The 72089-nt window shown below is 44.9% G+C and overlaps 1 protein-coding gene across 1 annotated transcript; it reads right to left on the minus strand.

The window, feature by feature from the left end:
• Positions 1-11567: 11567 nt before the first annotated feature.
• On the minus strand, positions 11568-55078 carry LOC144694128 (NACHT, LRR and PYD domains-containing protein 12-like). Its single transcript, XM_078564484.1, has 10 exons — positions 54989-55078; positions 51033-51199; positions 46886-47057; positions 46715-46780; positions 39910-41647; positions 34273-34359; positions 22734-22904; positions 20530-20700; positions 12502-12669; positions 11568-11661 (listed from the first exon to the last, which is right to left on the minus strand). The coding sequence occupies exons 1-10, from the start codon at positions 55014-55016 to the stop codon at positions 11568-11570; spliced, it is 2862 nt and encodes a 953-aa protein (XP_078420610.1). The 5' UTR covers positions 55017-55078.
• Positions 55079-72089: the final 17011 nt, after the last annotated feature.

The following is a 72089-nucleotide window of genomic DNA, read 5'->3' on the forward strand; positions in this document are numbered from 1 at the left end:
AGCGCTCCCCAAGAGGCGCAGAAATTCAGCTCCTTGCTTCTCACTGTCTAGGCAGAGAAGATACACTACAGTACCTTGTGAGCGCCTATGTACTTTCAAACTCTGTGTCCATGTACTCATGTACTCAATGTGTTTTGGTGTCTGTGCATCTCTGCCCAAATAACGAAGGGCGCTCTGACTGTCTCTATCTCTAAAGTATCTCAAGCTCCAGTAGACGAATCTGTTTAATTAATGGTTTTGTAAAATGCCGAACATGAGGATTATTTCATTTGATTCCAAGTATTACATTGGGGAAAGCATAAAGATCGAGTTAAATGAACATACACTTGTGATTTCGGCATGTCTGATATCGTTTGGAATCTGAACAGTTAATTGGTTCCAACTGTTAAACTCACAGCTGAGAAATCGATAGTGATTCGGAGAGCTGAAAGGATTACTAGGAAACAATCTAACATTTAAAAACAAATACAGCTCCACTTTACATTGCCGCTGTCAGAACGAACCACCCGTATCATCTCTTATTCCCAACAGCTATTAAAATGATCATATGCTCTCGTTTGTGGAAGTTTACTTCACATCTGTCCAATGCCTGTCCAATGATTTAGGTTGTAAAATATTTGTGCTGCTGTTCAGTATCTGGTATTATTATGTCTAGGACGGCACCCGCGCATGCCTGCTTTTTGTCAGCTACATTAATTTGATTAGGATAGACACACACAGTTGTACCATTAATGTTCCTTAGGACACACAATATATTTTCATTTTCCCTCAAGTTATCGCTACGTTCAGTTGAACACTTCAATCCGATTAGCTCAATTACCCTACTCCCACTCTTTTTTTGAAGTACGAGATCCATCCACAACCAGAAATGAAACTTGCCTTGTTTAAAGTTTGGATTTAGGTTCACTGAATCTCTGGGAAATTTCGGCCCGAGCTTGTGATGGGCAATATGAATGCAAATTTGAACCAAATTCTCAGAAGTGTGGAGAAAACTTTCAGAGAGATATCCGCCCGCCCTTCCAGTGTTTGCTGCTGCTTATATGGAGATATCCATGACCTCACTTGTGCTGTAACTTATGAAACAGATATAACACTGACACATCTTGTACTGTAACAACTCATCATGGGAACTCAATAAGCTCCTCCCCAAAGCATTACATAGGATATACAGCGCAGACGCAGACCATTCAATTATGCTGTTCTGACAACTACTTACACACACCACCAGCAGCACAACACAAGTCCACCACCCCCGCCCCCTCCCAAAATTCCGCGGCACTGAGCCAGAAAACTGTTTATTTCTTCACACACTGACCTCACTTATACTGCCATCAATTATTCAGATAAATCGCCAAACGAACTTGCGTTGTGACAACCCATGCAGCTAAAATATTAATTTTCCTTGTACTGCAAGTGACATAGAGATTGTTCAACAACCTGACTTCTACCGGTAACATCCAGCCAGTCATGTCGCTTCCATCCGTTGAACTTTAATTATCCTCGAAGGCAAAGCACAGGCGCTCCTTATTACATAATGATCCATCCAGATATACAATCACAGGCCTTATCTGCTCTGAAAACGTACTTCCAGATATATCAATGGCCTCACTTGCACACTGACAACTTTTGAGATACATTGATAAACTCACTTGCACTGTAACTACACATTTCTATATGGCATTGTGCTCAAAAATACATTAACTCTTCAGATATACCAATGACCTCGGTTGTTCTTCTGTCCTCAGCATAATATGATTTTGATGTTCCTTTCATTTGAAAACCATCCAGATGTATGACTCATGTCACTGAAGATGAATATTCATTCCGATATGTTGCTGACAATACGCGTTCCCATGGAACGGGGGCGGGGCCCGGGTGATGATGGGGGCGGGGTCTGGGCCCCGGGCCCTGGACTGGCGCCGTGAGGGCGGCCCCGAGTGGCAGCTTCTTCCGGCTCCAGGTCGGGTGGTGAGTGAGGGAAGTGAAGAATCCCGGACACCAGAGCCCCAAAAATAAGTAACCAAACCAGTTCCCAGGCTTTTAAATTCTGAGCCGCTCGGCTTTTCCCCGATGAGAAACAGCGGCTTGGAAACGGGGCCGCTCATGTGACCCACACAAACCCGGGGAAATGTCAATGTTTTTAAACATCGATCCAAACACCGACTGATCATCAATAAATCAATGTCTCATTTTGCAGTTTGTGAAGGTTACAGTGTTGGGGGGAGATATCAGTCAGGCAGGGGGCGGGGAGGGGGAGGGGTGGGCGGAGGAGGGGGGGGCGGATTTTCTAGCTTTGGGGTTTATAAATGTCCCCATTCCAGTTTGTGAAGGTTACAGGGTTACAGTGTTGGGGGGAGACATCAGTCAGGCCGGGGGGCGGATTTTCTAGCTTTGGGGTTTTTTGGGAGGGTCTCGAGGTCACTGGACACCCCCATGGAGACTACGCCCGGTCACAAAGTTCACTTTATCCCGGTTGATTTCTGTGTGGGAGGGAGAGGGTTTGAAACCAGCCGCTGTCCCGGGTTAAATTCCCTCTGGTGAATGACCGCCGGCCCCCTTCAGCCCAAATCAGTTTGTCCCGGGGTTACCCTGCCCTGCTGACCGCCCTTGCTGGTCTGAGTTGCCACCTTGTTTCCCAGTTGTCGGGGGAGTCCCGCAGCCCGTCACCAGGGAGAGTGTCCGCTCCCCGGGGCCGCGGTTACCCTGCAAGTCGGACCCGGGGCTGTGACCGGGACGGCAACTGTTGAGACAATCCCCCAAACCATCAACATGAATGAGCCAGCGAGGCGGCCCGGGCCCGAGTCCTTGTCAATCTGGACTTTATCAGTGACCCCAAAATAAACATACTGGACACAGCGGAATCTGGTATCGGATAAGGGCCGGAGCATCTGGAAACCCACTGACCCATATAAAACCAGGTGAATGACCATCTCAGCCCAGCACTTCCCATTTGTGTCTGTGAGCTGATGGGTGCAGGCTGGAAATTCAACTGCTTCTGTGACCCTGTCTGCTCCTCCACGCACATCAATGTCTTCTCTTCATGTTCTTCACGTTAGTGTTTGACTGCATTGGCTCCATGTACGGCTACGATTTTACCATAAGATCATAAGGCACTATCTTTCATCAATCGGATCCTGGGTGATCTGTACCACAACTTCAAATTCCTTATTCTCAGTACCCAACAAAAAGCTATTTAAAAAAAAAATATTGCTTAGTGTAATAAGATTTTGATTATATTTCGTCCTTAGGAATTGCGAACATGGACTAAGTGAGGGGGTAAAATAATGGCAAATGGAGTTTAATGTGAGCAAATGTGTGGCCGTCCAATTTGCGTCTGAGAAAGATTGGTCAGATTATTTTCTCAGTGGGAAGTTTCTAGGAGCTGTGGATGAGCAGAGTGATTTGGGTTTCCTTGTGAAAGAGGAGATTGAGATAGTATGATTAAGGGATGGACCTGCAGAGCTGAGGGTCTTGCCGGCTGAAGGCACATCCTTTATTGTTGAGGCCAGATAGAGTGGAGGATACCCAGGCCAGATTTGGAGGAACATCGAGATCTCAGAGGGTTGTCAGTTTGCGGAAGGTTCCAGGGATAAGGAGGGGAGAGATCGTTGAGGGAAGTGAACCACAGAATGAAGCTTGTGGGACTCAGGAAGTTAGAGATGGGGAAGGGTTAGACCATGGAGGGATGTGAACAGAATAAAATTTGGACAAGCGGAGTGAGAGGGCAAATGCATGGCAGATGCAGTATAATGTGAATAAATGTGAGGTTACCCACTTTGGTAGCAAATATAGGAAGGCAGATTATTATCTGCTGTCAGTGGAAAGGGTGAACTTCTCTGCTTCTTTTCAAAAGGGTGGAGCAAACATTCTCAAATGTGCACAACTGTGCCAACTTTTTGTAATCAGGTAAAAGACAAACCAAAAACTATTTTAATCTTTGTGTTTTTCTCAGCTTTGCCCAAACGTTTTTTTTTTGCTCTTTCATCAGACACCTTTCCAAATGCCCGTAATATTACCGAAAATAAACCTAAAACAGTTAGTTTTCACTGGTAGAGAAAACCTTCATGGTTGTTAGACCAATAAAAGCGGGTGGAGTTTACCAGAGCTTGTGAGCTGCAAAAAAAGAGGCCTGCATTTCATTCTCTGTGCCTGCCTGGTTTGTAGGCGGTTTGTCGGGCAGGGGAAGGGGGGCGAAGGGGGCGGCTGGTTGAGCGGGGAGTATCACAGATAGGCTTCCCACTGCATTCACGCCTGCCCGATCTCTCAGCAATTTAATGCTGGGATGTACGAGGTCTCAGATGGGCTGCCCACTCCTGCCCCAATTGAGAAACATAGGAAATAGGAGCAGGACACAGTCATTCGGCCCTTCGAGCCTGCTCCGCCATTCAGTATGATCATGGCTGATCCTCTATTTCAACGAAATCCACCCGTTCTCTCCCCATAACACTTGACACCTTTAGAGTCCAGAAATCTACCAATTTCCTTCTTAAATATATTCCCGTAACGGCCCTTTCCTGCCCAGCCTCAATTTTTAATCTGGCGGGAGGACTTCCCGAGTCTGGAGGAAGCCCAACAATGATCCAGTTCAGGCCTTGGGCGTGGGATGGGGGCGGAGTGAAGGTACCTCCATCATGGTGCTGTAGTGGTATTGTCGCTGGACTAGTAATCCCTATTCCTAGGCTACTGCTACGGGTTCAAATCCACTACAGCTGCTGATGGAGTTTGAATTTACTTACACAAATTCTGGAATAGAAACTAGGCTCAGTAATGGTGACTATGAAACCATTGTCAATTGTTGTAAAGACCCATCTGGTGCACAAATGTCCTTTAGGGAAGGAAATCTCACCTGCCGTCCTCACCTGGTCTGGCCTACATGTGGATCCAAACTCCTACATTACTCCAGAGTAATGTGGTTGACTCTTAAATGCCCTCGGAAGTGGCCTAGTCAGCTACTCTGTTCAGGGGCATTTACAGATGGGCAATAAATTCTTTCTTTCCTGGGACACCCACACCCCATGAACGAATAAAGAAAAAAATTGTCCCCACCCCATAAGTCCGGTAGCTGAAAGGCCACCCTCCACCCTGCCTGAGGCTCCCAAAACTTATCTGTTACTGGAATTTTGGGATTAAGGCTCTGGGAGCTGCCTCCAGTCCCGGTCCTTTCCACTCCTGGAGCCTCAGGGACCAGAGACCTCTCGGCCAATCAGAATAGCCAACAGCTCTCTGAGGCGGGACTTCCTCCCAGTGAGAGGCGGAAGTTCCACCTGCAGCAAATTGACGCTTATCCCAGAGTGAAATGTCTGCGGGACAGTGGGAGTTGGCGGGGATGTGTTCACCACCAACTCTTCGTATGGCGGGAAGGGAATCCTGGCCCTGATCATATGAAATAGCGGAGCGGGCTGGACGGGCTGTGTGGTTTACTCCTGCTCCTATTTACTCTGTTCTTGTGTCAAATTTGTCTGTTGCCCTCCTGCAACTTGTGACATTTTACTTTGTTAAAGGCGCCCTATAAATGGAAGTTATTGTTGTTGCTGTCGTTATGTATCTTTTATGTTTTAATTATGGTCATTAATGATGAAGTGACGAGAGTGAACCGCCCTTGTGGATAACCATTAGGAAACGGCTGTTACTCGTCAGGGTCACTGATTCCTTCCTAACCTGGTTAATAATCTTAGAGACCATGGGAAAGAGAGCAACAGTTCAGACCTTGTGAGTGTGACAATAAAACAGGATTAACAGGAAAAGTCCCAATCAGACAGCTCACAGGCAAGAAAGAAGCAGAGAGTTCCTATTTACTGCCTAGAGTCATCCCCAAGACACCGGGGAAGAACAACCCAGGAGGTGGAAACAGGAAAAGCCTGTCCAGCTCCCTTGACCCATTTATTAAGGAAAATCCCCGAGTCAGGACTTCCGCAGGATCCTAAGACATCTCCTCACAAACATCCTATTTCTGACCATCCGGAGACAGGAAGATTTGGGCCCATGGAATTTACAAAATAATATTTCAATCCAAAATAAGCAACTCTGAAATCGAAATGAAAAAAATATTAAACTAAAGGAGGGCAAAGTTCAAATCTCTGTGTGGAGAAGCTGGATTATCTTTTCAGGTCTAGAGAAAGTTCAGGACCACGAAGTGTTAACCCGAACTTCTCCACAGTTGTTTCAGGATCAGCCTGTCCAGCAATTTCAGATTTATTTCATTTTATTCTATTTGTATTTCAGCCCCATCTCTTTTGCTTTTATTTCCTGTGATGCTATCATCTTAGTTTTTATTCTATTTGTATTCGTTTTTTTCAGTCATGCAAACGTGAGAAATCAGACAGAAATGGTGCTTAATGTCGAGTAAAGGATAACATGGTTAATTTACAATAATCCAATGAGTGAAGCAATATCGTTATTATTTCTCGATTCTACTCATTTCTCACTATAAAATGTGGGACTAGACAACATAATTAACAGGCAGAAACTATTTGCTTACATTGCACAGTGTGGCTGTTTTTGTAACACTGACAGTAAATGTGAATCTGAGCCGCTCTGTTACAGTTCTCAGTTCCGGCCAGTAGATGTTCCCACACTCCGGAACAATGAATTTTACAGATTAGAGAAGAACACAACACAATAATTGTTCACATTGTATTGGACAGGGGAAATTTGGGAATAATAGGGAAGAAGACTCGCTTTAGGTCCATTAAACAGGAGACACAACACACAATAATTGGTCAGATCTGACATAGATATAGCGCGGGTGTAGCACATGTTTCTTAGTGATCACTAATGAGAAGGAGCTGGGCCGCAGTGCGGTCTTAGCTCTTTAAAGAGAGATGTGGTGATGCTGAGAAGAGCCTCCAAGCTCTGAATTTAATAAGTTACATATTTTTATTTGCATCATTATGAGCATTGCTTTCTTTGACTTTGCCGATTTCGGCATGGTCTTGACCCGCCATGGGGGTTGGGGGGAGGTGGTTGGTCTGGTAACAACTCATCCAAGACTCATGTCTGCAGCCTCAGAAAGGCCGGCGGTCTCCCTGAACTACAGAAACCCCAATGATTGCACCTCCTCACCCCCGGACAGCTGAACAATCCGTGGCAGCATGGGTTTGGCTCTGGCTGCAATCCCGTCATTCTCACCAGTATTCAGGGTTGAAAAAAGGTTGAAAAGCGAGATGCACTGAGGGGATTAGTGCATTATTGACCTTGTCCTCCTTGACAGCCTGGCACTCACCCATTTCCTATGAGGAAAGACTGGATAGGCTGGGGTTGTTTTCTTTGGAACAGAGGAGACTAAGGGACCATTTATTTGAGGTGTTGACAGTTATGAGGGTATAGCTGGAGTGGATCGGGAGGAACTATTCTGTATAGTTGCAGACAGGGTCACACAGGAACATTAATTACACAATTAATAGGCTGGAAAGTAGCACAATGAATGAGAGGCTGCTAACTCAGTTTATCACCATCAAAAAATATTAACTAGATCACTGATTCTAAAATTATAATTTAGATCAGTGTCTGAGATTACTGCAGATTGGGGAGATTCATTTATTATGAACCAGTCAGGAATCTAATTCATCCATTCCATAGTCTGTCTCTGTAATACTGTTGATTGGAGAAGAGGTTTGTCTTGGGATTTTGCCCATAACGGGGGATGGTAAACCGGCCGGGCTTTTTGGACTCGGCCCGATTCTCTTTTCCATTGTTTGTTGCTTTCCCCGATGAGGTGTTAATCCCTGGCGCTCTCTGTCTGTTCCAGTGGATACAACACACCCCAGCCGCTCTAACACAATAAGATATGGGGAGTTCCCCGGTTCCCTGCATGAACATATATCCCCCAGCTTTCTCCTCTGGTGAGAAACTGTCATTAGAAATCAGCGGCCTCACAGAAAACTTTCAGTCTCCATTTCAAGGAGCTGAAACACCAGTTTTACAGCCGAGTGACAAGTTCCACCCGCTTCCCAGCTGTGGCTGTCGCTGGTGAAGTTACTATATTTGGCGACTCAAATTACACTGAGGTGTCGCTGTTGGGGCATCTCCTTGAATGATGGATGGGACTGTTTTATACAACAAAGCGAAATACTCGGGCACGTCAGAGGCCGCGAACATGACAATCAATCGCATTGGAGATAAAAACAAAAAAAGATGGAAATCCAAAACAAAAACGGAATTACCTGGAAAAACTCAGCAGGTCTGGGAACATCGGCGGAGAAGAAAAAAGTTGACGTTTCCAGCCTTCATGATCCTTCAACAGAACTGAGTAATATTAGGAGAGGGGTGAAATATAAGCTGGTTTAAGGTGGGGGGGAGTGGGGGGACAGAATTGGTGGGATGGGGTGGGTGTGGTTGTAGGGACAAGCAAGCAGTGATAGGAGCAGATAATCAAAAGATGTCACAGACAAAAGAACAAAGACGTGTTGAAGGTGGTGATGTTATTTAAACGGATGTGCTAAATAAGAATGGATGGGAGGACACTCAAGGTACAGCTCTAGTGGGGGTGGGGTGGAAAGACTAACAGGGCATAAAAGGTATAGTTTTAAAAATCATGGAAATAGGTGGGAAAATAAAAATCTATATAAAATATTGGAAAAAACAAAAGGAAGGGGGCAGAAACGGGAAGGGGGTGGGGATGGAGCAGGGATTTCATCATCTAAAGTTGTTGAATTCAATATTCAGTCCGGAAGTCTGTAAAGTGCCTAGTCGGAAGATGAGGTGCTGTTCCTCCAGTTTGCGTTGGGCTTCACTGGAACAATGCAGCAAGCCAAGGACAGACATGTGGGTAAGAGAGAAAGGTGGAGTGTTAAAATGGCAAGCGGCAGGGAGGTTTGGGCCTTTCTTGTGGACAGACCGCAGGTGTTCTACAAAGCGGTCGCCCAGTTTGCGTATGGTCTCTCCAATGTAGAGGAGACCGCATTGGGAGCAACGAATGCAGTAGACTAAGTTAGGGGAAATGCAAGTGAAATGCTGCTTCACTTGTTTGGGCCCTTGGACGGTGAGGAGAGAGGAAGTGAAGGAGCAGGTGTTGCATCTTTTGTGTTTGCATGGGGAGGTGCCGTAGGTGGGGGTTGAGGAGTAAGGGGTGATGGAGGAGTGGGCCAGGGTGTCCCGGAGGGATCGCTCTCTACGGAATCCCGCCGGGGGGGATAAAGGAAGATGTGTTTAGTGGTGGCATCATGCTGGAGTTGGCGGAAATGGCGGAGGATGATCCTTTGAATGCGGAGGCTGGTGGGGTGATAAGTGAGGACAAGGGGGACCCTATCATGTTTCTGGGAGGGAGGAGAAGGCGTCAGGGCGGATGCGCTGGAGATGGGCCGGACACGGTTGAGGGCCCTGTCAACGACCGTTGTTGGAAAACCTCGGTTAAGGAAGAAGGAGGACATGTCAGAGGAACTGTTTTTGAAGGTAACATCATTAGAACAGATGCGACGTTGGCAAAGCAACTGAGAGAATGGGATGGAGTCCTTACAGGAGGCGGGTGTGAGGAGCTGTAGTCGAGATAGCTGTGGGAGTCGGTACGCTTGTAATGGATATTGGTGGACAGTCTATCACCAGAAATTGAGACAGAATGGTCAAGGAAGGGAAGGGAAGTGTCAGAGATGGACCAAGTGAAAATGATGAAGGGGTGGAGATTGGAAGCAAAATTAACATTTTTTTCCAGGTCCCGACGAGAGCATGAAGCAGCACCGAAGTAATCATCGATGTACCGGAGAAAGAGTTGTGGGAGGGGGCCGGAGCAGGAATCACATTGTAGAGTCTGGAGTCAGAGACAGAACAGGCCAGATAAGGACGGCACGTTTCCTTTACAAACACTCGGGCAGATTAATGATCAATGACAACGGTTTCTATTTAAAATCGAGCTTCTGTTAAACTGAATTAAAATTCTCAAACTGTCACCTGAAATCATGTTCTTTGGGCTACCAGCATATCGCCTGGATTGTTCGTCCAGCAACATAACCCAATACACAATCCTCCCCTGATAGTTGAAATCGATTCCATTAAATGGGCCACTTATCTCATTGCAATTTGTGGGCTATGAGCGTTAATTGCGTGTCAGTGACAACATCATAAAACCATTTAAAAACCTTTACAAAGTGTGTTTTTTTGTTACTGTTACCTGTTCTTTCCACTATATCAGTATTAATCTCTCATTACTGTATGGTGATTATGTTGATATTTCTGAGCTGATTCCTACATTAAACCATAGAGTCTTATCTCTCTGTCCCTGGATCTGTCAGACTGTGGCCTCTGGAGATATCTAATACCAGATCATCTTTCTGTGTGAGCCTGTCGTTCGAATCTGGCCATTACTGATTTCAAATTATTGGTTCCCATTCCTTGATTTTTTGAAGTCTGATGAACGCAGTGATACTTCACCATTTATTGCACCAGAGTGAGGGGAGAATAAACAAACTGTATATTATGGGGAAGGTAAAATAAAGCAGGAAATAATGTAATGTACAACAGGTCCATCAGTATCTGGAAAATAATATCAATATAACAAAGTTACATCTTAAGGAAAATGACCCAGAACATCAAACTATCTTCTCTCTGTTTAAATGCAGGCGATCCTGCTCTGTGTTTAGATCACAGTCCATGCATTCGGCCCGCAGAGGTTCAGGCTGTGGGTCCCCACATGGATCCTGTCCATTTACTGCAGTAGTTTCCACTGGGTCACTTAACTTCCACAACTTGTTACTCGTTGAGCGGGCGGGTGAATTTACCAGGTCAACTTCTTTATTTGACACACTCTAGTCCTCTTTGTCATTCCAGCTGTTTAGAAACTCACCCTTCAGTGTGAAAATTACAGCAATATCAATAGGGCAGAGTCTAACTTCAACACATTGTTTCAACAACTGATGATTTCTTTCTTCGGGACGATAGAAAAGCATTGATACTTTCAGTCCAATTCCTCGGTTACAGAATCCGCTGGAACCTCCCCAATAGGATACTCTCTCTGGGACACCCCTCGCAGTGGGTGTTTGTCTCTAATGGACAGTGGGATCTATCCCAGCTGAACAGACCCTGTACCGACCCTGAACCCACGCAGGTTCACTTCCCAGCAGGGTCAATGGGCAGTGATACTGAGCGGGAGCCCTAGGGGCTTAACCCCCAACCCCAGGAATACTGAGTGTAATTGTCAATGTCCCACTGCAGCCGAGACTGATCCCCACCCTGGGCTCTCCCTGTCTGTACATTTCCCCAGTGCCCCATTGGGGAACATTCAGCCCCGGATATCCTGCAGAAGCAGCGCCTGTGGGGCAGCGCGGCTGAGATTCCTGACCCTGTTGATGGGCCTCTGACGTCACCATGGGAGATGACGCTCACTCAGCTCGAGCTGGTAATGGGAAATGGCCACTAGGATTTAAATCTGGAGCGCGGCCGGTTAAAGGGGAGGGACAGAAACTCGGTTAAAAATGTTGCTTTAAAAAATTCTTTCGAGTTATCAACAATCACAGATTGCAACTCTTTTGAGTACAATCACAGCTCTTGGTTTCCGGGAGTGGGACATGAACCCACAACCTTCTGATTCAAAGGCGAGGGTGCTATGGACTGAGCCACAGCAGGAACGTTTATCAATCCTAAGGTTCGCATCTCACTCTCAGTCCAGATCTGGTTCCCTGCAGCGGCTTCAGCTGATTTTCTCCATTTTGATTGAACTGATTGTCCCTCAGCCTGAAACAGATTAAAGATTAAACAGGAATAAACAGATTGAACAACAGTGTAAATAATAGGGAGACTGGAGTTAATGGGACAAATCTCCTGCTAAATGGGTCATCAGAGACCAGACATATGGCGGAATATGGGCAGCGGGTCCCTGTGAAGTTCTGACTCGCGGGCCTACGTGGGAATTGCCCCAGATGTTTAAATTTCCACTGGGCAATACCCCTGCTTCCCGGGACCCTGTGTGAATGTCTCTCACTCTGGGTTAGAATCGGAGACTTGGGACAAATCCACAGGATTTACCTGGGTAGTTACCCAGGAAATGTTAGACTGTAAAATATGGTCTAATACCTGGGTAACTCCACAACCGAGTCCCCCAATCACCCACTCCCCAACCCCCACTGACCATCAAACTACACCCACACTACCCGATTAACCCCTCCAACCACGCCCACCAACCCGACTACCTCCTGACCCTCCCAACTCTGTCCTTGTCCAAATCTGACTAAACACCCGGCTTTCCAGCCCGACCCAACAACGCCGCTGACCCAGCCCCATTAGCCATCAACCTGACAGCATTAACCCCCCGACCCCGCCGACCCCACCACGCTCCCCTGACCCGACTAGACTCTGCTCGGATGGAGCTCCCCGGGGAGGAGTGGGGGGTGGGGGGCGGGGGGGGGTGGTCACTGCTGAAAGTCCTGGGAGGAAAATGAAGCAGTTTCAGTTTGGGAGAATCTTGTCGAACAGCGGCAATCCGCTTTTCATTGTTGCTGTTTGATAGATTCAGGCCAAGTCATATTTTAAAATCTCATTTATATTTTAATTATTACACTAAAAATTAACACTCACTCGATCAGATTCAGAGTCCTGCAGGTCAGGATGAAGCGGCGGAGAGCGGGGACAGATTGGTCTGTGAAGCGGTTTAATCCCAGATTTAGATCCGTCAGTGACCGGTTTGTACTGAGAGCGGAGGCGAGATCCTCGGCACAAGAATCAGTGAGACTGTTACCACGTAGAATAAGGATCAGGGGGAGAAAAATAACAGGAATCAGAGTAAATCCACAGTGTTTTAACGAATACTATTAATAATAATATACAGTAAGAGGCATTACAAAAGCACAACAGCCATTTATAAAGGAAAAATAAAACACTGTTAATGCTGCTAATTAAACATAAATATTATATAATGGAAATACTGAGCAGATCAGGCAAGTATTTGCAAAGAGAGAAACAGAGTTAAGCATAGAAACATGGGAAATAGGAGCAGGAGTAGGCCATTCGGCCTTTCGAACGTGCTCCGCCCATCATTATGATCATGGCTGATCATCCAACTCCATAGTCTGCTCCCGCTGTCTCCGCACATCTTTTGATCCCTTTCGACCCAAGAGCTATATCTAACTCCTTCTTCACCACATGCAATGCTTTGGCCTCTACCACTTTTTGTGTTCGTGAATTCCACTGGCTCACCACTCTCTGGGTGAAGAAATTTCTCATCTCAGTCCTAAATAGTCTATCCCATATCCTCAGAGTGTGACACCTGTTCTGGACTCCACCACCATCGGGAACATCCTTCCTGCACCTACCCTGTCTAGTCTTGTTACAATTTTATAGCTTTCTATGTGATCCCCCCTCATTCTTCTGGACTTCAGCGAATATAATCCTAACCGACTCAATCTATCCTAATATGGCGGACCCTCCAACCCAGGAATCAGGCTGGTAAACTTTCATTGCACTCCCTCTACAGCAAGAGGCCTGAAGGCAGGGCGGATGGTTGGTGGAGCTGAGAGATCGAGTGGCCTAATGAACGGCCACAGGGGAGCCTCTTGCATCCACAAAACATAATGCTTCTCTATCCATCACTGGTCACAGACTGTAGTCTGAAGAACGTGTTGGAATACGAACAGAATAACTAGGAGCAGGAGTAGGACCTTCAGCCCAGAAGCATTCTCTATCATTTGATAAGATGATTGCTGATCTGATTCTGGCTGATCTGATTCTGGTTGATCTGATTCTGGCTGATCTGATTCTGGCCTGAACTCCGCTTTCCTGTCGGTCTGCCATAACCCTCGATTCTCTTCTCAATCAAAAATCTACCATAACTCAGCCTTGAATATATTCAATGGCCTAGTCTCCCCTAGCCTCTTATGAAGAGAATTCCACAGACTAACTCAATTTTTTCTCTTCTCAGGCTTAAATGGGGACCCCTATTTTTTAAAACAGTGTCCCTCAGTTCTACTCCCACGAGAGGGAAAACCCTCACAGCATACACCCTGTCAAGTCCCCTCAGGATCTTATGTGTTCAATAAGATCAACAAAACTCAGCCTCCTGAACACCAATGGGTATAGGCCCAATCTGCTTAACTTTTCATCATAAAATAAACGGCTTCATCCCAGCAATCAGTCGAGTGAACCTTCTGTGAACTGGTTTTAATGCAATCACACCCTTTCTTAAGTAAATAGACCAAAACTGTATAGTTTACTCCAGATGCTGTCTGACTAAGGTCCTGTATAGCTGCAGCATAACTCTCCTACTGTTACAATGCATTCCCCTTGCAATAAAAACATATGAAATAGGAGCAGGAGCCCGCCATTCTGCCCTTCGAGCCCACTCCACCATTCACTGAGATCATGTTTAGTCTTCCACTTCAACAATATTTCCTTCTATTAACCCCGTGATCCATGATGCTTTCAATGTCTAGAAATTTATAAATCTTAGTCTTAAACATACTAAATGACTGACCCTCCTCTGGGACAGTCAATTCCAAAGATTCACCACCCTCTGAATGAAGAAATTCCTCCACATCTCAGTCCTAAATGGCCTGCCCCTTATTCTGAGACTGTGTCCCCTAGTTCTAGACACCCCCAGCCTGGGGCAACGTCCTACCTGCATCTACACTGTCAATCCTTGTAAGAATTATGTATGCCTGAATGAGATCACCTCTCATTCTTCTAAACTCAAGAGAATAAAGGCCCAGTCTATTTCACTTTTCCTCAGCACGCATTGCTCCAGGAATTGTTTTAGTGGAACCTTCATTGCACTCAGTCTAAGACAAGTATATCTTTCGTTAGGTAAGAAGACAAAAACTGCATAGAATGCTCCTGTTGCCGTCTCACCAAGGCAGTGAGACATCTTTACTCCGACACTCAAATCCACTTGTAATAACAGCCAACATACCATTTACCTTTTTAACTGTTTGCTGTACCTGCTAGTTAGCTTTAAGTGAGTCATGAACAAAGACATTGAAATACCTTTGAAGGTCAACGCTTCCCATCCTCTCAGCATTTAACAAATGGTCTGTATTTTTAATTTCCTGACAATGTGGATAACCTCACATTTCTCCATGTTGCATTCCATTTGCCAAATTTTGGCCACTCAATTATCCTTTCCATATCCTCTTGAAGCATCTTTGCATCCTCCTCACAACTCACACTTCCACCTAATTTCCTGTCACCTACAAACTTCTAAATATTACATTTAATCCCCACATCCAAATCATTGATATTGATTGTGGAGAGCTACGGCTGTGATCCTTACGCTACCTCATTGTACGACATCGACGGGTCTCCCCTTATCTATTCTGCTGAATACATCGTCAAAAAACCCCAACAGGTATGTTAAACGTGATTTCCCTTACATAAATCCATGTTGAATCTGCCCAATGCTACCATTATTTTCTAAATGTTCTATTATCACATTATTGCAGAATCTAACATTTTGCCTAATACTTATGTCAGGCTAACAGATCTCTAGTGCCCAGTTTACTCTCTCCCTCCTTTCTTAAACAACGGGGTTATATTTTCCACCTTCCAATCTGCAGGAATCATTCCAGAGGCTACAGAATTGTGAAATATGATCACCAACACATCTATTATCTCTGCAGCCACTTCCTTCAACACTCTGGGAGTTAGATCATCAGGTTCAGGGAATTTATAATACATGAATAGGATGGGAATAGAGGGATACGGACCCCGGAAGTGCAAAATGTTTTAGTTGACGGGCACTATGATGGGCAGAGGCTTGGAGGGCCGAAGTGTCTATTCCTGTGCTGTACTTTTCTTTGATCTTTTCTTTCTTTGTTCTTAGCTACTTTATGTCCCAGTAATTTCTCCAATACTTTCTTAAACAAATATTAATATCTTTCAGTTCCTCGTCTACATTAGTCCCTTGATTCCCATTTATTTCTGAGCAATTTTTACTATTTCTCTCTGTGAAGACAGACACAAAGTATTTGTTATTTTTTTCTGCCAATTCCTTATTCCGCATTGTAAATTTTCCCGAACTTGCTTGAAATGGAACCACATTTATTTTTACTAATATTTCCCTTTTTACATACCTACAGAAGCATTTACAATCAGTCTTTGTGTTTCTTGCTAGTTTACTCTCATATTCTATCTGTTCATTATGCATCCATTTCCATGTCCTTCTCTGCAGATTTCTAAAATGCTCCCAATTCGCAGGCTTTCCTTTTTCTGGAAACTTAATACATCTCTTCATTTCATCTAATACAATTCTTGATTTCTTTCGTTGGGGCATTTTTGGTTGCTGGGTTTTTGTGTATCAAAGGAATGTATTTTTGTTGTAAACACGTCACATTTCAAAGCCTTGAATGGAAATGGGGTAAAGACACCACTGAGATTCACACTCAATATCTTCTGTTTACTAGACAGTCGTTGGAACTGCTTTATCCACAGCACCCAGATAAACGCCAGCATACCAATTGTCTTCTTAATCACTTGCTCCACTGCATGCCTAGTGATTCATGGACAGGGGCTCCCAGATCCCCCAGTACCGTACAGTCTGCAGTCTTTCTCCATTCAGGTAAGATACTGCTTTTATCTTATTACAGCCAAAGAGAACATATTCACATTGTCTCACATTAAACTCCATCTGCCAATTTTTTGCCCATTCACTTCACCTATCGAAATCCCTTAATAGACTCTTTATGTCCACTTGACAAGTTACTTTCCTACCTTTGCGCCATCGGCAAATTTAGCTACCATGCATTCAGTTCCTTCACCCAAGTAATTTACACAGTTATTTGAGGCCCCAGCACTGACCTTTGTGTCACTCCACTAGTAGCAGTTTGCCAAACCGAAAATGGCCCTTTACCCCAACTCTCTGTTAGCTGTTAGCTAATCAATCGTCTATAGATACTAATATGCTACCACCTGCATAACAAATTCTTATCTTCTTATCTTTTTTATCTTTAATGTCACACCTTATCAAATTCCTTTTGGAAATCCAAGAGCACCAAATCTACAGATTCTCCTTTATCAATTTTCATGTTACTTCCTCAAAGAAATATAATCCATTCGCCCCATGTGATTTGCAATCCGCTGGGCCTTCCATCAATCCAGGGAATTTTGGAAGATCACAACCAAAGCATCTACTATGTCGCAGCCACTTCCTTTAAGACCCAATGATGAAAGCCATCAAGTCAAGGGACTTCTCAACCTTTGGATCTAATAGGTTCCCTAATACCTTTTCCCTCAGAACTCTGATTGTTTTAAATTCCTCCTTTCTTTTTACCCCTTGATTTTCAAGTATTCTGGGATGTTTCTTGAATCTTCTACAATGAATAGAGACACAAACTGCCTGTTCAACGCTTCTGCCATTTCCTCATTTCCCATTGTTAGTTTCCTGGCCTCATTTTCTAAGGGACCTATGCGCACTTTAGTATTCATTTCCTTTATAAATAATTGGAGAACCTCTATCAGCTTTTATCTTCTAACTGTCTTTCTCTAATATTCTGCAGATAAAATGCACCTTTACTATGATGTCATTAATTAATCCAGTCTCTTTGAACATTCCCAGGTCTAAAATAGCCATTCTGTGGTTGTCACTGGAACATACGGACTAAGAAATTGTCTTGAATACACTCTAGGGACTCATCTTCCAGGCAACCTTTGCCATTCTGCTTCATCCGATAGGTATGATGATTAAAATAAGACGCCATATTGCAGCACCTTTCTTACAGGCACACGTTATTTTTTTCCTGTATATTCTGTCCGAAAGTGTGAAGGTATTAGGGGCCTATAAGCTACTCCCACATGGACTGCAGCGGTTCAAGAAGGCAGCTCAGCACAACTTTCCCAAGGACAATTAGGGATGGGCAATTAATGTTGGCCTAGCCAGTGATGCCTGAATCCCAATATTGAATAGAAAAGTGACTTGTTACCTTTGCTAATTCATATTTCTACTCAAAATAATTCTACATCTTGATCTTCTGAACTAACGTCATCTCTGACTACTGTACTCATGTCATCAGTTATTAACAGAGCGACCCCGCCACATTTTTCTAGCTTTTGACATCTAATCACTTTTCTCTTTTTCCAAAAGCAATGGCCACAGTGACCGGGGACAAACACCCAACTCTGAGGAGGAGGAGGGGAGACTTCACATTATTCCCCAACACCCGAGAGACAAAGATGTTTGGGACTGGAATCCCATAGCCTAGAGTTCAGAGAGAGAGAGAAATAACATGAATCAAACTAAATGTTTCTTTTTATTCATAGCTAACACTAACAGTAATGGACAGTGTTTTTAATACTAGGAACAGTGCTCAAATATATTGTTAAATATTCAGTTTTTCAAAACACAATCTCACACTGTCTGGTACTTACTCCAGTTTCTGTATTTTACAGTCCGTTCTCCTCAGAGCTACAGACAGTCGTTTCACTCGTGAATCTCGCAGTTTGTTATCAGCCAGGTTCAGATCTGTCAGTGAGCGATTAAAAACAGAGGCAAGATCCTCAGCACAAGAATCTGTCAGATCGGTGTCCCCTAGACTGGGGGGTGGGGGGAGGGTTCGAGAGAGAAAAAATAACAGGAATCAGAATAAATTTCCAGTTTTTTTTTAAAGAATATAACTAATTAAAATAATAATATACAGTGTGAAACATTCAAGAAACACAACTTGAAACCATGAAAGCAATGTATAATTGATGCTGTCGATGTGAAATATAAAGGAATATTCAGTAAATAGTCAGCCTGGGAGACAGTATCTGTGAAGGGAGAAACAGAGCCCAGAGTCCCGCAGGCGGGCGCGTGCCTGACCCAAGCAGGCGGGGAATCGAGCGAGATGATGTCGGACGAGCGTCCTGACGTCATCGCGCACTCGTGCGATATTTGGCTTGGCGGGCACGCGCAAACGTTGAAGAGTTCCCGCGGACAATGAGGCGGGAAATTAAACCCATTAACGTCCCAATTGTCAGCGGGTTTTCGTGGCCCCTCCAACCTGAGGTTGGCGGACCAGCCAATCGACCAGGCGACCTTTACATTCTTGATGAAACCTCATCCAAGGGAGGGATGAAATCTCCGTTAGGATTTAAAATAAAAATAAATCTCCGTGGACTGTTTTTTTTGTGAGGTCTGCTTTCAGGTGCTTGATTTTGCTGCAGGGACAGTTTTGCAGCACGTTTGTGCTTTATATTATTATTTGGAGGTCTGCAGCTCTCTGAGGCATCTGTCTGCCTTCAGGGAGCTCACTGGAAGCGCTCACCAGCACTTACAGTGAGGTCGGTGCCGCCCTCTTCCCTCCCCCAGCGGCAGTGCTGAGCCTTTCCCCGGCTACGCTTCACACTGGCTGCCTCTCAATTGGCCAAGCAGCGTAAGATCATGGTCGCGGGGCTATTCGGGCAGAAGCGCATTTCACATCCGCTCCCAGGCTCCCCGATCGTGCACCCGACAAGGAAAAAATTCAGGCCATAGTTAATGTTTCAGTTTGATGAGCTTACAATAGAACTGGGAAAAGCAATGTCTTGACTGGTTTTAAGTGACAGTAAATTGGGGGGAGGAGGATTGCAAAATGGAAGTGCACCGATGATTAACGTGACAAAACTGGCGAGGGAACAAAATAAATCACTAAACTCCACACCTGAAACCCGTCTGACTCGTGTGTGGACATGGAGGGAGGATGGTAAAGGAATGGAGTTTGTGGTGGGGAGAAAGATAATGGCTGTGAGGTCAGTACACAGTGTTAGCCTTACAGCCTTATATGTGACTAAGGATAAAAGTGAACTTGGTCAAAAGGTCTTGCCCACCCAGCCACTGGCAATGCCCAGGCAGCAGCATTGGCTGTCAGAAGCCTGTCAGCCTCTCTGTGGAGAGCCCCGGTCAGTCAGAGTTGACTCCTGTGCTGCCGTGACTCAGTGGGTGCAAGCAGGAAGCATCCCTGTGTCTCCATGATGGGCAGTCAGGCTGTCACCAGCATAGACTCGTGTATGTCTTTGATGGGTGAGTAACAATGGACAGTTACGTGCTTGGAGAAGAGAGCAGACAATGTTGGGGAAAGATCCTAGATGGGTAGCTACATTCAGATCTTGTCATCCTTAAACCAATGGAAGATGAAATGCTGGAGCTGGGAAATTGGAAGCAGGGTGGACAATCACTGACGGTGAGATGGTTGTGGAGCTGAGAGAGTGAATGGCCTTATGGATGGACACAGGAGAGCCTATGGAGACCACAAAACAGAGTGAACATGTATCTGTCCCTAGTCAAATGGAGTAGTTTGAATGAAATGTTAGAATGTGCATTGCCCTATAATCACACTTCTCCTACTCACAAATCAAGGGCTGTGATTGGGGGCCAGCCATCCGCCTCTGAGGAGGAGGAGAGGACCTCTGGGTGCACCGTCACATTATTCCCCAACACCCTTAGGACAAAAATCTGCTGGACTGACATCCCTTAGACAGGGGGGTTAGAGAGAGAGAAATAACAGGAGGAAGAGGAAATGCAGTTTCATTTTCATTAATAACATTATCACTGACATTAATAATAATGGACACTGTTTATTTATTTTTCTCATAGCACTTCTGAAAATGTACTGTTAGACATTCAGTTATTATCAACATAATCTCACACAATTTGGTACTTACCTCAGTCTCTGTAATTTGCAGGCCAAGTTCTGCAAAGCCACAGACAGTACTTTCGCTCCTGAGTCTCCCAGTCGATTAAAATCCAGGTCCAGAACTGTCAGTGACAGGTTTGTACCGAGAGCAGAGGCAAGATCCTTGGCACAAGAATCTGTGAGATTGTTCTTCTGCAGACTGGAGATAAGGGACAGAAAACCAACAGGAATCAGCAAAAATCTCCGGTGTCCAAGGGAACAGCATTAATGACAATAGTAATGTATAGTGTGAGACACTCCATGATACAGATGGAAAATACTATTGATGATGAAAATCTGAAATGCAAATAGAAAATAATGGAAATGCTCAGCAAGTCAGACACTATATGTGAAGAAAGAATTAGCGATAACAGTTTGAATATTAAGCTCACCCGCCAGGGTGTTTTTAGGCAATGGGTGAGAGTAAAGTTTTTGGGCTGGGTTTCCCACCAGCCGAGACCTCTCAGCGATTGACGCTGGGGTGGGCGGGGCCTCAGACGGGCCACCCGCGCTCGCCCCAGTTGAGGCCCTTAACTGGCCAATTATTGATCACCTGAGGGCCCTCTCCCACCCAGCCTCAATTTTTAGGTTGGCGGGAAGAGTTCCTGGGTCTGGTGGAAGCCCAAAAATAACCGGATTCAGGCCTTTGGTGGAAGGGGCCGGGGGCGGGGAGGTGTCTCCATCAGAAGCCCCCCTTTTAACGTCGGGCATCCCCCATCCCCCTCACCCCCAGCTGACCCACACAAGTCCAGTGACTGCAGGACCTCCCTCCAACCCTCAATCTCTGACACCCCAATTGACTACAGTCCAGCGCCATTCCTCTCCTAACTTCCCCTTCCAGAGATCCCCAAAACTTACCTTTTCCTGGACTCCCAGGAGTAAGACTCTGGGGAGTGCATGCAGTCTCATTCCTGTCCACAGCAGCTTCTGGCACTGCATGAACTAGAGAACTGCCGGCCAATCTGATAGTCTGACAGGTCTCAGAGGCAGGACCTCCTCCCAAGTGAGGAGTGGAAGTCCTGCCTGCAGCCAATTAACACTCATTGGAGCGTGAAATCTCCGTGGGACAGACAGTGTTGGCGGAGATGTGTTCCCCACCGAATCTTCGGATGGCGGGATGGGAAACACCACCATCCTAAAAAAGTTTACTGTAAATGGAAGTAAAGTGGGAACAGTTCAGAACAGATTGAGAGTTGATTCTGAATCACACATTTGTGTTGTTCTATTGCGCGTTGAACCACGTCATTCTCGCTGTAATTCTAGGGTCACGACCTCAAAGGGATAATTTCCCTGCTTGCAAGACACAACCACCGCATCCCGAAGTCCTTGCCCAGGGTTGCAAGAGGACATGGAACATCAGTGATCAGGGGACGGAGTTTGTGGTGGGGACGAGGATAATGGCCGTGAATGCAGCACACAAGGTGAAGCTTACAGCTTCACTTATGACTTATGATGAAAGTGAAATTGGTTGATAGGTCATCCCCACCCAGCCACTGGCCATGGCCAGGCAGCAGCATTGGCTGTTAGAGACATGTCAGCCTCTCTGGAGGGCCCAGTCACAGTTGATTTGTGACGACCAAATGGCTCCATGCAGGAAACATCCCTGTGGTGTCATGAAGGACAGTCAGGCTACACCAGTTTAGGCTCATTCCAGACTTTGATGGAAGGTGAAGCGCTGGAGCTGCGAAGCCTAGAGGCTGGGCGGCAATCACAGATGGCGAGATGGGTTGTGGAGTTGAGAGAGGGAGAGTGGTCTAAAGAATGGATACAGGAGAGCCTCTGTTGGCCACAAAGCATCGTGTTCATGTGTGCGTCACTGTTCACACACAATAATCTGAAGGGTGTGTTGTAATGTGCATTGCCCTCGAGTCACTCTTCTCGCTCTCACAAATCAAGGACTCCTGTGACCGGGGGACAGCCCACCTCTGAGGAGGAGGAGGGGTCCTCAGAGGGTGCACCATCACTTTATTCCCCTGCACCCTGAGCACAAACATCTGTGGGACTGACATCACATAGATGGGATTAGAGACAGGAATTACATGAATCAGAGTAAATGGGGATTTTTAAAATTAATAACTTTATCACTGGCACTAGTAAAATTGGACAGCGTTCATTTATTATACCAGTAACAGGGCTGACATTGTTTTGTTATATATCCTATTATAAACACAGTCTCACACAATCTGTACTTACCACAGTTTCTGTATTTTACAGTCCCGTTCCCTCAGAGCCTCAGACAATAGTTTCACCCCTGAATCTCCCAGATTATTATGATCAAGGTCCAGATCCGTCAGTGACCGGTTTGTCCTGAGAGGAGAGGCGAGATCCTCGGCAGCAGAAGCTGTGAGATCATTACCATACAGGCTGAAGATCAGAGGGAGAAAGATAACAGGGATCAGAGTAAAGTCAGTGTTTTAAAGACCATTAATGACAATAATAATATATAGTGTGGGAAATTCAAGAAACAACTTCCATTTATCTAGTAGGTCAAACACTATCGTTTGTGTAAATCTGAAATCTAAATAGGATATGCTGGAAATACTCAGCAGGTCAGGCAATATCTGTTCAGAGGGAAAAAGAGTGAAATGTTTCTGTCAATGCGCTATCATTAGAATTGGAAAAAAAATCAGTGAATCAGCAGGATTTAAGCAACAGGGAAATGGGGATGGGAGGGCGGCAAGGAAAGGACAATATGAAAAAGGATGATGATACAAAACAAAAGCACAGGATTCCCACGTCCTTATCCGGGTTGATAGGGAGGGGCTTGGGATGGTCAATGGCTCGGGAATGGAGTTTGTGATGGGACTGAAGATAATGACTGGAATTTTACCGGAGGCGGTGAAGGCCTGATCAGATTGTAAGTGGGTGTTTGGACGTAGGGTCAGGGTAGTCAGAGTTACGAAGGCGATATTATCAGAGCTGACAGGTGGGACGAACCGTCCACTTCGGTGGTGCAGACAGGGGACGTCCCAGTTCAGACAATGCTGGCGCCATCTGTAAAGGCAGGCAGCAGTAATTTCAAACACAGCAGCCCTGGAGGGACTAGTGGTTACTGAATGAAGAGCTGAAATGGCAGAAGACAGATCAACGTTGCACGCTGATGAGTGCTGCATGCAGGAGACATGCATGTGGTGCCATGTGGGACAGTCAGGCTGCCACCAGTATAGGCTAGTGTGTCTCTTCGATGGGTGAGTTACATGAAGATTTCTATGCTTGCAGATGAAAACAGCTGACGAGATGGCCTGAGCTAAGATGGGTCACTGTACCCCAGTGCTCCTGATCCTTACACCCATGGAACATCAGACACATGAACTGGGAGATCTGGAGGCAGGGCGGGCAATCACTGCTGTTGGGCTGGGTTGTGGAGCTGAGAGAATGAGTATCCTAATGGATGGACATAGGAGGCCCTCTGGTAAGCACAAAACAAACATTTCCCTAGAAACACTATTTTTTCTTTCACAGATCGAGGGCTGTGACTGAGTGACAGCCATCCACCTCTGAGGGAGAGAAGGGGAACTCAGAGGGTGCACCGTCACATTATTCCCCTCGCACCCTCCACAGGTGCAGGTACTATCACGACGGGAGATAGTCACATTCCATTAATAAAGGAGTCACAATCTGGTGAACAGCACAGACACGCCCGAGCAGCTGATGGAGACAGTAATAGCCAAGGTCACTCACACTCGGAGGGCTTTGGGAGCGAAAGGCAATGTCAAGCTTCAGGCTGATGACATGTAACCAGCTTCTTCAACAAGGCAGCAGATGTTGGAACTGCACCATGAGGTATGTCAACATGAAGAAGCTGTGTGTAACCAGACACAAAGGATGCGGGAGTTAATCCAAGCTATAAGTATTGCTGTGTCCCGGGCATGAGTGCCCAAGGCATCCTCTACTGAGAGATTGGTGACCTTGATGGACAGTAAATCCAGCTGACCAACGATTGGAGATACATACTGACCTGCATGTCATCACAACCTCCTTGAGCAATGGCTGGGTGAGAGGGGGTGAGGTGACTGGAGTCACCACCAAGTCCTCGGACTTCTCAGGTGAGCAGGGAGGGTCCAGTGTGCCCTGAAAGTGTATAGGAGTGACTGCCTGCAGCATCTGGGGGCTCCTCTCAGGGAGCTCCTGGATTTGGCAGCGTGTCCTCCACTGCTCTGACTGTAACACCAGCACCTCACAAACCCACGATAACAGGGCCTATTCCAGTATCTGTGCAGGAGGCCCTCAGTATGCTGGGGCCCTCCAGACCTCAGGGAACCAGAGGACAACCGCCATCGTCATTGAAATCCTCGGAGGAGAAAGGTAAGCACCCTGCCTCCACCTCAGCTGACAGCGCAGGGGGTGCACAACGTAGGAGCCCCCATCATCACTTTCAAAGGTTCATCTTATTGCACTTGGGTTTCACAGGGTTATGTTGTGTTGTGACATATCACATTCCTGTGTATGTGTCTTCAATGAATTTTAAGAAGGTGCATCACAAAATTAATCTTTCACCAGTATTTTAAAGAACATTACTGGGCCTTTAACAGTTCACTGGCTCCTGCAAAGGGTGACAATGGAAGGACAACACAGAATGAGTTCAATTCATTTCCAACATTTTTGCCTCATGTGCTAACGGTTCCAGGGAAATGTTAAGGACATTCAAAGAAACAGCAACAGAGCTGCACAAGGTGGAAGATAATTATATTAAATGGGTGTCTAAGTAAAGACTCGTATGGAACACGTCTGTAGGTGGAATCTCAAGCTTCACTTGCACATTTAGACCAGGTGACAGTGCAGGGACGGTGATATAGTTCCAAGTCACATTCCTGACTTGTGGCCTTCTGGATAGTGAAGAGATTTTCGGGTGTCAGGAGGTGAGTTATTCACTTCAGAATTCCCAGCATCTATGGGGCGGGAGGTGGGTGGAGGTGGTGGTGAGGTTATATTCTCTCTTGCTGGAGACGGTAATTGCCTGGCTCTTGTGTGGTGCATTTGTTACTTGCCACTTATCAGGCCAAGCCTACAAATTGTCCAGGTCTTGCTGCACAAGAACAAAGAAATAGGAGCCGGAGTAGACTGCTCAGACAATATGATCATGGATGACCTAGGGCTTCAACTCCACTTTCCCACCCACTCCCCATGTTGCTCAATCCCATGAGGGACCAAAAACCTGTCTATCTCAGCCTTAGAATTATTTATTCAACGATGGGGATCCACAACCCTCTGGGATAGAGAATTCCAAAAATCCATAACCCCTCAAGTGAAGCATCCGTCCTTAAAGTTCAGTAGCCTATACTGAGACTGTTTCCCTGCAGACAGAAGTTAGGAATCTAGGTAAGAAGTTAGCAAGCGCGGCCTGAAAAGCAGTAATCTCTGGATAACTCCTTGTATCCTGCACAAGTGAACACCGAAATAGGAGGGTAAGCAGATTAATTAGTGGCTGGAAAGATGGTGCAGGGGAAAGGGATTTCGAATTGCTGGGACTTTGTAACCAGCACTGAGGGTGCTGGGACCTCTACAGGCCAGATGGATTGCACTCAAGCAGAGCTGGAACTGATTTCCTGGTGATTTGCTACTTATATTGAGGAGGGTTTAAGCTAACTTGTCAGGTCTGTGGGAAGCAGGAGGTAATATCAGAGAGGAATACGAAGGAAGGCTCGTAGAAATATATAGGACTAGAGTAGTAAATAGTAAGTTATTAAGTCCGTACAGAGTAAGGGAGAGAACAATAAAGTCTAAATCAATGTTACAGAGCATGTTTGTGAATGCATGGAGTGTGGTAAATAAGATTGGTGAGTTCCAGGTGCACGTGCCATGTGGAAATATGGTGCTGTGGCAGTAACAGAGGCCTCGCTCAGCCAATGGCAGGGCTGTGTATTAACTAATCCTGAATATAGGGTTTTCAGGAAAGATAGGAAAGGCAGAAAATAGAATGGGGTGATTGGAATGATTAAGCAGAATATTTCAGTGCTGGAGAAAGGGGATGATCCAAAGAGGTCAAGGGCAGAATTTACGTGGTTAGATCTAAGGAACAGAAAAGGTGCAATTACATTGCTAGTCTATAGGCTACCAACCAAGGGAAAGATTTAGAAGAACAAATTTGCAGGGAAATTCCAGGGAGGTGCAAGAATTAAGGAGTAGTTATAATGGAGAGCTTTAATTATCCAAATATAGAATGGGATAATTTTAATGTGACATACAGAGAGGGGCAAGAATTCCTAGAATGACCAGGAAATTATTCTACAACAGCGCGATTCCAGTGTGAGGAAGGATGCACAGCTTGACATGATTCTTTGGAATGAGATATGCCAAGTGGATCAAGTATAAAGGAGTGATCACTGTATCGTAAGCTTTAGGCTGACTATGGGATAAAACAAAGAACAGTCCAGAGTAAAAATAATTAATATGGGGAAAGCCAACTTTAATTGTCTAAGAATGAGCCTGACCCAGTTAAAATTGACTGTTTGAGCCAATAATCGTCAAACGTGTCTGGCCTCCCCCATTGAGGATGGGAATATTGGTGGAGCCTTTTCCTGCAGTGAGCTGTTTAATCGCCCGTCACCATTCACAACTGGATGTGACAGGTGTACAAAACTTTGATCTTATCGGTTGGTTTTGGGATCACGTGCATATCCCATTAGTTGGCATGCAAGTTGTCCTGGGTTGTAGCCTCACCAGTTTGGCACCTCATTTTTCGGTGCACCCAAGTCTAAGTCATCAACACATATCAAGAAATGTGATACTGCTCGTCCTGAAGCAACCGGTGGAGAGCTCCACTGACTGCTTCCTCGAACTGAAAAACAACATCAACAACGATATTCTGTTTCCTGTCATTCAGGCAACTTTATATCCATGCTGTCACAGTCCCTTTTATTACTTGGGCTTTAACTTCGCTGCCAAGCTAATTATGTGCCTATTAATAAGTTTTATTTCAAATAACACTATTCCTTTTACTAATTATAACAACTTGTTTATGATTCAGATTATTAAATATGGAAATTATCGTCATTGGCAGCTTCGCCTTGAGTACTTGCTGCCCAAGTCTGTTCGATAACACTCCTGTGAAGTGTCTTGGGACAATTAACTATATTAAAGCTGCTATATGAATGAAAGTTTATGTTGTTGTTGATGACACCATGACTGATACTAATGATACCGTACAGTGTTCGACATCCCGTTATCAGAAACAACATCTCACACAGTTTCTGAATTTTACTGTTGGGTTATTGGGAGCTACAGACTGTGATAGCTTAATCATTTTGATAGTTTATTAACTGCATTACCAATATATTTATGGAAGTTTTACACTTTTATTACAATAAATGGGGGCTGTATAATAGGATGGGCCGCTCACAATCCATTGACTTCGGCGGGGTCTGGAAAATTCCGCTCGCGAGAGGGACCATAAAGTTCCACCATGGGAATTGTAGAAGCAATAATTGTTTTGTCCATTTTTAAATTTTGATTCATGTCTTTGAGAATGACTTTAAAATTTTTTTAAAGGTATTATTCCTGAATTTTGCAGTTTTTTGCAACTCAGGTCCAGACTCATCAGTGCCCAATTTGTGCTGAGAGGGGAGCTATGAATATGTGAGGCTGTTACTATCGGGCTGGAGATCAGAGAGAGAAACATTTCATGAATCAGAGTAAATCTATGGTGTTTATTAATAACACCAATACTTGTAGTAATGATAACGTGCAGTGTTTATTAGTGACACAGTTACTGATACTCGTAATAATTTACAGCATCAGACATACAGTTATTTTAAAGAAAATCTCACAGTCTGGTGATTTGCTGGGAGTCAGAGCGGAGCTGCGGGAGACAGTTAGAATCTGAGGAGCGCCTGTAAATAAAGACCAGGGATTGCAGAGTGGCCGACTTTAATGGCAGTCATAGCAGAGCTTCAGGATGTAGTCAGGAGCTGAGGAGTGCCGACAAAAAAAGACCAGGGATTGTAGAGCGGCCGACCTTGCTGGGAGTGGGCAGGGAGCTGCAGGAGGCAGTCGGGAGATGGGGAATGCCTAAAAATAAAGACCAGGCGTTGCAGAGCGGCCGACCTTGCTGGGAGTGGGAGCGGAGCTGCGGGAGGCTGTCGGGAGCTGAGGAATGCAGCGTTTCAGCTGCTGTCAGGAAGCAGTGGCGGGGGGGGGGGGGGGGGGGGGGAATTGTGACGTCACAGGAAGCCAGTACGTTGATAGGCCGGTAATTGCCCAGTGGGAGGGACAGTGTGAGCGCTTTGACTGGTGTTGGACTTAAGGTAGATCTATAAATAAAAATAACTAAGACTTTGAAATTATATAACCCGAAAGTTTAAAACCTTAAAATTAAAATTTAAACATGCATTAAAAAATGATTAAAACAAACACCTGAAACACATTCCTGTGTATTCAAGAAGCGTATAACTTTTAGTTGTCAGTGGTACTCACATTCAATAAGCACAGTAAATTGTAGCACACATAGGAATTATGTCATTCAGTTAAGTGAACTAAATAACATAGGTTAGAATGGCAGGACAGGTGTTACGTTGCAGCTGTGGGATGTGAAAACGCTTGGGTGCCAAGGCGATCCATGACAAACATGTCTGCAGAAACTGTAAGTAGCTAGAGGAATTCCAGACCAGGCTTATTGACCTGGGAGCCGAACTGCAGGCTCTGCTCAACACAAGGGAGGGGGAGAAATGACTGGGCACTTCGTTCCAAAAGATGGTTACACATCTTAGAATAGGGTCACCTGTTTCTGTCAACAGTGCGGAAGAGGATGACGTGGCTGTGGGCAAAACAGGTTACGGGACCAAGCATACAGCAGTGGAGGAGCCTCAGACTTTGCAATTATAAAACAGGTTTGAGGTGCTCACAACCTGTGTGGATAAAGGCGAGGCCTGCAAGGTGGATGAGCAGGCTTGCCATGGTATATTGTTACAGGAAGCCGTTCATGTGTGGGTGAACAAATAGGAATGTACTTATGATAGTGCATAGTATAGTGAGGGGAATTGACACTCTTCTCTGTAGCAAGGAGTGAGGATCCAGAGAGCTGTGCTCCCTGCCCAGTGCCAGGGGTCAGGACATCTGTTCAGAGCTGGGGAGGAACTTGGTGGGAGGGGGAGGATGCAATTGTCATAGACCATGTAAGTACATAGGCAGGAAAAGGAAAGAGGTTCTGCAAAGTCAGTGTGAAGGTCTAGCTACCGGATTAAGAAGCAGAGCCTCAAAGGTACTACTTTCTGCGTTATTACCTGAGCCACGTGCAAACTGGCAGAGGGCAAATTAAATTAGAGAGACAAATGCGTGGCTCAAAGACTGGTGTGGGGAGGAATGGGTTCCGGTTTGTGGGGCACCAGCAGCAGTACTGAGGAAAGTGGGGGCTGTACCATGGAACGGCCCACACCTGAACCATGCTGGGATGAGTGTTCTTGTGAATTGCGTAAGTAGGGAAGTAGAGAGGGCTTTGAACCAAGCAGGGTGCGCGGGGAAGGGAGGGGGTGGGGGTGGGGGCGGTGAGTGAGCGATCAAACTTGGCTAGATGTGGAAAATCAAGGGGTAGAGTCAAGACAGGCAAACAAAATAGCCATATGAGGAATGAGGGACAGAGAATGGCAGGAAAGGCCAAAGGGGAAGGACAGAGAATACACCCACAGTCAAGACTAGATTTTACAAAGGTCACAAAGGCAAAACTATTGGCTTTGTATCTGAATGCAAGAAGCATTCATAACAAAGTAAATGAATTCATAGAGCACACTGAAGTAAATAAATATGACCTGATGGCCATTATGGAGACGTGGCTGCAGAAAGACAAGGATTCAGTCCTGAATACTGAGGGGTGCATGACATTGAAGAAGAATAGGAAACTCGGTAAAGGTGGAGGGGTAGCACTGGTAATCAAAGATGGCATTGGTGCAACAGTTAGAGATAACCTTGCTTCAGGAGATCAGCATATATAATCGGAATCAATGGGGATGAGAAATAATAGGGGAAAAAGTCACTAGTGGGAATGGTCTACAGGACCCCTAACAGTAACCACAATGGAGGACAAGAAGAAATATTGGGTGGCTGTGATAAAGGGGCTGCAATAATCATGGGTGATTTTAATCTAATTATAACCTGGAAAAATCAGATTGGCAGTTTAGCCTGGATCAGGATTCCTTACAATGCGTTCGAGATAGTTTCTTAGTGCAGCATATTCTGGAACCAACCAGGGAGCAGGTTATATTAGACTTGGTATTGTGTAACGTGACAAAATTAATTAGTAACCTGAAAGTGAAGGCACAACTAAGTAGCAGCGACCACAATATGATGTATTTTACATCCAGTTTGAAAGGGAGGAGAATGGGTCTGAGACTAGTACCTTAAAATAAAATAAGTGCAACTATGTGGGCATGAAAGCTGAGCAAGCAGAAGTGAACTGGGATACTTAGCTTTAGGATATGTCAATAGAGAAACATTTGAGGGATAGTTCAGAATGTTCAGAATAAGTATATTCCTACGATAAAGAAAACATCCTGAACTTATTTAGATAACCATCCGTGGTTAACTAAAGAAGTTCAGGTCAGCATCAAACTTAAGGAAAATGCATATAACAGTGCAAAGATGAGTGGCAGGACAGATGATTTGTCAGAATGTAAAGAATGGCAAAGCATGACTAACAGGTTAATCAGGAGAAATAAATTAGCGCATGAGAGGAAGCTAGCTAGAAATGTAAAAATGGACAAGAGTTTCTACAGGTACTTAAAAAGGACAATACTAAGAAAAGTGAGTGATGGTGCTCGAGAGAGTGACAGTGGGGAGTTATTAGTAGATAATAAGGAAATGGCGAATGAAATGAACAAATATTTTATTTCTGTGTTCACTATAGAGGATACAAAAAACATTCCAGTAATAGCTGCAAATCAGAAGGTGAAAGGGAGAGAGGAACTTCGTGAAAATTCAATCACTGGGGAAGTGGTCCTGAGCAAACTGATGGAGCTGTGGGCTGACAAATCTCCTCCCCCTGATGGACGACACCCTCGCGTCATTAAAGAGGTGGCTAATGAGGAAGATGGTGTGTTGGTGCCAATTTTCCAAAATTCACTGGATTCTGGAAATGTTCCATCTGATTGGAAAGTTGTAAATATAACCTGTCTATTCAAGAAGGGAGCGAGGCAGAAAACAGGAAATTATAGGTATTTGTTGTGGGGAAGTTGTTAAAATTGATCACTAAGTCTGTGATAGCTTAACACTGAGTTAAACTCGGGTAATCTCGTAGAGTCAGCGTGGTTTTGCGAAAGCAAAATCATGGGCAGAAAGGGAGGGGGTTTGGGTGGGGTCGGGCGCAATCCCGATGGGCGCCCCAGATCGACGCCGCGCCGCCATTGTGCGTGGGCGGGACACTTAAAGGCCGCCCAGCGTGACGCACGCCCTGAAGCGCTGAACGCTCCCTGTGGGGGCAGCGGGAGTGGGGAGGGGGGATTCCCCGAGCCGGGGCCTGCGCTCTTTCACACATGCGCGGGTGAAAGAGGCAGAAATCTCCCTGAGGCACGGAGCGGCCTCGCGGAGATTAATTGTGGAATTAAAGGTTTTATTAAAGAAACAAAAAATTATTGAGACATGTCACCTCATGAGACAGCGTTTATCAAATGTTTAAAAAGTTTTCATTTAATTAATAAACCCTTCATGAAACCTCATCCCACCCATGGATGAGGTTTCATGAAAAATGTGAAGTCCACCTGGACTCTTTGCCTGCCCCCCAACCTTAAGGTTGAACAGGCAGCATTCTGAACTACTTTAATTACTTTCCTAATGGCCTCAATAGGCCTTTGACAGTTTGGCTGCGCACCCGCCAAAGTGAAAATCTAAATAGCGCGCGGTGACCCCGAGACTCCCGTCCGATGTCACCGTGCGTCATTTTATGTGTCGCCGAGCAGGCCCCACCCACGTTCGCTAACCCGAAAATTCTGCCAATATTTAACCAGTTTATTAGGAATTATTTCAAGGAGTAATATGAGCTGTGGATAAAGGGAGCATGCAGACATACTGTACTTAAATTTCCAGAAGGCATTTGATAATGTGCCATGCCAAAGGTTACTGTGGACAATAAATGCTCGTGGTGTAGGGGGTAACATATTAGCATGGATAGGAGATTGGTTGGCGGGCAGAAAGCAGAGTATGTATAAATGGGTCTTTTTTTCCAAAAAGCAGTGTGTGTCGAGTGGAGTCCAGCAGGAATCTGTGCTGGGGGTCTCAGCCTTTTACAATTTACATCAATGATTTACATGAAGGAAGCGATGGCACGGTAGGTAGATTTTCAGATGAAACAAAGAATAGTCTGGAAAGTATGTTGTAAAGAGGATAGAAGTAGGTTGCAGATGGATATAGATAAACTAAGTGAGTGAGTAATAATCTGGCAATCAGATTATAAATTAGGAAACTGTGAAGTTGTTCACATTGGCAGAAATAATAAAAAGTAAAGTATTATTTAAACAGGGAACGACTGCAAAATTCCGAGGTGCAGATGGATCTAGGTGTTCCAGTACATGAGTCATAAAAAGCTAGTTTGCAGGTATAGCAAGTAATTCAGAAGGCTAATGGAATGGGCTCCTTTTTAAAGGGGAATTGAACAGAGAAGTAAGCATGTCATGCTTCAGTTACACGGGGCATTGGTATGACCGTATCTTGAACAATGTGTAGTTTTGGTCTCCTTATTTAAGGAATGGTGGAAAACAGGTATGGAGGCAGTTCATAGGAGGTTTCCCAGATTGATACCTGAAATGAATCGGTTGTCTTATGAGGAAAGGTTGGACAAACCGTGCTTGTTTCCACTGGAGTTTAAAAGCGTGAGGGGTGATTTGATTTAAGTATATAAGATGCTGAATGGTCTTGATGAGGTGGACAAGGAAAAGATTTTTCCTCCTGTGGGTGCGTCCAACAGTCGAAGTCACTGTTTTAAAAATTAGGGTTTTTCATTTAAGCACTGATATGAGAATTTGTTTTCTCTCAGGCAGTTGTGAGACTGTAGAACTCTCTGCCTCAGAAGGTGGTGGAGACGGGGTTTTGAATGTTTTTAAGGGCGAGCTGGATAGATTCTTTTTAGGCAAAGGAATCAAAGATTATTAGCAGTAGGTAGGAATGTGAAATTCAAAACACAAGCAGATCAACCATGATCTTACTGAATAGCAGAGCAGACTCGAGGGGCCAATTGACCTACCCCTACTCCTATTTATTATGTTCTTATGTACAAAACTCAGTTTCTGAATTTTTCTGCCTAGATTCCTCAGAGCTACAGACAGTACTTTCACTCCAGAATCTTCCAGTTTATTATTACTTAGGTCCAGGTTCATCAGTGACAGGTTTGTACTGAGAGCGGAGGCAAGATCCTTAGCACAAGAATCTGTGAGAGCATTGTTGCACTGTCTGGAGATCAGAGGGAGAGAAAACAATGGAAATCTGGACAAAATACAGTCAGGGGTGAAATTGGACCTGTATGGAGTTGCAGAATAGTCAGCACTGCATCGGTCATCTGCGATATGGGTCTACTTCAATAGACCTCAATATCAGGTGTTCCCATAGACACCAGAAACTGTGATTTTACCTGTTTTACATCCCTACCATTTCCATGTCCATTTTCACCCTACTGATTAATATTAATCTTATTACTGATACCCATAATATCTTACACAGTGCTATTAATAACCTAAATCCTGATACCAATAATAATTATATACAGTGTCAGACTTCTGGTTATTTTAAACGCAAACTCACACAGTCTGGTACTTACTCCAATTCCTGTATTTTACAGCCTGGATTCCTCAGGGCCGCAGACAGTAGTTGTACTCCTGACTCTCCCGGATTATTATAAATCAGTCTAAACAGAGAAGTGAGAAACACATTACAACAAGCTGAATTTTCACAAATCAGGCAAGGAACAGGAGCTGGGGTTATTTTGGGTCAGAAACCCACAACCGTTGGGAAAGTGATTAAAGTTATGATTTTTGCATGGGGCCGTCATTATTTGTCGTGGAGACAGATTTCCTGTTCACTTGGCAGCCATCACTGAAGCTGCTGGTTGTCCTGAGGGAGAGATCAGGAGTTTGTACCAAAGCCTCCCACAGCACCAGAGGGAAGTGAGATGTCACAGAGTTGCCCGAACTTGGCACCCAGGGCAGGGAATCCCCTCACATTATCGCTGCCAAACTGAAGGCAATGAGGGAGGGGCCGGGGGTGAGCTCCTCTTCCCCGAGGGGGGCAGGAAGAAGCCAACTCATCATGCAGCAGGGGATCCACTTTGTTCAGCGTCCTCTCCCTTCACCTCCTCTCTCATAGCCTGCTGTTCCCTCGATGAGCTGTGTCATCCCAGTGCCTCATTGTCCGCAAGGTCCACACCTCTCTGGAGAGCCATGTTATGGAGAATGCAGCAGATTTCCACACTGACAGAGACACTTGCAAGAGGTTATTGGAGGTCAGCACCCGACTGGCCCAGGCACTGGAATAACATTTTCAGAAGCCTGATGTCCTGTTCAATGGTTGTCCAACCATTGGGCCTCTTTCTGGGACTCCCACAGAGAGCTCAGTAACATCACTCCAAGGAATATCCGTTATCCGTTAGGACACACACTTTGGAGGATGAAGTATCATGGCAGCTGCCAGGAAAGTGAGTGCACACATGGAGGAAGTTTTTGTTGTGGCCACAGACGAGCCATTGAGGGAGTGGAAGCCCTTCCTGTATGGATCTCCCTGACCAGTCACTGGGTGCCTTGATGGCCAATGGGTACAATCAGTGATACCCTGCTCCTGGGGGAATCTCTGTGTGCCTGCAAGGCCTCTCTGCAATTAAATGAATGCACTGTCCAGCTCCGGCAAAAAGTGAATCCATGACCTGTGAGATGGCCTGGTGAGCAGCCACATGTGATATGTCTCTAAGGTCCACACCTGATACTTGGAAGGAGATAGAAGTGAAGGAATTCAATGCCACAATAACTTTTACCAGTGCTGTGAGGTATTCAGTATTGAGGGCACAGGTGTATGTGACCACTGCCTGAAGGGTCACAATATCCACCATCACTGGGCCTTGATAGCTCAGTCTTCAGGAACAGTTCCTGTATTGAATCTTTGGCCTCTGTTGCCTTCCCGCCCCTCTTTCCTCTCCCGTGCCCTTATGATGCCTGTGGTCCCGCCCTCCCTGTGGAGGGTGTTTCCCCTCATCCAACATCTGACAGCTGGAGCCTTCAATATGGGAAGGTGGCCTCTTAATTGTTCTTGGCAGCCTTTCTCACTCTTTTACTTCCGCACTGCTTGGAGTGCCAACCCCATTCAAATCCTGAGTTTCCCTCCGCACTGCTGGGAGTGCCAATACCATTCAAATCCTGAGTTTCCCTCCGCACTGCTGGGTGTCCCAACCGCATTTAAATCCTGAGTTTCCCTCCGCACTGCTGTGAGTGCCAACCCCATTCAAATCCTGAGTTTCCACTCTCCCTGCCACCTCCGCAGCAATAAGGCACCCCCTTGCTAAGTGCCTGCCCCACTGGCCTTCTTACTGGGTTGTGGCAGCCATGGCTGGCTCCCACTCTGTGCCCACTTTCCTTTAGATGAACAGATATACTGTCCGCTCCTTTAGAACTTTAAATCTCAAACCTTATTATGTGCTGAACAAAGTTCTCAACTTTCTAAATTGAGATTCCTGTCCCAAACCGCCTACTCTTGGTGATTCATGATGAAACGAGCATCAGCATCTTGAAATTGACACACTGCCTGTCCCAGTATTCTTGGCACTTTCGACTCCTCCCACCGCTGCCTCTGTTTCCCTCCTTCGGGGAGCCCCGAAATGTAATTACATTGAATAAAAACTCACATCAGATTCAATTGTTCTGCCCAATATCACAGGAAACATGGCAGCAACATCAGAAATCAATGCAGAGATTTTACTGCTACTGTAAATTAAATCTATTGGGGGTAATTTGATCTTTTGTCGATAGTGTATGATAGTGTATATTGATCACCCGCCCATACTACAGCTCACCGTATTCTCCTTTCAATTGAACGGGAAAGGAAACAGTGAGCAGTGTAAACTGGTGAACAATTCACCATCACCAATTTGACTACTGGTGAAAAGCACATTCACCCCTCTCAATGTTTATTAGACAGAGAATTGTCTGTGTGCAGCCTCTAAATGTCCCCCAGTTTGGCCTCAATCCCTGATGACCAGAATTACTCTCCTGAATCTCTGTGACTGGCCCGCCAAATTTAACGAAACTTGGCTCATTTCTGTTCTTCGTTAATTCTGGGCTTTTATGAGAATGGCCCAATTTTCCAAAAGTAAAGCAGTGATTCCATGTCCTTCATACCTCTGTGCATTACATTACTCTGTATAAAATCTCGGATGTGAATTATATTGTGAAACTCTGCTAACTGTTACTTTAAAGTCCATCCCCCAGGATGTTATACAAGGAAATGTTATTCTCTCCCCTTAACAAAGTTGAAATGTCCCTGTTCTCCTCGTTGACAGGGAAGGGATGCCCCCACTTTATTTAGCATTAAACAGGCTCTACTGTATTGCAGGGGAGACTATTGCTATAGTTCAGAGACATTTCCGGGGGATTCCTAATCCCTCCGAATCCCCACATATGGGGCTGCATAATACACAGCTGTACGGAGGGGGAGGGGGAACTTAACCCGAAAGTGGGCGGATCTCGGAACCCACCATTCAAATTTGGGGTATGATCCGTTAATTGATCCAATTGCGAACGGAGGGTGGGTTTCAGGCCAACAGGCGGCGAGCATCTGGCCAATCAGTATTGGAGGGCGGCATATCCAGCCTTTGAGGTCATTGTCCTTGACCAGAAACGAAGTCACAGTCAGTAATTTAATGGGCCCTCTGGAATGGGGCAGTGTCAGGAGACGGAACCAATGCTGGCATTGTCCACAGGTTGGAGGGTCACTGGGACTTCAGCTATTTCCAGGCTGTTAAACTGAGTGTTTATTTATGAGTTCTGCTGTCTCCAAACTTTTCCACTGAGCAGAGCTGGCATTCTTTTTGAACCGTTGCATGGAGGAGTTGTCTAGTTGCTGCATGTTTTCCTTCAGAGGTGTCTGCGCCATTGGAGCGAGGGAAGTGGCAGGGGAGTAGGGCCAAACCAGCCTCTCGATTTAATGAGGACTCACTCAGAGCCCTCCTACATGCAGTGTCCAACCAAAATGAGCAGCTGTGCCATCCGGTAGGAAGAGGAAGAAACCAAGCCAAACACGTGCTGCCTGGGAGCAGGAGCAGAAGAGGTCAGCAATGTTGGGCTTGTCAGGAGAACCTAGCCTCAATGCCAGATGGGCCTCAATAACCTCATGAAGGTGGCCAGGGTGAGTAAGGCCTCAGTGTGTGCAATCCTGTGCCAGTGTACTACAGGGCACAGTCGCGAAGGCAGCAGGAAAGAGAGTTTGGGTGGGCCTCCAAGACAACATGATGAACAAAGGCTTCACTGCCAGTGACAATGTCTGAGTGTCTTTAAAGCTTTGGACCAGTTGGAGGGTGGGTGTTTGGCAGGATGTGAAGGTGAGGGATTTGCACAGTATCCAGGCTGTCATGCACTTTACTAATAGAGGGTCCAGCATGCTATTCAGTAATCTGAAATGTTAACAAGTGGATGTTACACAGTCAGGAGGTGCGAGCCCACAATGCCCATTTTATAGCCCTATATGATGGACAACAAATAAATACAACATTCAGCAGAACTTTAAGCAGACAAAAAAAAAGATTCTAATTTATATGGGTTTGAAATGAAACCTGTGCTCCTTAAATTTAGCACTCCCGACAGTTACTCGTCACATCCTGCCAATCAGAAAAAAGACACAATTATGCATAGCCTCTGTTTTCTGAAATCCAGCCAAACTTCTATCCATGCTAATATGATAATCCCTACACCATGGTCTTTATTTTATGCAATAAACGTTGATGTGGCACTTTTTCAAATGCCTCTTGAAATCCAAGCACAGTATGTCTACAGGCTTCCCTCTATCCACTGCACATGTCACTCCTTCAAAGAACTTCATTAAAATGGTTATAGATGATTGCCCTTTCACAAAACCATGTTTACTCTTCCGGATGAACTTGAGTTTCTCTAAGTGCTCAGCTATACCCCCTTAACAATAGATTCTAGCAGGTTCCCCAATTCAGACGTTCGGCTAACTGGCTTATAATTTCCTACTTTCTGTCTCACTGCCTTCTTGAATAGAGGGGTTATATTTGCTATTTTCCAACCTGATGATACCTTTCCAGAACTTCGCGAATATTGGAAAATTAACACCAGCGCATCCACTACCTCATTAGCCACCTCTTTTAAGACCCTAAGATGAAGCCCATCAGGACGTGGAGTCTTGTCAGCCTGCAGCTCCATCAATTCATTCAGCATTGCTTCCTTAGTGATTCTAATTTCACCATGTTCCTCTCTCCCTTCCAAGTCTTTATATCCACCTATTACTGGATGTTTCCAAAGTGTGCTAACTGCTTGCTGTAAAATCTATCGGCTGGATTTTATACAACAAGGAAAGTTAATTCTGTCCACTTATAAAATTGACATGTCCCTGTTCCTCTAGTTGATATGGGAGGGGTGTTTCCCACGTTACTCCCCATTAAATAACCTCTACATTTAGTGCACATGCAGCATTTATTCTCTTCCAAGGGAATTTCCGGGAGTTCCCTGCTTGCAGCAGTTTCGCCGATATGGGGTGGATTATCAGAAAATCCTGTTATATACCAATTGACAGTTCTACCAGGGACTGTCCACGCTGTGTAAGAACCGGTCAATGGTACAGATTCCTGAAAATTCCTCACAGTTGTCCAGCGTGTGTCTGCCTTCTGGATATAAACGTGAAATGGGGGAAATCGAACTTCTGGATCAGCAGCAGGTTTCTTCATTAAATTAACAGTATTGGGATCAAATTGAAATAATTAGAATTCGAAAGGTCTTCTTACATAATTATCTAAATTTAAGGTATTTGACCCTCCCGCCAGAAACCATTTGATTAATTTTGATGATATATAGGACTTATTGTCCGTCGTGATCAGTACAGCTTACAGTTTATATGGGTTATAATAATTATTATTTAAGTTATTTTTATATCCACTGGTGTTTATTAACCTTGGACTATCTATTTTCTATTCCCTTTGTAAATAACTATCACTATATCTTATCAATAAGATCCCACACTTAAACTATTTAATTCACCATTAAGTATAACAACTATTTGTTCACAAAGGCAATATTCTTATTTTCTAATTCGGAATTTTACAATCATTTTATTTTGTAAAGATTTTTCTGACTCTGCCTCTTTTTTCTTGAACTGGAAGTTATTTATTTTTTCACTTCTAAAATAGTAAAATTTCCTTCAGTAATGAAAATACAAGCTACATGACGGAACAAGCAATTACCTCAACCTCTGACATTTGTAAAGAACGTATTCCAGCCGCTGGAATCCTTCACACTGAATGTAGCACTGGTTTAGATCGAGGTGTTTTATTGTATCACAGAGTCCAAGGATATGAGACAGGACGGCACAGTCAATCGGGGTCAGTCGCAATCCACTAAATGAAAGTGTTTCCGCAGATCCCACAGTGGCCTGAGCCAGTGCTTTATTCTGAGACTCAGACAGGTAGTGGAATGTGTTCAGGAGGTTCCTTTTACCAGCTTCAGTCGCTGTGTTTCCAATCCATCCTTCAACTTTTTCCTTCACCCAGTCAATCACTCGACAGGTTGTTTGATGAAGAAATGGACTCAGAAGCTCCGCCAGGGGCCGAGCTGACTGTGGAGAGGAGAGACCAGCAACAAAACGGAGAAATATCTCAAATCTCCCATCTTTTTCACTGTCAGCTTCACTGAGGAGTTCCTTGATCTCCTTGGGATCTGGGGTCAGGAATTGTGCGAGTGCAGCTACAAACTCTTGGATGGTGAGGTGTGGGAACGTGTAAACCACACTCTGGAGATAATCATCTCTCTCCAAAAGTTCTATCAGGAACCCAGACAGGAACTGGGAAGGTTGCAGATTATACTTGATCAAATCTCCATTTCTAAACACAATCTTCTTCTCAGAGATTCCTGTGAAGGCCATCTCACCAAGCTGCAGGAACACATCACGGGGGCTTTGAATCTCGAGGCTGTGGTTTTTTAGAATGTTGTAAATATAGTAGGAATATAGTTGGGTAATGGTCTTGGGAACTTGGTGGTGTTTTCTGTCTCTTTGTGAAAAGAAGGGACCCAGTGACAGACCGAGGATCCAGCAGTAGGAAGGATTGTAACACATGGTGTGCAGGACCTCGTTCTCCTCCCCGTGTTTGTAAACAGCTGCTGCCACTGCCTGATCTTCAAAAAACTTGTTGAAATATTCCTTCTGTTCATTATCAACAAATCCCAGGATTTCAGCCCAGACACTGATCTCAGCCTTTTCCAATAAATATAATGCAGTGGGGCGGCTGGTCACTAGCACTGAACATCCTGGGAGCAGCTTGTGCTGTATTAAACTGTACACAATGTTAGACACTTCACACCAGCATTCAGGATCTGTGCACATGAACTGAGGTTCTGTATTTCTCCGATTGTCAGCACAATCAATCCTGTCCTTGAATTCATCCAAACCATCGAATATAAACACCAGTCCCTCTGGGTTCTTCCAGAGCTCTCTGAGAACATTTCCAAAGTAAGGATAGAAAAACAGTATCAGATTCCTGAGGTTTATTCTGCAGTTAATGGTGTTCAAATCCCGGAATTTAAAACTGAAAACAAATTGAAAGTGTGGGTATATTTTCCCAGTGGCCCAGTCATAAGTAATCTTTTGTACCATTGTTGTTATTCCGATCCCTGGGACTCCACTCACTGCTGCTGAACTCCCAGTTTCAGATTTTCTCAGGGAAAAACTGCTCTGGAACAATTGATCAGTTCGGATTTTTTCCAGTTCTCTCCGGAGATGTTTCTTTCTCCACTCTTCATGGTTCCGGCCTCTTGCCAACAGTTCATGTTCCACAAGTTTCCGATCTCGAACTTTAGAAATGAGCGTTAGCTCAGTGTATCGATCAATCAGCTGTAAAATCTTAACCTTCTCCTTTATTAGGATAGTGTTCACTCTCAGTATTTCAATTTGAACCCGGAGGATCTCCTTGTGTTTCTGTTGAACAACTTCAATTAGAGTAGACAGAAAATGTTAGTTGTAGTAACATAAAGGACTTCTCAATATGATCTTGTTGAATAGATAGATTCATTTTGCGTTTTCAATCAAAGTTTGTGCAGGAATTAAAGCTCAATTATTGGAAATCTCGCTTGAAAGTGAGCAATGACCAAGAAAAAATTAAAGTCACTTGGTTCTAATATTTACTGAACATGGAGATTTTATAAAGGTGATATTTTCTCTCTGATGGTTAACACTTTCTGACCAGCCTTTACTCTGGACAACTCGCTATAAATCCACAAAGGCCCTAGTTATGTGGTGGTAGATGTTCTTGGCCAGTCAGTTTATGAAATCCTCAGCGAAGGCAAACTTCTGCACGAATACTAAATAGGACATTGGATAGGAGTGGGAGAGGGAGTGACTGTAATTGTTCAGGAGTCCCACTGTTACTGTAACCTGCCTTCACCAAGTTATCTTTGATGTCACTGTGCACTTGGAGAGCAAGAGTCCTTCTGGTATTCTATCAGGCTGTGGGCAGGTTATCTGAGATATTAGGGCCGATTGGCTCAGTTGACTGGGCGGCCAATGTGGATCAGGTTTGTGCCAACAGCATGGGGTTCAATTAAATTCCGGCTGGGGTGGATTTTGGACCTGCCTCCTTTCCCTACCGTGGTTTAGCTGTGAGTCGGGCAGAGAACTCAATAAGAATAATCCTTTTCCTGTTGTCCTGCGTTTCAGAAATCGCTAACACTTTTTCAGGAGTTTTATACATGCCTACATTGATTGTGTTTTTACAAGAGTCCTGTCATCTTACTGATCAGAACTTGAAATAGAACAACTACCTACTTCACTCTATGTAACATTAGAGCAGTAACATTCACAGTTCATTTGAACTGTTTACAAATAATTAATTATGCTTCTAGTTTCCCACAATGTCGTTTTGGGAAAATAAAAATATATTTATTTTAATTATTATATTGGGTTCAAACACAACCCGTGAATTGTAGGATTATTCTATGAGTAGAATAGTGAGCTCTCTTTCACCGCCATGAGGAAATGGGTCAGTTTATTCCCAGTCAACGTGAATATTCCCTTTTCCTCACATTTCTCCAAATTAATGTTCTGTTGTGTGAATATCTGTAGATATTCTCATTTCACATCAAAGACTTTCTGACCACATTCTGTTCTGTGAAATAATAAAAATGTAATGTTTCAAATTTATTTAACATTATCCGGACAATTTAAAAAGGGACAAATGGTGGAAGGGATAATAAGGAATGTTCTTTATGATCACTGGGAAAGGGAAGAGGCCATTAGAAATTCACAACACAACTTCAAAACAATTAGCTTGTGTCCAACAAATTTGGTGGAGTTTATTGAGGAAGTAACTAGGATAGGGCATGAGAGAAATCTGTTGGACATTGTCACTCAAGACTTTCAGAAAGCCTTCGATAAGCATCCTCACACTAGGTTACTTCATTTGATGGAGTGTGAGTTGAAATATGAAACTCTGGATTAGGAAATCTCTTCAATCCCGAACCTAAAATTTAATTGGAAGATATGTGACAAGTGATATCTCCTGAGGGTTGGTCCTACACCCATGACTTTTGACAATATGTAGTCATGAGCTGGACAAGGGTGAAAAATGAATCAGGAGCACAAGAGAGTAGAGGGCGATCAAATCCAATTAAACATTTAGATCTGCTACAACTGCAGGCACACATTGGCAAACAGTGTTCCATTCAGATAACTGTACCTCATACATATTGATTGGGCCAATATTGAATCCAAGCATCATTTGCAGGGAACAATACTGAGACAGGATGAGAGATAAAAAAAGATCTTGGTGCTACTGTGTACAGATCACTGAAGGTTCATGATCAGTGCAGAAAAACTGTAGCTAAAGCTAACAAAGTATTGAGATTATATTAATGGAACCAATAAGTTTAAAACAAAAGCTATCACATTGCCTGTACAGGCTCCTGGTCAGACCACATCTCAATCGTGTGGGGGTTTTGGTTATCCCTAAATTTTGGATAATAGACTGTCATTGGAAAAGTACCAAAGGAGAGCTGGAAGAATGAATCCCAGCTTGGGAAAGCTCAGCAACTCAGACAGGCTCAAGGATTTTAATTTGTTTAATTTCGAGCAGCAAAGATTTTTGCTAATTTACAGAGGCCTAGTAAATGCATGAATGCCTGGACAGAGTCCCTATTGATAGATTATACTAGTTTATCAAATTGTGGAGGATTGGATTAAACTATGTAAGTGTAGGAATGGCCAGCATATTCAGTGTTTCTTTTCTCTGCCAGGAGAACTGTGAGCATTTGGAATGAGTTTCCAATTGCTATGGTCGGTGCTGCCTCTGAAGAAGGATCTGGACCAGTTCATGACTTGGACAGATATCACATCATGTAGAGAGTAACTGGTTTATAGGTAACAACTGGACAACGTAATTTCCTGAATTGGATTCGATCAACTGAGGAGGTCAGAGAAGAGTACGAGGGTACAATTTCCCACACTGGCTCTGGGCTTTTCTATTTTTGCTTCCACCAGGAGATTGCCTGATCCTTGGGGGTGACAGGGGTGGGGGAGTGGGAGGCAGCAGCGGGAATAACTGTTTAGCCATCATTGTTGAGTCGTTGTAGTGTGAAATTAGCTTGATGGACCTTCTGCGATCTTCCTGCTCAGCATTTGATTTGTTAATGATGGGAATGATTTATTGGGTGCAGAGAACCCGTAACATCTGGCTCAAGGCCCAGCACTTCACTGTGAGCCCAGAGAATCTGTGCACACACAGGTTTGCATTATGATACACAGCATAGTGGGATTCTGGCAGGTGTGTATAAAATATCAGAATAGCAAACAGCAGCTGGAATAAGTCAAAAAATGCAATGCCTGCATATTTACAGAATACAACATAAATCATTTCTTATTAATTGTAAATTGAATATGTACATAGTTGAGGATCAATGACAAATCCTTATAATGTTCAATCTCCTGTTTCCCAGCACTTGATTTTCTGATTTTCAGAATCTGAGAATCTCTGAAACAAAAGTTCCAATCATTCGAATTCTCAGAAAGTAGGCGATGGTATTGTCGCTGAACTACTAACCCAGAGACCCAGAGTACTGGTCTGAGAGCCTTGGTTTGAATCCCACCGTGGTGGATGGTAGAATTAGAATTCAATACAAATCTGGAATTAAAAGCCTAATGATGATGACCATGAAACCATTGTCGGTTTTGTGAAAACCCAACTGGTTCAACCCATCTGCCGTCCTTTTCTGGTCTGGCCTACATGCAACTTCAGACCCAAAGCAATTAGCTCTTTGCAGTGAGCTTTGAAATAGCCTCGCACGCAGTTGTAACACAAAAAAGGAATGAAACCAGACGCAGCACCCGATATCGACCGAGGAAACAACAACGACAATTGCAGCCCTGTCGACCCTGCAAATTAATCCATACTAACATCTCCCAAAATTGTGGGGGGGCTGTCTCACAGACTAGTCAATCCTCATGGAGATAATGTCCATATTATAAGATATATCCATCCTTATCCTTGGGACTGGGATAATACTGGTGTCTGGTCAGCAGAGGTGGCGGCACAGTGGTATTTAACTTAGGTGTCCTCAACATCGACTCCAGACCACAAAAATTATCATGGCATCAGGTCAAACGTGGGAAAGGAAACCTCCTGCTGATTACCACGTACTGCTCTCCCTCTGCTGATTCAGTTCTCCTCTATGTTGAACCAAGGGAGCACTGAGGGTGTCAACGGCACAGTACTCTGGGTGGGGGACTTCAATGTCCATCACCAAGAGTGGCTCGGTAGCACCACTACTGACCGAGCTGGCCGAGTCCTAAATGACATAGCTGCTAGACTGGGTCTGCAGCAGGTGGTGAGGGAACCAACAAGAGGAGAAAAACATACTTGACCTCACCCTCACCAACCTGCCTGCCACTGATTCTTCTGTCCATGAGAGTGTCGGTAGGAGTGATCGCTGCACAGTCATTATGCAGACGAAGTCCCACCTTCACATTGAGGATATCCTTCATTGTGTTGCGTGGCACTACCACCGTGCTAAATGGGATAGATTTCGATAAGATTCAAACAACTTAAGACTGGGCATCGATGTGGGCCATCAGCTTCAGCAGAATTGTATTAAAACACAATTTGTATCCTCATGGCCCGGCGTATCCTCCACTCTACAAATACCATCAAGCCACGAGTTCAATGAAGAGTGCAGGAGGGCATGGCTAACAAGTAGCAAGTAACATTCATGCCACACAAGTGTCAGAAAATGACCATCTCCAACTAGAGGGAATCCAACCATGTTTAATGGTGTTACCATCATTGAATCCCCTACTACCAACATCGCGAGGGTTACCATTGGCCAGGACATGAACTGGAATAGCCACATAAATACTGAGGCTACAAGAGCAGGTCAGAAGCTAAGAATCGTACAATAAGTAACTCACCTCATTGACTCCTCAAAACTGTCCACCATCTACAAGGCACAAGTCAGGAGTGTGATCGAATACTCCCCACTTGCCTGTATGAGTGCAGCGCCCACAACACTCAAGAAGCTGGACACCATCCAGGGAAAAGCACTCCGCTTGATTGGCACCACATCCACAAACATTCACGCCCTCCACCACTGATGCACATATGCAGCAGTGTGTACCATCTACAAGGTGCGCTGCAGGAATTTGCCAAGTCTGCTTTGACAGCATCTTCCAAACCCACGACCACTACCATCTATGAGGACCAGGGCAGCAGATAGATGGGAACACCACCACCTGTATGTTGCCCTCCAAGTCACTCAGCATCCTTACTTGGGAATATATTTACGTTCCCTCACTGTCGCTGGGTCAAAATCCTGGAAATCCCTTCCTAACAGCACTGTGGGCGCACCTACACCACATGGACTGCAGTGGCTCAAGAAGGCAGGTCACCACCACCATCTCAAGGGCCACTAGGGGTGGAAAATAAATACTGGTCCTGCAAGCGAAGCCCACATCCCACGAATGAATAAAATAAAATTAAAATGGTTTTAAATGTCCATTTCATCTCTTACCTTTCAGGTGAATGGGTACTTCAGATAAGCCTCTTCCAATGTTCATGTAATCAAATGGATCAGAACCTGTTTCAAGCAATTAATTGTCATGAGATCAGATCTGTGTAATGTTATAGCAAAATCTGCAATGTTTGAATCTGAAATTGAATTCACTGTTTGATTTTACCGTACCAAGTTCCTGTATTTCTTTTATTATTTTATCCAACTTTGGGACCCCATGATGCACTTTCACAAAGGATACCCACATCACCCTTCGGGCCCGAGAGCCTTTCTCCATCACCAGACTTAGGAGAAGCTTGGAACTGTCCGCCCGGTTGCCCTTATCCGTGAGCTCGGTGACTTTCTGCACAGTTTAAGAATATATATATTGAGGATCAGAGTGAAAGATAAACACCGAGAATGGGAAGGAAATGATCTGCTCAGTGATGGCGTTTCCAATTGTTTTGAGCACAATAAACAGTCACTGGGCTGAGAACTGATGCATAATGAACATTCACTAAAAATCATCTTCAGCTCATTTCAGTCATTAACAGCAAATAAATGTGAATAAACTAAGCAAGAAGTCTGAAAGACATTTTGGGGGGAGTGAGGAATCATTGACAATCTGCAGTATTTTAATGTGATCAGTTTGTAGAGTTTTCTTTGTCAAATTATTGATTGACAATATGGTCCACTTTTTTCCTCACACTGACTTCTTACTGTTACAGTTTCTCATTTACTCAGTAAGAAAATAGCAGCAAATCAGATCTCTGGTGGAATGGAACGGACGATTTTGGTCATTAAGTTCTTTTAACAGAAGAATCGGAATCTTAAAATGAAAACTGGCAGAGAAATCAGCATTGACTGAACCAAACCAGTGCTGTTGATTTATCTGTCAGGAGAATCGACCAATAATAATGGTAGAAAATCCAATCAATCCGATCAATTTCCTCCTCAGTAACTGTAAGTTCAGAAGCTTGATATCATTGCAAATTTGGTACGAGTATGAAAACTTGGTTAGGAGTGAGAAGTGGATAGGTTTTGAGAGTGAGTGGGATCCAAGATAACTGAACGCTGTTACCAGTGGTGGTGTGAAGGAGAAGGTGCTCATAAGTCCAGGGTCATAGCAATGAGAGAATTCCAATGGGATGTTTCAGGACTCGAGCAGCTTACAAGGAACGAAAGGGTCAAGGCCATTGAGTGATTTAAACAGAAAAATGGGAATTCTAAATTGAAGACATCTGAGTACTGGGAGATATTATAGGTTTGTGAGCACACAAGTGATATCTGGGACCTGGAGTGGTACAGGGTAAAGGCAGCAGAATCCATGAAGCTTAACAGTCCAGAGGTTGCAAGGCCTCCACCAACCTCCCAGGCTGTGCATTCCAGAATACCTCCACCCTTTGGAAAAAAAAGTGTTTCCTTACATCCCCCACTAAACCTCCTCCCCTGACCTTGAACTTGTGTCCGCTCGTGACTGCCCCTTCAACTCAGGGGAACAGCTGCTCACTATCCAATCTGACCATGCCCCTCATAATCTTTTACACCTCAATCAGATCACCCCTCAGTCTTCCATGCTCCAACGGAAAGTACCCAATTCTATCCAACATTTCTTCATAACATAAATGTTTATTACCAGACAGCATCCTGGTGAATCTCCTCTCCACCCCCCCCCCCCCCCCCCACCCCCAGTGCACACTGTACTCCAGCTGTGGCCTCACCAAGGTTCTATACAACTCCAACATGACCTCCCTACTTTTGTAATCCATGACTCGATTGATAAAGGCAAGTGTCCCATATGCCTTTATCACGACCCCACTAACATGGCCCTCCACCTTCAGAGATCTATGGACACACACGCCGAGGTCGCTTTGTTCCTCAGAACTTCCTAGTGCCGTGCCATTCATGGAATCCTTACTTGTCAAATTAATCCTTCCAAAGTGTATCACCTCACACTTTTCAGGGTTAAATCCCATCTGCCTCTTATCTGCCCATTTGACCATCCCGTATACATCTTCCTTTAGCCCAAGACATTCAACCTCACTTTTAACCACCCAGCCAATCTTTGTGTCATAAGCATGCCTACTAATCCTACCCCCTACAAAGTCATCTATGTCGTTTATATAAATGACGAATAATAGGGGACCCAGCACAGATCCCTGTGTATGTCACTGGACACTGGCTTCCAGTCACTAAAGTATCATTCTGTCAGCGCCCTCTGTCTCCGATATCTAAGCCAATTTTGAATCCACCTCGTCAAATTAACCTGTCTCCCATGTGGATTTCCCTTCTTTATAAGTCTCCCATCTGGGACCTTGTCAAAAGCTGTACTGAAAGCCGCATAAACCAAATCGACTGCACTACCCTCATCTACAAACCTGGTCACCTCCACAAAAAAATAAATTAAATTTGTTAGGCATGACCTCCCTCTGACAAAGCTATGCTGATTATCCCTGATCAAACCTTGCCTCTCCAAGTGGAGATGGATTCTGTCCTTCAGAATTTTCCCCAGTAGTTTCCCTACCACTGACGTGAGGCTCACTGGCCTGTGGTTCATTGGCTTCTCCCTTAAAACCCTTCTTAAAAAGCAGAACCACATTCGCTGTTCTGCAGTTCTTTGGCACTTTCCCGGTGGCCAGAGAGGAATTAAACATTTGGGTCTGAGCCCCTGTGATCTCCCCCCTTGCCTCCCTCAGCAGTCTGGCACACAAATCATCCGTACCTGGATATGTGTCCACTTTCAAGCCTGCCAACACCTCCAATACCTTGTCACTCCCTATATAGAACCTCGCAGTCTTTCTCCCCATGTTCGATACCTTCATCCTCATTCTCTTCGGTGAATACAGATGTGAAGTATATATGTTATGGTGATGTGTTGTAGCCTCACCAGATTGGCATCTCATGTTTATATACCCCTGATGCTGATCCTGCAACGCTCTCCTACACGTTAATTGAACCAGGGTTGAGCACCTGGTTTGATTCAAATGGTGGAGTGATGGATATGCCTTACCACAATTCTGCAGCTGATGGCCCACAGCGCTTTGTGGATAATGAATTTAGAGACAGTAGATCTATTGTGTATCCAACACATTTAGCATGGTGATACTATTGCACAACACAATGAGAGGTGTCTTCAGTTTGAAGACGGTACTTCATTTCCTACGAGGACTGCGGTGGTCACTCCTATAGTGTCAGAGACAAATGCATCTGCAAGAAGTGGATGGGTGAGGACAAATAGGGTTTCACCTCCTGTTGGTTCTCTGGCCAACTGCTGCAAGCCCAGTCTGGCAGATATGTCCTTCAAGACTCAGAAAGCACTGTCATTAGAGGTGCTACCGAGCCATTCTTGATGGGAGAAATTATGTCCCCACCTACAGTGAATTCTCTGCCCTTGCTTTTTCTAATTAACCTGGAGGAGTCCACATTCACCAACTGAAGGAGGGAAATAATCAGCAGGTGGTTCTGTTGTCTATCTTTGGCCTCATGCCAAGAGATTTCCTGTGGCTCTGAGGCTATATTGAGGACTCTCCCTGGTTACTGTATACCCCTAGGCTGCCATCTCCGGTGGATACATCTAGCGGGAATGGGCAAACCCAGGAATAGTAACAGAAGAGTCTGGGATGTCGTTTGATGGTCATATTGAAGGATTATTTTGATGTCAGGCTGTTATTTTATTAGTCACATTTGTTGCAAGTCCTTCAATGTTAGTGAGGACTTTGCATGGTCGACTGAGCAGTGACTGAATCCAATGCTGGGTGCTCTTATTACACCTTTTTATAGCTGTGTTGCATCTTGATCTAGACCATTCCAGAGGGCAGTGAAGAGGTGAAGAGTCAACCATGTTGCTGGGTGTCTAGAGCCATATACATGTCAGGATGAGTAAGAACGGCAGGTTTCCTTCCTTAAAGGACATGAGCCACCCATATGGCTTTTGACGACAATTCAATATTATCTAATTACCTGAGATCAATGTCACAAACTGCCACAGTGAGATCTAAGTTCAGGTCTCTGGAGCATAAGTCCAGGCTACTAGTTTGTTAATTCAGTAACACAACCACAATGCTGCTGTACCTGCATGTGGCAAGTGATGTACGCTTGGATGGTTCAGGTCACTTTGGATCGACGGTTCACAAAGCTCTCTACCTCTGAGGCTTTCCTCACCTCATGCTTGGTTCTGGTTTCCACTAATGATTGGAGGTTGATTAATCACCATTATCAGCATTTGACTGCCCGTGTTTTAGAAAGTGATCTAGACGGATCTTAGTCTTCTATCATCCTTACATTCTGCAAGTTCTGTAACATTTAAATATTCCAAACTCATTGAAACCCTCCCACTTACCCGATGTTCTTGTCCATTGAAAATCTGCTCGTATGTTAACAATGAGCTGACTCCATCCACCCCTTCTTCAATCTCCTGTTCTAGTCTGTCCCAGTAAAATTTTGTGAATTGGAACAGTTGGAAATCATCCCACTTTGTCAAGAATTCAGTGGTTCTAGGGTTTGGATCTGTGAACACGAAATGGAGAAACAAGAAACATAATTGAATTTCTAGCCACGTTGTTCTACTTCCTTTAAAGGAAGCAACTGAATCCTCCTGTGAGCCACATTGTCAAAGTGTGAAAATACAGAAACATTAAGTGATAGCATAGCAGACTTGTGACCTAATTCCTAACCTTGCCCCAAATCCCTTCATAACCATGGTTAACAAGAAACTATCAATCTCAGATTTGAAACCAGCAATTTTCTTTATTGTTTGTTGGATGTGGGAGTCGTTGGCAGGGCCAGCATTTGTTGTCTATCCCAAATTTCCCCAGAACAGGTGGTGGTGAGACACCTTCTTGAGCCAATGCAATATATCTGGTGCATGTATGCTCACAGCCCTTCTGGAAAGGGAGTCCCAGTATTTTGACCCAGTGACAGCAAAGGAACAGTGATTTTCTTCAAGGTCAGGATAGTGTGTAGCCTGGAGAGGAACTTGCTGGTTATGGTATCCCCATGCATTTGTTGCCCTTTTTCTTCTTGGTGACAAATATCATGGATTTGGAAGGTGCAGTCAAATGAGCCTTGGTGTGTTGCTGCGGTTAATCTTGTAGACACTACACACTGCTGCCACTGTGCATAAGTGGTTGAAGGAGTGGAAGACTTCACATTGAGGATACCCTCTATCATCGTGCTAATTGGGATAGATTTTAAACAGATCTAGCAACTCAAGACAGGGCAACCATGAGGTGCTGTGAGCGAAATCAGCAGCAGAACTGTACTCAACCACAATCTATAACCTCATGGCCTGGTATTCCCAACACTCTACCATTACCACCAAGCCAGGGAATTAACCTTGGATCAATGATAAGTGCAGGAGGGCATCGCTGGATCAGCACCTGGCATACCTAAAAATGAGGTGTCAACCTGGTGACGCTATAACACAGAACTACTTGTGTGCCAAACAGCATAAGCATCAAGTAACAGACAGAGCCAAGTAATTCCGCAACCACTGGATCACATCTAAGCTCTATAATCCTGCCATGTCCAATCATGAATGATGGCGGGCAATTAAGCTACTCACTGGAGGGGGAGGCTCCACAAATATTCCCATCCTCAATGATGGGAGAGTCCAGTACATCAATGCAAAAGATAAGGTTGAAGCATTTGCTACAATTTTCAGCCAAAAATGCCGAGTGGATGATCCATCTCGGCCTCCTCCAGATGCCCCCAGCATCACAGATGCCAGTCTTCAGCCAATTCAATTCACTCCACGTCATATCAAGAAACAACGGAAGGCAGTAGATACTGCAAAGGCTATGGGCCCTGACAATATTCCAGCAATAGTACTGAAGGCTTGTTCCCCAGAGCTTGCCGTGACACTAGCCAAGCTGTTTCAGTGCAGCTACAATACTGGCATCTACCAGACAGTGTGAAAAATTGCCCAGGTATGTCCTGTACTCAGAAAGCAGGACAAATCCAACCCGGCCAAGTTCCCATCAGCCTACTCTCGACCATCAGTAAAGTGAAGGAAGTGGTCATCAACAGTGCTTTCAAGCGGCAATTCCTCAGCAATAACCTGCTCACTGACACTCATTTGGATTCCGCCAGGGTCACTCAGCTCCTTACCTCATTACAGCCTTGTTTCAAACATGGACAAAAGAGCTGAGCTCCAGAGGTGGGATGAAAGTGACTGCCCTTGACATCAATGCAGCATTTGACTGAGGATGGCATTAGGGAGCCTTAGCAAAACTGTAGTCGATGGGAATCAGTGGGAAAACTCTCCAGTGGTTGGAATCAGAACAAGCACAAATGTAGATGGTTGTGGTTGTTGGAGGTCAATCATCTCAGTTCCAGGACATCACTGCAGGAATTCCTCAGGTTAGTGTGCTAGGCCCAACCATCTCCAGCTGCTTCAGCAATGACCTTCATTCCATCATAAGGTCTGAGGTGGCGGTGTTCACTGATGATTGCGCAATGTTCAGCATCATTCACAGCTTCTCAGACATTGAAACAGTCCATATCCACATGCAGCAAGACCTGGGTGATATCCAGGCTTGGGCTGACAAGTGGCAAGCAACATTTGTGCCACACAAGGACCAGGCAATGACCATCTCCAGCAAGAGATGATCTAACCATCGCCCCTTGACATTCAATGCCATTACCATTGCCGAATTATCTACCATCAACATCCTGGGGATACCATTGACCAGAAAGTGAACTGAACTAGCTACATAAATACAGTGGCTAGAAGAGCAGGTCAGAGGATAGGAACGCTGCAGTGAGTAACTCAGGTGCTGACTCCCCAAAGACTGTCCACCATCTACAAGACGCAGGTCAGCAGTGTGATAGACTACTCTCCACTTGCCTGGATGATTGCAGCTCCATGAATACTTATGAAGCTTGACAGCATCCAGAACAAAGCAATCCGGTTGATTGGCACCCCATCCACAAACATTCACTCCCTCCACCACCGACACACAGTGGCAACAGTGTGTACAATCTACAAGATGCACTGCAGGAACTCACCAAGGCTCCTTAGACGGCACCTTCCCTCCCACGGCCGCTACCATTTGGGACGGCAAGGGCAGAAATAGGTGGGAACACCACCACGTGGATGTTCTCCTCCAAGCCACTCAACATCTTGGCTTGGAAGTATATCTCTATTTCTTCACTGTCGCTGGAACTCCCTCCCTAACAGCACTGTGGATATACCTGCGCAATATGGAATGCAGCAGGTCAAGGCGGCAGCACACCGCCATCATCTCAAGGGCAATTTAGAACTCAGGATGGGCAATAAATGCTGGCCCATCCAGTGAAGCCCACAACCCATGAATTAAGATTTTTTAAATGTTTTGAGTGGTGGACGGGATGCTGATCAAATGGGTTCTTTGTTCTGGATGGTGTAGATTTTCTTGAGTGTTGTTGGATCTGCAGACATCGAGGCAAGGGGAGAATATTCCATTGCACTCCTAAGTTGCGCTTTGCAGATGGTGGGTAGACTTTGAGAAGGCAGGAGTGAGTTACTCTCCTCATAACTCCCAGCTTCTGACATGCTCTTGTAGCTACAGTATTTATATGGCTAATCCCGTTCAGTTACTGGTCAATGGTAACCCCAGGATGTTGATAGCGGGCGATGCAATGATGGTGATGCCATTAAATGTCCAGTTGAGATGGTTATATTCTATATTGTTGGATATCATCTTTGCTTGGCACTTGTATGATATGAAAGCTACTTGCCATTTTATGATCAGGTAGCTCTTGGTGGTGGGGCATCAATTCTGATAGCAGGTTAAGTCTTGTTCTGAGCCAATTAATGGCCCTATGGCTGTTAATTTGGCTCGGACACTCCCAGTCACATGGAGCTTGGTGCAGCTTAATTTTAATCCAGGGATTTGGTGCGGGTCACTGCCTTGGTGTGGAATTCCCCCCATGGCTCTATGACTATGGAGTATATTAAAAAAACATTGCAGCCAGACCTTTCAGGAGTGAAATTATAATAAAAACTTCAATACACAGGAACCTTCTTCTTTAAGCAGCCAACTGATTCTAGATCTGAGGTGAGGTGACTGCCCCTGCCATCATGGTAGCATTTGACCAGGCATGGCACCAATGTCAGTTATCTATTCAACAGGTCCAGTACTCAGGGGCTCCCTCAACCTATGACTGTGATGTTCCTATAGAGGGTCACTCATTTAACTCCTTCTACTCGGCCCCTGTCCTGTTCCCTCTTCCTGTCTGACCTGCAGGTATTGCACAAGATATGGTCAATCTATTAGCATAGAAATTTTATTCTGAAGTATTTTGTGAACCTACCTGTGGCCATTCTTATTTCTGTTTTCATTGTTCGATATTCTGTCTTGTTCGAACCTTCAGCTATAGTGATGACTGATGTTCCCAGATTAGGATATACTGTCAAAAATATTATAGTAATACAAGGATTAGATGGATATATTAAAATCAGAAGAACACTGACAGCTTCAAACGGTGAAGCGATGCACAGAATCTATTTGTGGGATATCTTTGGGGATTTTACAATCTCACAAATGCCATGGTGATACAGATGGTAGATTCTTTGTCTGCTCGACAATGTATGAGGTGCTCTCCCATTTAATCCTCAAAAAATCCACACTTGACCCCTTTGTCCTTGCAAAAGACTGCACTCCAGTCTCCTTTTCCCTCTTCAAAGACCTTGAACGTGTTATTATCTCCCAAATCCATGCCCATCTTTCATGGAATTCCATGTTCGAATCCCTCCAATCAAGGTGCAACCATTCCACAGGACCAAAACAGCTCTTATTGAAGTAACAAATAACACCCTTCCTGGCTCTGACAGTAGGAAATGAAGCATTTTCATCCTTCTCGACCTGTCTACAGCCTTTGACATGGTTGACCACATTATCCTTCTCCAACTCCTCTCTGCTGTCACCCAGCTGGGTGAAAATGCGGCAAAACTTCCCGGATCAATTGTTATCTATTAAATTGCAGCCAAAGAATCTCTTCCCGCTCCTAGACCATTATCTCTGGAGTGCCCCAGTGATGTATCGTTTGCCTCTTCTATTTCTCATCAACACGCTGTCCCTTGGCAACCTGGTATCACGTTCAACATGTAAGCTGAGGACACCCAGTTCTACTTCATCACTGCTTCCTATATCCTGACTCTAAACAAGTCTCTTTTACCCATCATCTGCGCCTACTGGTCCACGCTAGCTCCTAGTCTCACAACATCTCATTTTAAAATCCCCAACCTAGCATTTCAAATTTCTACATGGCCCCTCCCTTCCTATCTATGTAACCTCTAACAGCTCTGGAAGCTATCGATATCTCTGCCCTCCATCTCTCCAAGTCTGACATGTTTCACATCCTGATGATAATCGTCCAAAACTGGGGGCCAAGTTCTGAGCTCTGGAATTACCTACCTGAGCCTCTCAGCCTCTGTTACTTTTCTCTCCTCCTTTAAATTTCTCCTTCAGAACACTTACTCTCTGACCAAAGTTTTTGGTCACCTACTCTGGGACTCGTTCAGTATCTCGGTGCCTTTTCAAAAAAGAATTACACTGCTTTTGTTAAGCAGCACGGGATGTTTTGAGAATGAAAGATGCTATACAAGTGCAATTTGTTGCATTTTCTCAACTTGTGTGTCTCACTGCATGTCTGCCCATACACTTGTGCCCAATCAAACTAACAGCCAGTGTCCAATCATTTCTTCACTGTAGAAGTATAACAATGATTCAGTCTTGGATCAGTTATATTTCCAACTTACAAATTAAATTATTCTCCAGCGTTAATTTAATAAGAAGTTTGAAACAATGTAAAATTTAGTTATCTGCTGTTTAACTCACATTGCAACCACCCCGCAGTGATCCAGCCCTGCACCCCACTGACGGTACCCCGCACCCCCCACTGACCCAGCTTTGTCCTATCTGTGCTTAGAACATTCCATTTGCCTTCCTAACTGCTGGCTGAACTTACATTCTAACCTTTAGTGATTCATCTATGAGTGCACTCAAATCCCTCTGCACCATAGAGCTCTGCAATCTCTCTTAATTTAAATAATAATAATAACTTTTCTATTATTCCTGCCAAAATGGACAAGTTCATTTTTTTCTATATTGTACGCCAGCTGCCAAATTTTTGCCCACTTAATTTACCTATCTGTATCCCTTCGTAAACTCTTATATTCTCTAAACAACTTATTTTCCTAACTATTTTTGTGTCATCAGGGTTCGGTCCTTGGGCCCCAACTATTTACAAACTCTCTCAATGACCTGGATTCAGGGATAGGAGGTACTGTAGCTGAATTTGCAGATGACACCAAAATAGGTGATAAAGTAAGTTGCAATGAATAAATAAGAAATTTAGAAATGAATATGGGCAGGTTAGGTGAATGGGCCAAATTTTGGCAGAAGGGGTTTAACGTCGATAAGTGTGAGGTTATCCATTTTGGTTGAATAAATATAAAGGCGACTTATTATTTAAATGGAGAGAAAATTCAGAATGCTTCAGTTTCAGAGGTGTCTTGGTGTACTTTCTCGAGTTTTGAAGAATGAGACGAGATCTATTTGAGCTATATTAGATGCTGAAGGGGATAGACAAAGTGGACGTGGAGTCGATGTTTCCCCTTATGGGGCATTCTAGACCGAGAGGCCATAGTTTTAGGCTAAGGGTTTGGTAGATGTAAATCAGACATGGGAAGGAATTACCTTTCTCAAATGGTCGAGTATGTATGGAATTCACTACCTCAGAGTGCAGTGAATGCCAGGGCGCTGAATAAACTTAAGGAGGAGACAGTCAGATTTTTAACTCGTAATGGGTTGAAAGGATATGGGGAGAGGGCGATGGAATTGAGGCCGAAATGACATCACCCATGATCGTAATGAATGGAGGGGCAGGATCGAGGGGCTGAATTGCCTACTCCTGCATCTTGTTCTTATGTTCTTATGTTCATACATCATTGCAGGTAGCATGACAGGTGGAGAGAGCAGTAAATAATGCATATATGACCCTGGGCTATATTAACAGGGGCATAGGGTCCAAGGGCAGGGAGATTATGCTGAAGTTATATGAGACATTCTATAGACCCCAGCTGGAATATTGTGTACAGTTCTGTGCACCATATTACAGGCAGGATGTGAACACATTGGAGAGAGTGCAGAAGAGGTTTACAAGAATGGCTCGAGGAATTAGAAACTTCAGCTATGAGGATAGATTGGAGAGGTTGGGACTGTTCTCCTTGGAGAGAAGAAGGGTGAGTGGAGATTTGATGAGATGTTCAAAATCATGTGGTGACAGAAGAGTGTAGAATGGGGGAAGCTGTTCCCATTCGTAAAAGGATGGAACACGAGAGGGCACAGATTAAAAGTGATTTGCAAAAGAAGCAAATGTGACGCGAAAAAAAAACTTTTTCACACATTGAGTGCTTCCGGCGTGGAATGCAATGCCTGGAAGTGTGGCGGGGGCAGGTTCAATCGAGGCATTGAAGAGGGCATTAGAAGATTATTTGAATAGAAAAAATGTGCAGGGGTATGGTGAAAATGCAGGGCCATGGCACCACGTCACAAAGCTCATTTGGAGAGCTTGTGTTGACATGATGGGCTAAAAAACCTCCGGTTCCATTAAAATTGTGTGATCACACTGGCTCCATCCTCCCCTGGTTCAACACTGTCCGATCTCAAAGGCTCCATCCTCCTCGGGTTACTCACTGTCCCATCTCACTGGCTCCATCCTCCCCGGGTTACTCACTGACCGACCTCACTTGCTCCATCCTCCCTGGGTTACACACTGTCCGATCTCACAGGATCCATCCTCTCCGGGTTACTCACTGTCCGATCTCACTGGCTCCATCGTCACCGGGTTACATGCTGTCGCATCTCACTGGCTCCATCCTCCGTGGGTTACTCACTGTCCCACCACACTGGCTCCAACTCCTCGGGTTACTCACTGTCCGATCTCACTGGCTCCATCCTCCCCGGGTTACTCACTGCCCCACCTCACAGGCTCCATCCTCCCCGGGTTACTCACTGTCAGTTCTCACTGGCTCCATCCTCCCCGGGTTACACGCTCTCTGATCTCACGGGCACCATCCTCCCCCGGTTACACACTGTCCGATCTCACTGGCTCCATCCTCCCCGGGTAACACACTATCAGATTTCACTGGCTTTATCCTCCCCGGGTTACACACTGTCCCATCTCACTGGCTCCATCCTCCCCGGTTTACTCGCTCTCCGATCTCACTGGCTCCATCCTCCCCGGATTTCACACTGTCCGTTCTCACTGTTTCCAATCTCGTGGGGTTTAATTTCCCATTTTGCTGGCGGAAATGCACCATTTAGGCTACAAACTGAAGTTTATCCTGGCCTGTATAATAATAGTAATAGAATATAGCAATACCCTATATTGACACTATATCAAGACTGCAAATTCTCTGGATTTACGCTAATACCGAATATAGAAGCTCTGACGTTCTTACCATTATGCACAAAACCGCCAGCAATTCCAGAACACACATAAGAAGCTCACATAGACCGATATCGAGTTTGAATGGCTGAAGCAAGTTGTGTTCGACCGGTGGGTCCACTCTTTAATAATTCATGCTCCTACGAGTGATTTAAAGACTTGATATTGCTGGAGGAATTTAAAAACCGCATATACTTCAACCTAGAGATTCATTTGGAGGAGCAGATATTCCTCAAAGCCAGCAGTGCACCTATCACGGCTGAAAACTGTGAATTCACCCATGGCCTGGGAATACAGGCAGCCTTTCCAAACCATTCCCATGATCGCTGGAAACATAAACAGGGCAAGGCAGACAGGAAAGGCTCTTCACCCAACTGGAAACATAAACAGGGCGAGGCAGACAGGAAAGGCCCTTCACCCAACTGGAAACATAAACAGGGCGAGGCAGACAGGAAAGGCCCTCCCTCCAGAAAGGAAACATAAACAGGGCGAGGCAGACAGGAAAGGCCCTACACCCAGAAAGGAAACATAAACAGGGCGAGGCAGACAGGAAAGGGCCTCCAACCAACTGGAAACATAAACAGGGCGAGGCAGACAGGAAAGACCCTCCACCCAATTGGAAACGTAAACAGGGCGAGGCAGACAGGAAAGGCTCTCCAACCAACTGGAAACATAAACAAGCGGGGCAGACAGGAAAGGCCCTCCACCCAGATTGGAAAGTAGAAATGTGTTTGCAAGAAGTTCTCCTGAAGCTCGAAAGGTGAACGCCTGGCAACTGATGTGGTCCCACTGTAATGATATGGAAACTCCGGACCTGGAAGCTGGAGGTTGAGCAGGATGCCTGTGGGTCTGATAAGGCTCCATTACTGTAATCTCCAGAAGGACATGCCAGTGGGTAGTCCAGCAGAGCAGGTAGACATACTCGTTTCAGGAACTTGCCCCTTGGAGGGTTGGGCCCTATGTGTGGCTGAGCCAGATAACGTCCCAGAAAGTTTTCAGAGTTTTCTTCTTCCATGAACGGTGTTCCAGTGCCCATCCCAGGACCTGAGCATGACCATTGTTCATTTCCAGGATATAGGGCCCGCTCAGCCCTTCATTTTTTGGATGGAGTGGGGAGAGTTAAGCCTCGCAAGTCCCCCTTGGAAGCCAAGGGAGTGATCAGCCGAGTCGAAGGAGGATACATGTCTGGCCCCCTCCATCGGGACCACATACAGTGTGACCTAGTCTCGGCCGACATAGCGTAGGAAATCTCCCCGAACGACTGGTAGCAGGGATCGATCCCCTCCTCAGACACGATTTGGTAGGTAATAAAGTTTTAGGTAGCAAAAGAAAAGAGGCCAACAACTGCCAGCAGGAATCTGCAGGAGCGCAGGAAACTAAAGAATGTTCAGATGCCCTAAAGGATGAAATAGAAACTGCAACAAATGAGATAGGTAAGAGAGAGTTGCTTTAATTTAACAATGCCGAAGATAGGCTAGTGGAGTTAAAAAAAGCTCCAGGTAGGAACATTAGAATTTAAAACAAACTCACAGAATGAGCCCGAAATTGGGTTGGCCAATACATCCTTCCCAGAATCAAACAGGTGCTAAAGAAGTCCCAGGGCAGGAAAGGGGACCGTGAGGGAGATGCTCCAACTGTATGAGGAACGTGAGGAAAAGAAAATTGTTAACACGGGAAAGGTAACGGCTGAAGGATAACCCAAAGGAGGGCTGGTAGAAACTTTCTTTCCAGCGTTAAATAGGGATGAAGGGAGAAACCCAAGAAGTCATTGAGTGAGATGCCTCACCCAGTTGAAGAGCAAAATGGGAGGATAGCTCGAGGTAAACACCCAATTGAGAGAGGAAGTATTCCAGAGGACATTAAACAAGTTGCCAATTCCAAACCAAAGGAATGATCTCATGCTCCAATGATCTGTTTAACCGATATCTTATTGCAGAATTGAATGAAGACCAGGGAAGCTCCTAAATAGGCAAAGAAAGAGTGAGGGTGATACCTCACTTGATTGCACAGCCACAGGGAATTACAGCAGTAGATAAACATCGACTTTAGGGCGATGGGATCAACGGTTACGGGGAGAAGGCTGGAGAATGGGGTTGAGAAGCTTATCAGCCATGGTTGAATGGCGGAGCAGACTCAATGGGCCGAATGGCCTAATTTCTGCTCCTATGTCTTATGGTCTTATAGGTATTCCAGCAGACATTGAATGCCTTATAGGAAAACCCATTCCCAAAATAGAAGAGGGCAAGAGTCACCATGAATTTCAGGGTGAAGCTCACATTGAACCCCCGACTATCTCGCTAGGCATGAGAGAAATTGGACTCCATATTTGGCAACCTAAATGGAGAACAGTGAGGGAAGCTTACAGGGCCACTAACTGTATTGAAAACGAACTGTAAAGACAAACCAGGCCGCACCACAGTAGCTCTAACGGATATGCATGCGGGAGAAACGCCTTCCATCAGGCCAGTTGCAGAAAAGCTGTTCCAGGTGTGGGAGCAGATTACCCACATGTTGCAGGACCAACCAATAGAGCCTGGCAGCAGTAACCGGAACACCCCAGTGGTGCTCGCACTCAAGCCAAACGCTGAACCAGAATCCCTGCAGGGGGCTAAAATCACACAGCAGTCCACCAATCTCCTGCATGCAGCGTGACAGCAGTGTCAGAGTTTGAGCACCTGAATTCACAGGTTAACAAAGCGGACAGAGAAGACTTACTCTTGTCAAGAGCAGATCAGCCTTAAAGTCAGAAGAATCGGCACTTAGAGTGAGAAGCCTAGATGACCCCTCCAGATAAACCAGAGCAGTTTAACTGTTACTGACAAGCTGGGAGCTAACCGTCATGTAAAACCCCAAAAACTCTTAGGCAATAGGATATCAGGATTTGAACAGGCACTCAGTTCTGAAGCCAATAATTTAGCTTATGCCTGGCCCCACTTCCCCAAACCCCCCACCAAAAAATGTACACAACAGAACTCTATTACCCACATAATATTCCCAAAAGGGACAGTTTTTGAATATAACAATGTAACACATTGTCCTTTCCTTAAATGTTAATACTGACGCCCTATCCAGAATTTAAACTTCCGAAATGCAGCAGGAACTGACATTGTCCCTGCTCACTGTTTGTTTGACTTTCCAGAGTGAATGGGAGAACGACTGCATCCCTCTTTGCTCTTTGGCTTTTTTTTGCAGGGCCACATGTAAAGAAATGAGATAGAATTCATTTCTCCCCGAATGGGGCAAGGACTGTTGGGTTCCGTTGTCATTAAAATAAATCCAATGCTGTGCGCTCAAAGCTTTATACTTTTTTTTTCAAAACGTACGTTGTACTGAACCAAAATACATAAAGCTGCTACAAGCAGATGACCACAGTTTGCGAGCTGCCCCCAGGAGTTACAAGAACAAAATAATTCTCTTCTCAGCCGTACAATCCCACACCTCACTGTGCAGGCCTCTTGTAATCATAAAGTCAGGAATCTCGCACATTGAAACTCGTTAAGCTGATAGTGCTGCAAACAGGTCATATCACACATGGGGCTGCTCATATCCACTTCAAAAGGGGACCGAAGTGACATCATTTGCAGGCTCCCCTTGATAGCGGAGTCAATGGGTCTGCCTAGACAATGCATTCCCACCACCAGACCCTCAATATGGATGGTAACACTTTCACCAACTAATGACTGGGACATTATCAGTCCTGAAATCAAAGCCAGGTACAGACATTAGATAAACATTGCTTTTGGAAGTCATTGTGATGAAAAAACGTGATATGACTCGAGTGACCATTTTGAAATCTCTACATGCCTTTGATAACTGAGGAATTATCAGACTGTTGTTTTTACATCAACTGGAAAGGACTTCGAAAGCCTCGCTGAGTAAGTACAGTTGATTTGCATCTCTCAACTACATGAAGCCTGTTTGATTTTACAAGTCTCTGATCAACATATTTAAACTTATATTCATATGAACGACATTGATGACTATGTGGGGGTAGGATTAATAAGTTTGCGGATGACACAAAGATTGGCCGGGTGGTTAACAGTGAGGTTGATTGTCTTGGGCTACAGGAACATATAGATGGGTTGGTCAAATGGGCAGATAAATGGCAGATGGAATTTAGCTGAAAATTCTGAGGTGATACACTTTGGAAGGAGGAATTTATCAAGGAAGTATTCAATGAACGGCATGGCACTAGGAAGTTCTGAAGATCAAAGGAACTTTGGCGTGTGTGTCCACAGATATCTGAAGGCAGAGGGACATGTTAAAGCGGTGGTGAATAAGGCAACTGGGACATTTGCCTTTATCAATGGAGGCATAGCTTACAAAAGTGGGGAGGTCATGTTGGAGTTGTATAGAACCTTGGTGAGGTCACAGCTGGAGATTTGTGTGCAGTTCTGGTCGCCAAATTATAGGGATGGTGTGATTGCAATGGAGGGGGTGCAGAGGCGATTCACCAGGATGTTGCCTGGGATTAAACATTTAAGTTAGGAAGAGATGTTGGATAGACTTGGGTTGTTTTCATTGGAGCAGAGAAGACTGAGCGGCGACCTGATCGAGGTGTACAAGATTATGAGGGGCATGGACAGGATGGATAGGGTGCAGTTGTTCCCCTTAGTTGAAGGGTCATTCACAAGGGTGCATAAGTTCAAAGTGAGAGGAACGTTTAGGTGGAACGTGAGGAGTAACCTTTTTGCCCAGAGGATGGTGACGGTCTGGAATGCACTTCCTGGGAGGTTGGTGGAGTCGGGTTTTTTCAAATCCTTTAAAAACTGCCTGGATGAGCACTTGGCACGTCATAACTATGGGCCAAGTGCTGGTAACTGGAATAACCTAGTTGTTCAGGCGTTTTCCACGTGTTGGTGCAGAGTCGATCGGTCGAAGGGGCTCATCTGCACTGTGATTCTGTGATTGAGTGAACACCTGACAACTACTGCTGTTTTACTCTAAGTGCATGTTTTCCATTCCATGTATAGGGCAACACATGTATTCAACACCAAGTGCAGTTACAAACTCAATAAATGGGATCTACAATAATGAAACAACTATTAGGGATTATTCATATGTCTCTGTGTTAATATTCAACATGTGGTATTGTCCCTGTTCTTCATTTTTACCGTGTTCACGCCTTTTCATTGATTTCAATTATGTTGCTCTGTCATTCGCTGTTAATATGTTTGTAGATTGAGCAGACAAGCAGCTGATGAAGATCGATGAAGAAAGTGTGAAGTTATTAATTTTGCAACAATAATATGGTGAGACAGTATAAAATACAGGGAGAGCCTCTAAAGGAGATGCAGGAACAGAGTTTCATTGAAAATTGCAGGGCATGTTGAGAGAGCAGTTAATAAATTATAAGCATCATCGGCTTGATTAATAGTAGCATTGAAAACTGGAGTAAGGATCTCATGTTGAACTCGTATAAAACACCAGTTAGTGCTCATCTGGCGTTAGGCGTCCAGTTCTGGGGCCCGTACTTGAGGAAGGATGTAGAGAATTTGGAGAGAGTGCAGAGGAGATTCACAGGATAAAGAACTGTAGCTATGATGACAGGTGGGAGAGTTCGCACTCTTTTCCTTGGAGAAAAGGCCGAGAGGAGACGTGGTGGAGGTATTTAAGATCCTGAGGTGCATGGACAGGGAATATAATGAGAAACTGTTCCGACTCAAGAGAACATCAAGAACTGCAGGGCACAGATTCAGAATGATTGGGAAAAGGAGCAAATGTGATGTGAGGAAACTAATATTTCACCCAGAAGGTGGTTGATGCCTGGAACAAACTTCCTGAGAAAGTGTTGGAGGCATATTTGTCGAGGTATTCAAAAGGGAATTGTGTCGCTGCCTGAAGAGAAATAACGTGCGAGGTTACGGGGATAAGGAAGGAGAGTGGGACGTGGTGGAATGGTCTATCAGAGAGCCAGTGGAGAGGCAGAACGGCCTCCTTCTGCACTGTAAATATACTTTGATAGTTAGTCATGCAAGAAGGCAGCTGAGCACTACCTTCGCAAGGGCAAATAGGGATGGACAACACAAACTGGCATTTCCAGCGACATCCACACCTCATGAAAAAAATAATTTCAAAAAACACTGTTTCAGAGACTGGCAGCTAAATAAAGACAATGCAAAAATGTATGAGCAAATAAAGAACAAAATAAATAGTAAGAGAAGGGGCCGTGTGATTAGCGAACAGAAATGTGACCTACATATGGAGACAGAAGGCATGTCTGAAGTATTAAATGGCTACTTTGCATCTGTCTTTACTAAGGAGTTCAATATTGCCACAGTAACATTTTAAAAGTGGAATAATTGTGGGAAGACAGTGTGTATTTATTCAAGAAAATCATGTTTAAATAACAAGTTTTCTGAGGAGAGAACAGAGTGTTGATGACGGCACTATGGTTGTTGTGAGGCCGGTGGGCTTCAGAAAAGGCATTTGACAAATTGCAACATTTCAGCCTTGTCAGAACAGTTGAAGGTTATGGTATAAAGGGACAGTGGCAGCATGGATGTGAAGTTGGCTGAGTGACAGAACATGTAGAGCAGTTACGAACAGTTGTTTTCTGGATGGAGGACAATAGACTTTTCTCGGTTCAGTGCCTTTCGTAATAGATATTTCTGACATTGACGGGGTTGGGCAGGGCACGATTTTAAAACTTGATGATGACATGGAAGTTGGAAGTATAGCAAGAAGGATTGTGCTAAGATTTCAAGTTAACACTAACAGATTGATGGAATAGGTGGGCCGTTGGCAGGTTTAATTCAAAATGAGGCAGGTATATTTCAACAAGAAGTCAACCCTCTTGGTCGGAAGAACAAGGAGAGACAATGTAAAATGAATCGTGCAATTCTAAAGAGGTGGAAGGAACAGAGCGCCCAATAACAGATGTGCACAAATTATTGAAAGCAGCAGGGCAGCTTGTGAAGGCCTTTTAATAAGGCTTAGGACATCCTGGGCAATATGGATAGTGGTGTAGAGAACAAAATCAAGAAGTAATGAAACTTCATAAAACACTGTTTCAGCTTCAAGCCGGAGCATTGTGTCGAATTCTCAGCACCATACTCAAGAAAGGATGCAACAACTTTAGAGGCGGTGAAGGAAAATATTTGAGAAAAATATCAGGGATGAGGAGTTTCCCTGCGTGGATACATGTCAGACAGTGGAGGGATTCTCCTTAGGGAAGAAAGATTGAAAGGAGGTTTGAAGAGATGTTGAACATCATGAGTGGCCTAGATAGAGTAAATAGAGATAAACCATTGCCATTGCCAGAAGGATTGACACTGGTTGTGTTCAGTTTAACTGACGCTTTCCAAAGGAATTAAGTCCTTAAAGGAAAAAGAATGCAGGACGATATGATGGGATAGTGTGCCAATCCGGATTTCTCGTGCAGACAGCTAGCATGAACTCACTAACCTTCTTCAGTGCTGTTGTCATTTTAATAATCAATGAACGACGAATTAAAAAGCTGCGAGAGGCTCTTTTCTTCCATATTAAAACTCCCTACCATGTTCTCTCAGTTGGAGCTGGATCTGTATTGCTCACTGTCTTATTTAGATTGAATTGTTTCAATACTGATCATTTTAGATTGTCATTAATTGTGTTTGTGAAAACAATAAATATATATCCTCTGCTCTTTCATTTGGTGTCCTGAAGACCCGACAGAGACATCGTGTGCTGTAGCTGGAAGCGATTTTGTGTCTTTATTTTATTGCCAACTGTATAACTGCTATATCATTTGACTATAAGAGGCTGGAAGAGAGAAAGGTGTAAAGGCCATTGTTCAATTAATGCGTTTGTACACAAGAGGGAAGGACACACGGAGCTCTCTTAAGCTGAAATATCTTTGCCTTCGATCAATAGCAGTTTTTTTGGCCCAATTCTAATTGTGCAATATTTTTGAGTTGTAGCTCCATTAATCTCAGTCTCCAGCCATCTATAGTGATAACCTAATTCTCCTGTCCTGAAATTGTACAACTTCTGTCACATCCTGGTTTCTCATTAGGATCAGAGGAATGGTTATAATCTCCTGGAAAGAGTTCCTGCTTAATAAGCAATAGTTTCTACTTAATAAATGACAGGCTAAGCTACGATTAGAAAAATTACAATTACTTTGTTGCAATATTTTGCGACAGTGCTTATGTGCCTGTTTCACTTACTGGAACTGAATTAATAAATGCCTGTCCCGTAAAGAGGACAGATTGACCAGGTGTGGCAGCCCAGTGATCGGGAAGGAGCGGCTCTGAGAGTCCTCGATATCGATTCCTGACCCACTAAAGTGTCATGGCATCAGGACAAACGTGGGCAAACAAACCTCCTGCTGGTTACCACCTATCTCCACACACAACACCCAACCCCCACAACCCGCCCCCCACCCACCCCCCACCCCCCCACTCCCACACCTGTTCGCCCACAGCGAATTACTCTGCACTCTTCCATTTTGCGAAATACTTGGAAGAAGCAATGAGGGCAGCAAAGGCACAGAATACAGAGATAAAAACAAAAAACTAAAAGCTACTGCGGATGCTGGAAATCCAAAACAAAAACAGAATTACCTGGAAAAACTCAGCAGGTCTGGCAGCATCGGTGGAGAAGAAAACAGTTAACGTTTCGAGTCTTCATGACCCTTCGGCAGAACTGAGTATAGTTAGGAGAAAGATGTAATATAAGCTGGTCTAAGGTGGGGGGGCGGGGGGACAGAGAAGTTGAGGGTGTGGTGATTGTGGAGATAAGCAAGCAGTGATAGGAGCAGATAATCAAAAGATGTCACAGACAAAAGGATCAAAGAGGTGTTGAAGGTGGTGATATTGTCTAAGAAAAGTGCTAATTAAGAATGGAAGACAGGATACTCAAGGTACTGCTCTAGTGGGTGTGGGGTGGAAAGACTAACAAAGTTTTAGTTTTAGATTTAAAAATAATGGAAATAGGTGGGAAAAGAAGAATCTATATAAATTATTGAAAAAAAAAGGAGGGGGGAGAAACGGGGTGGGGATGGGGTGAGGGGGAGTTTAAGATCTAAAGTTGTTGAATTCAATATTCAGCCCGGAAGGCTGTAAAGTGCCTAGTCGGAAGATGAGGTGCTGTTCCTCCAGTTTGCGTTGGGCTTCACTGGAACAATGCAGCAGGCCAAGGACAGACATGTGGGCAAGAGAACAGGGTGGAATGTTAAAATGGCAAGCGACAGGGAGGTTTGGGTCTTTCTTGCGGACAGACCGCAGGTGTTCTGCAAAGCGGTCGCCCAGTTTGCGTTTGGTCTCTCCAATGTAAAGGAGACCACATTGGGAGCAACAAATGCAGTAGACTAAGTTAGGGGAAATGCAATTAAATGCTGCTTCACTTGAAAGGAGTGTTTGGGCCCTTGGACGGTGAGGAGAGAGGAAGTGAAGGGGCAGGTGTTGCATCTTCTGCGTGGGCATGGGGAGATGCCATAGGTGGGGGTTGAGGAGTAGGGGGTGATGGAGGAGTGGACCAGGGTGTCCCGGAGGGAACGATCCCTACGGAATGCCGTCTGGGGGATGAAGGGAAGATGTGTTTGGTGGCTGCATCATGCTGGAGTTGGCGGAAACGGCGGAGGATGATCCTTTGAATGGGGAGGCTGGTGGGGTGATAAGTGAGGACAAGTGGGACCCTATCATGTTTCTGGGAAGGAGAAGGCGTGAGGGCAGATGCGCGGGATATGGGCCGGACACGGTTGAGGGCCCTGTCAACGACCGTGGGTGGAAAACCTCGGTTAAGGAAGAAGGAGGACATGTCAGAGGAGCTGTTTTTGAAGGTAGCGTCATCAGAACAGATGCGACGGAGGCGAAGGAACTGAGAGAATGGGATGGAGTCCTTACAGGAAGCGGGGTGTGAGGAGCTGTACTCGAGGTAGCTGTGGGAGTCGGTAGGCTTGTAATGGATATTGGTGGACACTCTATCATCAGAACTTGAGAGAGAGAGGTCAAGGAAGGGAAGAGAAGTGTCAGAGATGGACCATGTGAAAATGATGGAGGGGTGGAGATTGGATGCAAAATTAATAAGTTTTTCCAGATCCCGACGAGAGCATGAAGCAGCACCGAAGTAATCATCGATGTACCGGAGAAAGAGTTGTGGGAGGGGGCCGGAGTAGGAGTGGAACAAGGAATGTTCCACATACCCCATAAAGAGACAGGCATAGCTGGGGCCCATGCGGGTACCCATAGCCACAACTTATATTTGGAGGAAGTGAGAGGAGTTAAAGGAGAAATTGTTCAGTGTGAGAACAAGTTCAGACCGACGGAGGAGAGTAGTGTTGGATGGGGATTGTTCGGCCTCTGTTCAAGGAAGAAGCTAAGGGCCCTCAGACAATCCTGGTGGGGGATGGAGGTGTAGAGGGATTGGACATCCATGGTGAAGAGGAAGCGGTTGGGGCCAGGGAACTGGAAATTTTTGATGTGACGTAAGGTGTCAGAGGAATAACGGATGCAAGTGGGAAGGGACTGGACAAGGGGAGAGAGAAGGGAGTCAAGATAACGAGAAATGAGTTCCGTGGGGCAGGAACAGGCTGACACGATCGGTCTGCCAGGACAGTTCTGTTTGTGGATTTTGGGTAGGAGGTAGAAGCGGGCCGTCCGAGGTTGGGCGACTATCAAGTTGGAAGCTGTGGGAGGAAGATCTCCAGAGGAGATGAGGTCAGTGACAGTCCTGGAAACAACGGCTTGATGTTCTGTGGTGGGGTCATGATCCAGGGAGATGTAGGAGGAAGTGTCTGCGAGTTGACGCTTAGCCTCCGTGAGGTAGAGGTCAATGCGCCAGACAACAACAGTACCACCCTTGTCAGTGGGTTTGATGACAATGTTGGGGTTGGACCTGAGAGAACGGAGTGCAGTGAGTTCAGAGAGAGACAGATTAGAATGGGTGAGAGGAGCAGAGTAATTGAGACGGCTAATGTCACGCCGACAGTTATCAATGAAAAGATCAAGAGAAGGTAAGAATCCAGAGGGAGGGGTGCAGGTTGAGGGAGAATATTGGAGGTGGGTAAAAGGATCCGTTGAACGGGGAGAGGACTCCTGCCCAAAGAAGTGAGCATGGAGATGAAGACGGCGGAAGAAGAGTTCAGCATCATGCCGAGCCCGAAATTCATTGAGATGAGGGCGTAAGGGTATGAAGCTAAGTCCTTTGCTGAGCACTAAACGTTCAGCATCGGAGAGAGGAAGATCAGGGGGTATAGTGAATACGCGGCTGGGACTGGGATTGGAAGATGGGGTGGGGATGGAGGGACAAGCAGGGGTGGAGGATCCCAGATGGGTGTTGGTTTCGATGAGTTGTTGGAGCTTGCGTTCCTTAGCACTTGAGAGAACGAGAAAATGTTTCTTGTTGAGGCGACGGTTGAGGCGAAGAATAAAATGAAACTGGGGGCACGCGCTGCTTTGAATAAGGGTGCTGCGGTGCTGCTGGAGGGAGAGGTCGAGTGTGTTCATATGGCGGCGCATGGCACTGAGTGTGGATATCAGAATGCGACGGGAACAGCAGTCCGAGATACGTTTTATTTCCCGGAGATAGCTGTAATCCTGGGTGGGTTCGAAACAAGAGGGATGGAATTTCAGTTGAAATCTACGTGGGGTGAGTCGGAGACGGAGACAGTCACTGAGAAAGGAGATATGGCTGTGAATCCGATGCTGAAAGGGGAGAAGGCATGGGATACTGCAAAGGCATTGGACCCTTACAACATTCCGGCAATAGAACTGAAAATTTGTATTTAAAACTTAAAAAAAGGGTTGTAACACTTTAAGAGAGGGTGAAGAAAATATTGAGCAGATTTACAAGGATTCGGGATTTCAAATGCATGAAAGATGGATAGATCTTTCCATCTATCCATGGATAGATTTCGAACCTAGTGTGGTATTCCTGGAAAGGTTGAGAGAAGATTTGAAGAGGTTCAAAACAAGAAATATTCCCGACTGTGGCCTGTTTTCAGGCGTTGGGCATCATGGCGGGCGTGAGCGGACAAAAATCAGTTTGAAGCCTTCGTGAAACCAGCTGTGGTTGTCCGCTCCACCTGTCAATGGCGGGCCGCGTTTCCCGCTGCTGCACGTCAAGAACCTAATTTCAATACTTTTGCCTCTAATTGTTAGCCCTGAGCACCAGAATCATCCCGACAAACTGGATCATCCGTGCACGTCTGTCTGATCGCATGCCGATGTGTTTCACAACTCTGGAAATGTGACATGTACCTGGCGGCCTGCAATTCGCTTGGCTCTTTGAGGTTTGTTTGCGTACCTTGCTTTGGCAACACTGATGGTCAACAGTGCCAGACATCGCAGGATGCACCACATCATTTTTAAAGGGGCAGGTCTCCACCTACCAGACCAGCCATAAGGTGGTGGTGGCTTTTCAACGGCTGCAGGGCTAGGGTTCGCTTCTGGAAGGGGAGAAATGGCTTCAGGCCAGGGAAGAGGCTGCTGGTCGACGGCTGTACTGCTGATGACGGATTGTCCCAGGATCTGCCTGGGGTACATATTGATCTGTGCAAGTGGCCTCAAGACGGTGAGTGCTGAGGAGGAAATCTCCAGAGGAGAGGAGACTAGATGAAGCTGTGAGCGCTTGTGTGAGAAACAGAAATGTGATGTCCCTTCAGCTGGCAGTGGTTGAAGTTCTACTGAATGAATTCCCAGGATATTATACACAAAAACAAATTAAGCCATTTCCAGCGACGCCCACATATCATAAAAAATAATTTTAAAAATACGGTTTCAAGAGACTGGCAGCTAACTAAAGACACAAAAAGTTATGGGCAAATAAATAACAAAATACGTAATAAGAGAAAGGATGGTGTGATTAGGGGCCACAAATGGGACCTTCCCATGAAGAGAGAAGGCATTTCAAGAGTACTAAACGGCTAATTTGCATCTGTCTTTATTACGGAAGTCAATATTGTCACAGTAACATTATAAAAGTGGCATAATTGTGGGAAGAGAGTGTGGATTTTTTCAAGAAAATCATGTATAAGTCA

The sequence above is a fragment of the Cetorhinus maximus genome, chromosome 19 (genome assembly GCF_964194155.1).
Source record: "Cetorhinus maximus chromosome 19, sCetMax3.hap1.1, whole genome shotgun sequence".
NCBI lineage: Eukaryota > Metazoa > Chordata > Chondrichthyes > Lamniformes > Cetorhinidae > Cetorhinus > Cetorhinus maximus.

What these genes read in the sequence shown, in the direction of transcription:
- LOC144694128 (XM_078564484.1), bottom strand. Translation starts at nt 55,016, where the DNA reads ATGAAAACAGAAATAAGAATGGCCACAG. An exon ending in AGAAATAAGAATGGCCACAG is followed by an intron (nt 51,200 to 54,988) that starts GTAGGTTCACAA and finishes TCGTGTTCACAG; the next exon opens with ATCCAAACCCTAGAACCACT. An exon ending in AGGACTCTGAATCTGATCGA is followed by an intron (nt 11,662 to 12,501) that starts GTGAGTGTTAAT and finishes AATCTGTTTCAG; the next exon opens with GCTGAGGGACAATCAGTTCA.